Source organism: Rutidosis leptorrhynchoides, chromosome 2 (assembly GCF_046630445.1).
Source record: "Rutidosis leptorrhynchoides isolate AG116_Rl617_1_P2 chromosome 2, CSIRO_AGI_Rlap_v1, whole genome shotgun sequence".
Lineage (NCBI taxonomy): Eukaryota > Viridiplantae > Streptophyta > Magnoliopsida > Asterales > Asteraceae > Rutidosis > Rutidosis leptorrhynchoides.
In genome coordinates, this window is record NC_092334.1 from 7,568,232 (window position 1) to 7,640,320 (window position 72,089).

General features: G+C 34.7%; 1 pseudogene; it reads right to left on the reverse strand.

Moving 5' to 3' along the window:
- Window positions 1–10,949: 10,949 nt before the first annotated feature.
- LOC139887576 (uncharacterized) lies at window positions 10,950–17,541 on the reverse strand (annotated as a pseudogene).
- Window positions 17,542–72,089: the final 54,548 nt, after the last annotated feature.

Genomic DNA, 72,089 nt, shown 5'->3' on the forward strand with positions numbered 1-72,089 from the left:
ATCATATCGACCCATGTATATATATTATTTGGAACAACCATAGACACTCTATATGCAGTAATATTGGAGTTAGCTATACAGGGTTGAGGTTGATTCCAAAAATATATATACTTTGAGTTGTGATCTAGCCTGAGACGTGTATACACTGGGTCATGGATTGATTCAAGATAATATATATCGATTTATTTTTGTACATCTAACTGTGGACAACTAGTTGTAGGTTACTAACGAGGACAGCTGACTTAATAAACTTAAAACATCATGATGTATTAAAAGTGTTGTAAATATATTTTGAACATACTTTGATATATATGTACATATTTGTTATAGGTTCGTGAATCGACCAGTGGCCAAGTCTTACTTCCCGACGAAGTAAAAATCTGTGAAAGTGAGTTATAGTCCCACTTTTAAAATCTAATATTTTTGGGATGAGAATACATGCAGGTTTTATAAATGATTTACAAAATAGACACAAGTACGTGAAACTACATTCTATGGTTGAATTATCGAAATCGAATATGCCCCTTTTTATTAAGTCTGGTAATCTAAGAATTAGGGAACAGACACCCTAATTGACGCGAATCTTAAAGATAGATCTATTGGGCCTAACAAACCTCATCCAAGGTACCGGATGCTTTAGTACTTCGAAATTTATATCATATCCGAAGGGTGTCCCGGAATGATGGGGATATTCTTATATATGCATCTTGTTAATGTCGGTTACCAGGTGTTCACCATATGAATGATTTTTATCTCTATGTATGGGATGTATATTGAAATATGAAATCTTGTGGTCTATTGTTACGATTTGATATATATAGGTTAAACCTATAACTCACCAATATTTTTTGTTGACGTTTTAAGCATGTTTATTCTCAGGTGATTATTAAGAGCTTCCGCTGTCGCATACTTAAATAAGAACAAGATTTGGAGTCCATGCTTGTATGATATTGTGTAAAAACTGCATTCAAGAAACTTATTTCGTTGTAACATATTTGTATTGTAAACCATTATGTAATAGTCGTGTGTAAACAGGATATTTTAGATTATCATTATTTGATAATCTACGTAAAGCTTTTTAAACCTTTATTGATGAAATAAAGGTTATGGTTTGTTTTAAAATGAATGCAGTCTTTGAAAAACGTCTCATATAGAGGTCAAAACCTCGCAACGAAATCAATTAATATGGAACGTTTTTTATCAATAAGAAGGGGACATTTCATATATGACCAATGATGAGAATGGTCATGTGTAAATTGGAATTACAATTTTGCGGGATGTTACCATCTTGGCGATAAGAATGTGGATCTAAATCCTAAGTGGGGGAGTTTGTAATGCCGCCCGAGGAAGCTCCGGTGGTATTATATATAGGGAAGTGTCAGAGTGTACCATGCTAAGCCTCGATAGGTATTCGGAGTTCCTCACGAGGAAGAGTGACGTGTTGTTGATGTCGACTCGAGATCGTGCATTACGATTGTGAGTTACAATTTCGGAATGTTTTCCGTGAAGATTATGATGATGAGGTGAAAGGAAGTGTAAGACTTCTTATGTAGGTGTTCGTGTTGTACTAATATGCGGTATGAGACCAAATGTGAAGTTTGAGATTTCGGAGTGAGAGAGTGAAGCTGTCATTGCGGGTGCTCTCATAGTGGAAATCTGGGTTGTCGTGAACTCGGATAGTATTATTGGGTCAGTACGAGTTCGTTATCGCGAAGGATACTGTATTTTCCCAGTCGGGAAACGTAATCGTGGAGATCGTCAGTGGACTATTCCACTTAATGAACGATTGTGAGGCGGAAAGTGTCGATTCCGATTATCTCACGTAGAGACACACGGATGTTGTTTGGTTGCGAGAGTGTGTACCACAGTGATGTGACCCGTAGGTTGCATTAGAATGTCGATGCCATCCTTAATGGACGGTCTAGGTAGGAGGATTCACCTGGCGTTGGTGAATATTTTGTGGGTCGTGTGGCGAATTGCGAATTTATTGTGAAAATAATTTGTTGTTGACGGGATTCTAGTACACGAATAGTTTTCATGCTAGTACTAGGGGGCCGTCTTGTGTGATTGTGTTGTAGGGTTTGGAGGAGAAACTATGTGTCGAGTGTTGATGTATTGTTTAGCACGTGGTGTATTATTGTCGTCCTGGATTAATCCAGCGATGGATGGTCGTGTGCAGATCGATTGATGGGAAAGTGGTGTTCCTAAACGGATTATTTTGGGGTACCGAGATTTATTCGTTGAAGGAATAACCCAGTTATGGAGACGGGGGAAGTTGGTTCTTGAAATAGAGAACATACATGATTGACCGGTCGAGTGGTGCGTTTATGAACTGATGAAGTACTGAGTTTTAACGCGGCATGAATCCTTCTCGATTTGGATTAATGCAAGACTTGGTTCACGGCATAGTGGACCTAGTAGATCGCGTTGGGTGATATAGTTATGGATGTAGCATGTTGCGAGTTGTAGCCGAGAGAACTTGAAGGAATATATGGTGTTTTCCGTATTTCCTAAATGGGTATTTTGGACATTGAGCGTATGAGATATAGCTGGTTGCGGTAATGCATGCTAGTGATTATTAGCGTGTGGTGAGATATTCGGGTTAATGAAAATTATATGGACATCGAGTTTGGATGTGTGTCGGAGGACCATATTGTGTGGTTCCGGTGGGTTAAGTGACGGAGATCACGGGGACGTGATCCAGTTTAAGTGGGGGAGAGTTGTAAGATCCTGAATTTTGTGCATCAGAAAATGTTTCTGAAAGTGTCAGTAAATGTGTGCATCAGAAAGCGCCACTAAAAGTCTACATAACACTTATGCATTTTCAGAATTTACATCAGAATCAGGATTAGTCAGAATCAGTCCCTAAACTTCAGAACCTGTTTAGACCTTCGTGCGCGCCGCACACATTCAAGGGAGCGCGCCGCGCACACTGTCAGCGACAGTTTTCTGCCTTTTCTATTTTGAGATAAATGAGGGGCTTTTTGGTCTTTTCACTTGAGGACGGATCTGTAGCCTTATTGGCAGATTTGGATACAATTATGGTTCACTTTCACATCCACAACTCTCTCATCTTCAAACCCTAGAGAGAGGAAGAGTTTTAGAGAGGGAAAGCTCCATTTGGAGAAGAAGGAGGTTGACTCGGGTTAAGGTGCAAGAGTCAAGGTTGTTCACCTCGTTCACGGCTACATTTTGGTAGTGTTGGTAAGCTCTAATTCCGAATTTAATTGTTAAGATTCTTGCTCATGTTTAGGGTTTGAGCTTGATAGGGTTCTAAACCCCATTTCTCATGAGATTGGGGGGTTTTGTTGTATGTGTTGTGTAAGTAAACCCGATTATTGTGAGTTTAGGGTTAGGTGACAAATTCGGAAGTATTTGTCATTGGTTTGGGTGTTAATCACTAGATTGTATGTATGTTGGTGATTAGATGTTCATAAGAACAAGTTTGCTAGTCAAAATGGGTGTTGACTAGGTTTGGTGTCTAAATGAGTTTTGAGTCAAGCTTTGGCAAATAAAGTATGTAAATACTTAATTTAGATGTTAATTGGTGTTTTGGAAATATAATCACTAGTCGTTAGTGATTTTGGGCGTTTTGTGACTTTGGTCAAAATGGGTGAATTGAATTGGGTCAAATTAGTAATGACACTAATTTTGATTAATTGGATGATAAGCACTTTTGTTGAATGTTAAATGGCGTTGGAAATGATTACTACCTAAGTAGTAATTTAGTGTTAAGACCTAGGTTGGTTTGAACGGTGTCAAGTATAATTTAGGTTACATTGTACTTGTTTGAATGGGTCGGAATTACCACCCGTAGTGGTAATTGGTGAAGTCCACTTTAGGTATCTAAATGGGCAGATTGTGGAGATAGGTATAAACCCTTGGTTAAGGGCATTGAGCGTCAAATTCTTTTGTAGAGAATGTATGTTGATTGTGTATATCTATATGCGTATTATAGGTAAAGGTTTGCTCGGTGGCGTTTGGAGGCAATTTACATACATGACTTGTGCGGGCTTTCCAAGGTGAGTGGGATATTTATGCATGTATGTATATAGTATTTTATTTGTGTGCTATGGTATGAACCACGGAGCCGGTTGTGTCATAGTATGTACGAGTGTGCTATGATGTGAACCACGGAGCCGGTAGCATCATGGTACGTGTGTTGTAGTGTGAACCACGGAGCCGGTAGCACTATAGCACGAGTGTTGAGGTGTGAACCACGGAGCCAGTATCGCCTCGACAAGAGTATGACCCGAGTTGTGATGTGAACCACGGAGCCGGTAGCATCAAAGTGTGAACCACAGAGCCGGTAGCACTATAAAATGAGATGTGAACCACGGAGCAGGTAGCACTATAAAATGAGGTGTGAACCACGGAGCTGGTAACACCAAAGTGTGAACCACGGAGCCGGTAGCATTATAAAAGAGTATGACTCAAATGCGTAGTGACTTGAACCACGGAAACGGTAGCGTCATAGCATTACGTATGGTGTGAACCACGGAGCCGGTAGCACCATGACGCGTTTATGGTTAACCATATTGTTTGTGTATGCATTGTAGTGTAACATATTATATTTTGGAGTATATGCTATTGTTTATGCTAGTTGCGGTAATGGAGGGTATTAGCTTTATACTTGGAGTTCGTATGCTAATATTATATTGCTAGCATGTTTGCGGTATGTGTGTAGGTGGTTGCAAGTAGGTATATTATATATGCATGTGTATACTTATTGCACTCACTAAGCGTTAGCTTACCCCTCTCGTTGTTTACCTTTTTACAGGTATCGTGATTGTAAGGCTATCTAGTCGTTAGACTAGATGTGTAGGAGCGCTTGGGCTCGATGTAGTAGCTTTCGGAGATTTGGACGCGGATTGGGGATTTGGTAGTCCCCGGAATTATGCTCTTGGTATCGGGTTGGGTTATAGAGTCCTAACTCGTCTAAATGTATATTGGGTTGAAACTTGTATTTTTTACGTAAATGGTAATTTGGGCCGATGTGGGCCCGGTGTCGTAAAACTTGTTTTATTATGAAAATGTGTTAGTTTTACTTACTATAATGTGTTGTGAAAGTCGTTTCGTCTAAAAATGTCGGGAAGCGGGAAATCTTTAAACCAAAAATGGAAATTTCGGACAGAGGCTACTGGGCTCTGTGCGTGCCGCGCACAGAGTGGGTTGCGCGCAGCGCACCCTACCTGTTGTAAAAAAAAAAATTGTTGCGTATTCGATTGGATAACGGGTTGAGTCGTTACACATCTGATCTTAGATATTCCAAGATATCATCGTATCTTTCATTATAAATATCCTCCATATTTCTGAAGATATTTTTATAACTATTCTACCTGAAATTATTTATCTCTTCACGCTATCTGTGTTATATCATAAAAGAAAATGTTTTAGTTTCTAAATTATGAAGAAAAAAAAATTCGAATTTAAAATATGAATGTTTTTGAAGAAGTGTTGGGAACTGAAGCATGAGTTAGTATAATATAATGATACTTGATCAACGTGATTATATTACAGTAAGTCATGCTGAGTTTCTAATGAAACGTGATGATTCACAGACCATAACGTCATCATGTGCCATGTTACACGACTCTTACATTCTACTAAATCTCTAAACAAATCAAGAACATATTTTCTTGATAATTCTATCTTTTCCAGTGACTTTTGATAATTTGTCGAATGTTTCGGAAATTTGAATTGAAGTATAAAAGATGGGAGTTGTGGAAATAATGGGACGGAAGAAGTTCATTTATAGTGAAATATCTGACAGAGCAATCGAAACAGATTATTGCATTTAATCAAAGAAGATTCTAATTTCCTGAATTACCGGAGAGCCAAATATTATTACGAAGATTTCCTCTAAATCTCTTAAATTCCGGAAATCAACCGTGACTACGTCACCGGTTAAGACGAACTTGCATTTACTCATTTCACTCTTTTATGATAGCTTCACTCGTACTCTTCGAGTAATCGAATTATCTTATCCATATTACTCAACAGTAATAAAACTCTATTTATCAGCTCATATGCGTCATGAAAACATACTTATTGTCAGCCATGACCATCACAATCAAATTTCGGGACGAAATTTCTTTAACGGGTAGGTACTGTGACGACCCGGAAATTTCCGAGCAAATTTAAACCAAATCTTAATATGATTTCGACACGATAAGCAAAGATTGTAATGTTGAGTCTAAAAAATTTTTGAACTGTTTTCACAAATTCAATCACCCTTTGACTATTCACGACGATTCACCAACAATTGTTTGAAAATAAATATAGTTACATAAATAAATGTAAGTATGTATATAATAATAATTGAAAATAATAAAATATAATTTAAACATTGAAAGTAAATATGTAAATTAAGATATCGAATAATTAAGCGTAATGAATCTATATATAAATATGTATGATTTCTATTTATGTATATTGTAATATATATATAAAATTTATAAATAATAAAAATTCAAGTTATCATATAATATATAATTATTAAATAGTACATAATTAATAATATATAATACAAGTTTGAATATAACTGTTACTACCTCCGTCCCACCAGAAGTGTCCACTTTGACTTTTGACAGTCTTTATTTGTCAACTTTGACTATAAATATTTATGTCCGTGTTATATAATATTTGATGAAAATTATATGAATGGATTGAGTTTTAATTGTGTTTTCATTGATATAACTTTCATCAAGTATTATATAATACCAACAAAAATATCTAAAGTCAAAGTTGAATAAGGAAGACTGGAAAAAGTCAAAGTGAACACTTCTGATGGGACGAAGGGAGTATATGATTACTTTCATTATTATTATTATTATTATTAGTAATAGTATTGATATTTGTATTACAAACATTATTATTTCTAATATTATATATATATATATATATATATATATATATATATATATATATATGAAATTAAATAAATATAACTTGTTATATCTTTCATGTTACTTGTATTATTATTATTATATATTATTATTACCTTGAACATTAAAAATCATTATTTTTATCATTAATAATATGATCCTTTTCATTTTTATAATTACTATTATAATTTATCATCATTATTATAAATTCTACTATTATTATTGGTATTATTCTGATTAATAACATTAGTATTATGTCTAATATTATAATTATCTGTATTTTCATTAATCCTAATAATATTAATAATATTATTATTATTTACTAATTATTATTAATATTTATTAATATTTATATTTATTATAAATAAAAATTTGTTTGGAGAATCAAATTTGTTATCAATCACAATCGGTCTTTTTTTTTATCTTCTGTTCACGATTTTGTATTCTGTCTGATGATATTCGATTTCCATTCCATTACACAGCAAATTTATTAGCAGTCATAATCAACTTTTAATTTTTTTGATTTATTCTATTTATTTTGTTTCTTCCTGTGAATCAGTCGACACAAGTGGTTATAAATCAAGAGAGTGTCATTTATTAATCACACAATCATTCCATTATTCATCTTCAATATCAATTATCAATATTCATTGCTGCAATTCGAAAAATTAAATAAACATTTCAAGAAAATGGCTCGGTCTCTCTATTCTTGTATATTTTTACCAAAAACTTGATTTCGAATCAAATTCAAAAATGTAAAAATACAGTTGTGTTAGGAGTCCTTCAAACAAACTTTCTGAAAAATCCCAACTTCTAATTCTTTATATCGAGTTCGAATTTACGAGTCAAACTTAAATTTTCAAAAAGTCAAATATCGTGTTCATCATGAAATTCATAATCGTGTTGATGTTTTTGGATAAATTGATGATTGATAAAGATTCTAGGAGTGGATTAAAAACTATTTCATGTTGTGAGTTTGGTCTAAAACAATCGCGAAATCAAACTTTAATTTTTTTCTCATTAACGTCGAACAGCAAGCAGGAGCACTCGGTGAAATTTTTTTTATTCTGTTGATTTAAGTCGACTAGAGGATCTTTTCAGTTCAATTTACAAATCCTAAAATCATATAAGAAATTAGTTATAAGTTAGATTTGATCCCTGGTTGATTTGCAAATTGATGAAGAAGATGAACACCAAGAATTAGGAGTTAAAAGTAATTGGTTTGGAGTTTAATCGGAAAAGCTGAAATGGTGGAGTGGTCTTGGGTGTTTGCGGGTTAGCTAGAGGTCGCGGGTTCGAGCCCGGTTCGAGACAATTTGTTTTTAAAGAGGACTTTTGAGGTAGTTTTTAAGTTCAAAAATCTTTATTATTATTATTATTATTGTTATTGTTATTATTGTTATAATTATTAGCAATTGTATTATCATTAATTTGATTATTATCATTATTAGTAGTATTATAGTAATTATTAGTATTATTAATTAACACTTATTATTATTAGTATGATTATTACTACTAAATATTATTATATTTGTTACTAGTATTGTTATTATTAGATATTATTATTATTACAAGTAATATAATTATTATTATTAGTAATGCTAAAATAAGTATTAAGTACCATTCATTATTTTTTTATGGCTACTTCTTTGAGGTAGTATCACTCTTACCATTATTATTATTATTATTATTATTCTTATCATTAACATGACTTTTATTAAAATAATTATTATTAACATTATTTATCCAAATAGATATTAGATACATAAAAATATATTTGATACATAATATAATTACATAAAATTTCAGAATAAACCTATTAACATTAATTATATAAATATTACACATAACAAACTACTGATTTTTACTAATTACTTATATACATACATTAATATAGCTATATGTATGAATATTAATTATTTTACAAAATAAACATATACAACATATAATTAAAAATATAATATAAGTAAGGTATATATGTGTGTGTGTGTGTGTGTGTGTGTGTGTATATATATATATATATATGTATATATATATGTATGTATATATATATATGTATATATATATATATATATATATATATTATGTATATATATATATATATATATATATATATATATATATATATATATATATATATATATATATATATATATATATATATATATCTTAATTGGAATTGGATATGTGTATTATAAAATACTTAATAAATAAATACTATATAATTAGTAGATGAAATTATGTGATTATAGGTTTTAATATATATTACTGATATAGGTTCGTGAATCCAAGGCCAACCCTGCATCGTTCAGTTCAGTCGTATGAATATTTTTACTACAAAATATCGTATTGTGAGTTCATTTGCTCCCTTTTTACTCATTACATTTTTGGACTATGAATTCATGCATAGTTTTAATAACTGTTTTACAATATTTATATGCGTGAGTTCATTTGATTCCCTTTAACTCTTTACATTTTTGGGACTGAGAATACATGCGCTGTTTTTATAATTGTTTTATTAAATGCTTTTGAGATATATTTTTGAACTGAGAATACATGAACTGCTTTTATAAATGTTTGACGAAATAGACACAAGTACTAAAAACTACATTCTATGATAGAATTATTTGGACTCAGTGGTTCAATTTCTATAAAGAGAGCATTAACTACCCTCGGTGAGAAATTTTTGCATTGCACTATGCATTAGCTACCGTTGGTGAGATTGATTAGCATTAGCTACCCTCGGTGAGAAATTTTTGCATTGCACGATGCATTAGCTACCGTTGGTGAGATTGATTAGCATTAGCTACCCTCGGTGAGAAATTTTTGCATTGCACGATGCATTAGCTACCGGTGGTGAGATTGTTTTGCACTTTCCGTATTCCCATCCGGTGTTCTTCATATGAATGATTTTTACAGCAGTGAGCAGACATGCACAGATTGTTTTCGAAATATGTATATCTTGTGATCTATTATATTATTAGAAATGATTGATTATGATAAACTAATGAACTCACCAACCTTTTGGTTGACACTTTTAAGCATGTTTATTCTCAGGTATTAAAGAAATCTTCCGCTGTGCATTTGCTCATTTAGAGATAATACTTGGAGTCATTCATGACATATTTCAAAAGACGTTGCATTCGAGTCGTTTAGTTCATCAAGAATATTATTAAGTCATTTATAGTTGGATATATTATGAAATAGTATGCATGTCGTCAACTTTCGATGTGATGAAAGTTTGTCTTTTAAAAACGAATGCAATGTTTGTAAAATGTATCATTTAGAGTTCAAATACCTCGCAATATAACCATATGTTATTGTATTCGTCCTTATGGATTAGGACGGGTCTTTACAGGGTTTAGGGTTTGGTGTTTTGAGTTTATTCCATAAACCAAAAACACCAAACCCTAAACCCTAAACTCTAAATCGGGCTAAATTTTACTTCACAAAACATGAAGAAAAAAAACATTCACATTCTTCACGAACAATATTATCTTGAATGTTATTTTTGTCGATCGTTTTCCCGCCTAAATAATAACATTCATCACGAAGTGTCTTTTCTAAATGTTCATATTTTCGTGTGATCTTGATGCCGGAAAAAAAAATCCAAAAAAAATGAAGAAAAAAAATTGCTTCCCCCCGCTTGGTTACTTCCCCATTGATCATGCCCATATATATATATATATATATATATATATATATATATATATATATATATATATATATATATATATATATATATATATATATATATATATATATTGTACATTCCATATGTTAGCAATATAATAATCTTCTATAAACATACATTTTAAAGAAACTGGTATGAACTGGAATGTGGTGTAAAGTATTTCAAAGTACAAATATGTTCAACATAAACCATAATCATTCCATACATGTCCATCCATCAACCATAAACATTCCAATATTACATACATGTTCAAAATACAAATACTTTAAACTGTTAAAGTTTAAACATAAACATTCAAAAGGACATAATATTTCAACCATAAACATAAACATACATGTTCAAAAGACTATAAATATTTAGTAATTTAGTCACTCATCCCAATCTTCATTCTCATCATTTTGTTCAATGATTTGATCCCCATACGACTCATATTCAACATCTTCAGCATCTATTTCCATCTCTTCATCTTCTGACTCAAAATCGTCCTCCAAAAATTCTCTTCTAACGCATCTTTGTGGTTTTAAAACATCAACCACATCATCATCTATAAACCATTCTTGAGCCTCACTTGTATCATGTAACGACCCAACTTCGTTTTACCAAAACACGACAAATTTTTTTTTATATATATACAGTACATCTTGAAGGCATCCTAGTTTGGGACGGTGTCCAGTATTGAAGGGCTGGACGGCGTCCAAGGTATTGGGACGACGTCCACTTGTTCTATCTTTGACTGTGACAGAAAATCCCAACCCACGTTATACTGGACGGCGTCCAGCCAAATCTGGACGGCGTCCAGAATACCTGATCAGTCCCAAAACTAATAAAACTTCATTAACCACTTCAAATCAACACCAAAATGATTTATAGTCATCGCCCCATGTTTAAATGCGTCCAATACTAAAAATAGAAGTGTTTACACAACAAAACGGGCACAACGACCCTCGGGACTCCAACGGCCCGTTTAATACATCAATGTGGCAATTTTGACCCAAAAGAATTTAACTACCAAACGTTTAACGAGCATAGTGTTTGGGATTAAACTACCCCGCACTTGGGCCAAAATCCAAAAGCGTCCACTATCATACAAAAGTGGGAGATCTCTAATCCAAACGTATACGCTTGCCTTTATCCACGCCGGAGCCTAAAAAGGTAAACAACGAGAGGGTAAGCAAAACGCTTAGTGAATGCAATAATTATACACATAGATATATAACCTACTTACTTGCAATCAATTACACAATTACCGCATAAACGCTAGCAATCTAATTAGCATATCATCACAAAGTATAACGTTAAATCTCCAATACCACAAGCTAGCACAAACAATAGCATATATAACCCGAACAATATAATATGCTACACTACAACACATAACCATGGTTAACCAATCGTACAAGGGAATGGTGCTCGCGAAAGACCATCGGTGTTCACAACCATTAGAGTACTTAACACGTCGTACACTAACCCCACGGGTGGCATCTTAACACGTCGATACTTCACCCCCGGGTGGTGTCTTAACACGTCGACACTTCACCCGTCATACTTCCCGGAGTGGTGTCTTAAAACGTCGACACTTCACTCGTCACGTGAAACGTGGTGTCTTAACACGTCGACACTTCACATTTCAGTATTTCACGCTACACAAATAAATACATTATATACGTACACACATAATTATTCCACTCACCTTAACGCCTTCGGCGAATGATAAACCAAGCTCGCAACCTTCAATGTAACGTACCTATTACATTATGCACATAATCAATCATACAATCAAGTTGGTCAACCAACTCACTCACCATCCTAATGTCATTTTGACTCGTAGCGCAAATGCGACCCATTTCCACCATTAACCCCAACACTAGGTCGAGGTTACGCCAAAACCCTAACATCAATCGATTATTGTCTTAATACACTTATTAACACAAGGTTAGTGCATTTTCATACACATTAGGCAACTTAGGTCACCCAAGACTCATTTGACCCATTTCAAGGTCAACACACATTTGGGTCATCCACAAACCCAAATAACACTCATTCACTTAACAACAAAGTGTGCTAATGGTTAACTAACCATTTAAGACTCATAAACACAAATTATCATCCCAAAACCCTAGGTTAGTCATTATTAGGTTCTCATGACACAATCTTACCCAAAACACCCCAAATCACCAACAAATGGGTTTTATGTTAACCACTAACCCAAACCCTAACCTTCAAACAAATCAAAGTAAAGAAAATCAAGATTAGGACATACCACTACAATCAAAACGTAGCTACTAACGAGGTGAACAACTTTAACACTCGCGCTTTGACCCGAATCAAGCTTCTTCCTCCTTGATTTGAGCTCTCTCTCTCTCTAATATGAGTTCCTCTCTCTAAAAATGGTTGAGAGTGTTTGTGTAGGTGAAAGATAAGATCCAAATGAGATTGGATTAGATTTTGTGGCCTCAACATGTCCAACATGTGAAAATACCAAAATACCCCTTTAAATATAACAAAATCCAACAGCTGGCCCGTCAGGCCATTTGGACGGCGTCCAAAAAGCCTGGACGGCGTCAAGATGAACTGGAAACAGAAACAGGGTCCTACATATCATCTTACATATCATCCGTTAAAAGAGCTTCATGACCTCTCTCCTTTCATTTTTTGTTTTTCAAAATCAGATTTGCAATGAATTGAACAAAAACAAGATTGTTCTAACTTTGAGGCTTCTAACCGATTTCTTTTTTTGGTATGAATCTACAATATCAAAGATAACCAAGTAACCAACAAAAATATTTAATTTAAATGATTACCCAACATTTAACAAATTACAAAATAAATAACCGAAGACTAACCGCTTCAAAGGTGCTCCAATTGCGTTCACATCCGGATGAACTTGTTGTTAGAGAAAGGATCCTAATAGCAATCTTTCTCAAACGAGGTGTTGAGTTACCAAAACGTGTCCACCAATTTGCTACAAGTTAAAACAAAATACAAGTAACTTGGGTCCCATTTGCTTATTCCGTACCAAGTTTTGTTATCCATCACCATTGTATAGATTTCATTCCCTTTTTTTGTCTTGGATAAATAACATTTGTCCCATTCACTACCACAAAACATTTTCCTTAATTCATCCTTCTTATCGATTAAGCTTTGTAAAGTAAGGAACGCGGAAGCAAATCGTGTAACTCTCAGTCTCACAATTTCCATCTTATTTGTGTAACGCCTCATCAAAGCCAAGGTTTTGTAGTGTGCATAAATAAACTTCGTTATCCTTTTTGCTATTTCAATTGTTGATTTATACGGGTGTGACTCACCAGTGCCTTCAAAAAAAACAAACAATAAAAAAGGTCGTCAATATGGAAGCATAATGGCAGCAGCTGCCTTCAACGGGCAGTAGCTTGCCTTCAATGGCAGCAGCAGCTTATTATTACCTTCAATTGATAGTAAAATAGCATAGGAAAAGATTTATATAAAATAGCATAAGCATAAGGTTATTATTACCTTCGAGCATTAGATCAACCGTATGTGCGCCACATGATGTCCAAAAAATTGATGGTCTTTTTTCTTTTAAAAGCTTTGCTGCTCCCATATTATTCGGGGCATTGTCGGTCACAACTTGTACAACTTCTTCGGGACCAATTTCTACAATACATTTCTCAACATACTCGAATATGTATCGGCTAGTGTGGGCTTCATCTGAACATTCTTTCGAAGTCAAGAAAACGGTGCCCGACTTTGAGTTCACGCACATATTCATGATACTCCTCTTTCTATCCGTCCATGCATCCGTCATTATAGAGCATCCCGTCATCTTCCACTCATCTTGGTTTTTTTTCAACAAGTCCTTGGTTCTTTCAACCTTCTTTCTTTAAATATGTTTCTCCCAACTCATATCTACTTGGAGTTGGAGGATTACTTCCAAATCCACCAAAGGCCTCCGCCATGGATCTAAAACTATCATTATCGATAGCATTAAATGGAATTGCGCATTGGTAAACCCACCTACATGCATACTCCTTTAGAAGGATAACTTGTTCTTTTCTCATAAGGTTGTCAAGTTTAGCTTGTTTACCCTTTCCCTTATCCGGCACATTTTCGGTAGAAGTGAATCTATCCATAGGACCAAACAAACGCGACTTCATTTCTCCAAATATGACTTCCATTTCATCACGGTCAATGGTGTCATTCCTATTAATCCTCACTTCATCTCTTAAAGCTTTTTCATCATCTACTTTACTTTTCTTTTTGGATTTGATTTTATCAAGAGCATTTCTCATCTTTAGTTGATCTTCTTTTGTGGCTTTAGAACATGGAGCAATATTTCCCCTAATACCCGCTATGTGGTGTTTCAATCTGTTGATACCTGCACGCTTAATATTGCCACATAATTTACATTGCACCCTATCCCTATTATTTGGATCCAACAATCTTCCATACTCCCAACCAATATCTTCTTGTTTTCTTTTAGTTTCAGTGGATGGATTTGATTTTGCCATTTACCCCTCCTGTCAATCAATTTTCACAGCAAACAACAAATATTATGTCTAATATTATGTCCAACAACAACTTTACAAAGACCCTAGTCCAAACAGATAATATAACAATTATAATTCAAACATATAACTCATATCATATAAAGACCTACAAGCAAGCTCCATAACATACAACTTTCAACCAAACTTATTAATACATAAAGACCTACAATAACATCTCTACAAATACCTATGGAAGATTTAATTATATACGGAGTACTAATCAAGAAAAAATTGAAAAATTACGCTAATTATCTAACATGCAACTACAAAAAGATCTAACAAACACAAAACAACATTTTGAACCAAAAATTTAAAGGATCTAAACTGTCTCAAATAGTGATATAAGAATAAACGTTGTTTCTATGCAATTCTCACAAAATTCCAGTTACATTATTAGATATTCATATACACACATGGTTGTACAATATACTAAAATAAACATAAATTGTAACTTGTAAATGAGAGATAAAGTGAAATTGAGAAGAAATCGTACCTTTGTAAGTGAGAAATAAGATGAAATTGGGAAGAATTGAAGAATCAACTGCTAATCGTTCTTGTTTTTGTGAGAGGTTATGCCTTTGTAAAAGAAACCCTAAGTCGTAGGTGTAGAGAACTGAGAACATATGGCGCCCAAATAAAATTAACCCCAAGTCGTACCACTTATGGCGCCCAAATATAAAATAAAAAAAAAAAAAAAAAAAAAAAAAAAAAACTGGAAAAGTGTACACGTGTTTTGACCGTCGTTTGGTCAATTTCCGTGTTAAAAACGTATCAGGTAGAAACGGAACGGGCTACTAAAAAATCCGTGTACACCCCCGTCTAGATGGCCGTCTATTCCGTTTTTTGCAACAATGGTTTTTTCCCTTCATTATCGAATCTCCCAATATTGAAATACAACCCTCCTTGCTTTATCAACCTTCTAGCATCCCCTTTCCACTTTAATCTCAGTTAAACCTGTAGAAACCAATAAATCAACTAATCGAGCCTAATTTAACTACTACGAGTTGAATCAACTTCTAGCTAACTCTCCGATTCTTTATTTAAAATTGTGCTTACAATCTACTTATTTAAAATTTACAATAGATAAAGGCTCATCATATATATAGCCACCTAACCAACCTAGTATCCCAATGTACTGCATGAAAGTAGGACCAACTCACTGCCCATTTTCTCTATTCCCTAAGGAAATGGTACGGACTAACTCTCCAACTAAACCTTAAAATAGGTCAACAATCAGTTGTAATTCAAACTAACAATAACAATTAATTTAAACAAATAAATCCTAACAAAAAACATATTTACTTACTCCCTCCGTCCCAAAATCTATAGTCAAGTATTTCATTTTGGGATGTCCCTTTGTAATTGTCCACTTCCATAAAGGAAAAAGAATAATGTGATAAAAATCTTTTTTGCCCATACTTTATTCATGTATGACAAAAAGATTGGTAAAAAGTAAGGGGTAAAACTGAAAAGTTAATAAAAAAGTACAAGTGACAGGTACTTTTTCTTAAACTGCGTGTTTTTTGTTTGGGGACAATAGATTTGGGATGGAGAGAGTATTTATTAAGATTACCCAACACAAGAATAGAAAATACAATTTTATGGGGTTAATGATAAACAATTGAAAATGCTCTAACGCTGTACAAACGTATATCACTTTACAGACCTAATTAAGCAACTATGTTCTAAAATCAATTAGTATCAAATATCATTGCTAGAAACCTGCTCATATCTTCATTCACCCTCTATTGTTAATTCAAAAACGCAAATATAATTTCATTTGTTTACACAATTGTTTTACAAATTAAATGTAAAACAATTACGAGTTGAATTAATATGTTCAAAATATATAAATAAAATATAGTATTAATATGTTCAGGTAATTAATATATAAATTATGATCAAAATATAGTATTAATATGTTTTATGCCAATCGTGCAGGTGAGAATGTTTTGGTTGAAACTTCATTACCTGAACGATATTTGCGCCAAGAAGAATGAATTCAATAGCAGTTGTACCACCCTTTTCAACACCTCCAATTCCAGAAAAAGATTAGTCTCCATCTTATTATTCCATTTTCATCATTTAAGTAATGCTCATCACTTTTCTAAGTGCAACAGGATGGACCACTTTCGAAGAATAGAATCCAGGGTCGAATATCTAAGGAACATATAAGTCAACGTGTAAGCTTATGTGTCAAAACGGGCAGGCATGCAATTTAGGAAATGACGTAGGTTCCAGTCAGCCAATGTGGTAACTTTTTGTACAGTTCGAAAAGGGTAGGTCTAGTTGACTCAAAAAATTTAATGTCGAAATTTTCGCTAAACTACAACATATTAAAACGCAAGCCTTAGATGATCATTAAGAATTGTTAGGAATTATGACCCAACAAGACAGGTGATTTAAACCAATCATCAAACCCACAACGACAAACGATAAATAAACGACACGAGATTTAACGTGGTTATATCCCAACTCCAAAACACGGAGAAGGGTTTACTCCACGGGCGCAAACCAGAGATTTTCACTATATTTTTGTGCACACAGATATGGGTTACATATAGGGTCCTATTTATAGGCAAAAACAATTTGTTAGGATCGCATAGCCCAAACAACATGTCCTGCAATATAAGCCCAAGAGTCCATCCTTATTCTAAAACCAATTGGTGATAGAATGACTTCCCCTTTAGACTTATATACATACATTTGTTTTGTCCTTGGACCAATGTGGGACTTTGGTTTGCATCCTTACAAGAATAGAGGTTCAAAAGTGGTCGGGACACATAATATTATCAAGCTTGTTAGGATTCAAGCAACTAAAGGCGCTTGTCGTGAATCCGACGTGCTAGGTAACATGGAACCTTTTTGGCATCAACACCAATTTTCACAAGACTGCAGATTACAATAGTTTGGTTGACCCAAACTCCTAGATATATGCTCCATAATCAGGACAAGAATCTGCCATTCACAAACGCATTAAGCAACATTTTTCCAATTCCATGAGGTGAAAACATATGATAAAATGTACATTGCATGGCTGAATATTAACAGCTAATATCACACCTCGATGCCTCCGAATACATGTACTTTCAGGATTTTTACTAAAAGAGTAAAAGTATACTTTGAGGGACTATATTTGAAGCTTGAAACCAGAAAATTAAAAAAGATAAAAAAAAAAAAAAAAAAAAAAAAAAAAAAAAAAAAAAAAAAAAAAAAAAAACAATGTACAAATTTATTCCACATACAGAATAGATTTTTGTGAAAAATTTAGAGCAACGATGGACGTACCTATATTTTCGATTGTTGATGATATGCAATTACATGTTCTTAGCTCTAGGTTATGCTTCTTGAATACATCAAATTTTGTCAGACCTATAAAATTGCATTTGATAAATATAGATCACAACTTTATGAATTCGAAAACTCTATATAATATATAGACATTTAGATCCCTATTTTACACCAACATTGCTACACAAATATACTTATTAAGTTCAGTATTCCAAAACGATTCAATCAGAATTATGAAAACAGAACTGAAACATACCAGCATAGAAGTTGAAATTTCTCTGTTATGCCCATCAACATGAAGCAATGAACATGATTAAGTTGCGTTTGCAGCTCCCGATAATAAAGCCTTAGGAAATACATTCCAAAATATAATCACACCCAAACCCTGATTAACAACTTATACAATTAGATACATACATACAAATTATAGATACAGAAATAACAATATGTAAACCTGAGTTGCATTAACTGGTAAGTGTTTCGGAAGTGATAATTCAACAAATAGTATCGATCGTATTTAATATATAAGTCAACAGATCATCTCTTCATTGTCTAATCATCAAACATTTTTCCATATGAACCCTAATACACACAACAAAAAACAAAGATTTAATCGAATATATTTATTTCATAATCGTATAATCATCGATGCTTCATCGCTTAAAAGTCAATAGATCTTCCAAACGAACTAATTGAAATAAATCAGATTCAAAGCTGTAAGAATCAATCAATATTACCAATATATCGATTCCACAGTTAACGTTCCTAAAGTTTGATACAAGAAGATAATCGATTACACGAGTAGTTCCACATACAGAATCGGGCAACGGTGAACGTACCTATATTCATGACAAATCAATTAGCAGTCGACGTCTTGGAACATTTTAGGGAAAAAAGTGATGATTGTGGACTTTGTGAGGATGAACAAATCAAGACGGATTTTGTTGTGAGCGTTACACCATTTTTAACGCGCGTCAGAGGGTCCGTCAGACGCGATGGCGACGCCCGTGACACCCCTAGTGGGGCGTTATGGCTGACGCAGGAGGGCCGTCAGTCAACTTTTTCACGGAAAAAAAAATGCGTCAGAGTTTCTGATTGGTCCACATATTTTAATGATTTTAATTTTATTTTTTTTATTTAAATTATTTATATTCTTTTCTATATAAACACATCAAAACCCATCATTTTTAACCCATCAAACTCAATATTTTCTCTCATTTTAACATTTTCATTCAAATATTTTTTTTTGTTTTTGTTTTTTTATTTATTTAAATTATTTATTTTCTTTTATATATAACCATCAAAACCTATCATTTTTAACACATCAAACTCAATTTTTTCTCTCATTTTAACACTTTCATTCAAATGATTTTTATTTTATTTTTTTATTTGAATTATTTATATTCTTTTCTATATAAACCCATCAAAACCTATCATTTTTAACACATCAAACTCAATAATTTATGTAATGGTTAATTTTTTATGTAATGGTTAATTTTTATATATTTTTTAATTATATGTAATATAATTTGTATGCATAATAAAATAAAAAATAAAAAATAAAACTGGTGAGACCTATTTGACACTGGAGGGGCGTCAGGGTTATTTTGGTGTTAGAGGGTGACACTGCCACGTCAGAGGCAGATTGCACTTTTTGGCCAAAAAGTAGACAATCTGCCTGTGACGTCACAGGCAGGGTTATATATGGTCTTAATTGAAAAGGGCAGTACGGTAATAGTGTTTCATGATTAGCTAACTTTGGATTATTTGCTAGGCTAATTTGTTAAATGGATGGCTAAGATTGCATTTTGGAAGTGATCCAATGATCATAAAAAGGGTTTGTTTTTTTAAGGAGGAGAAATAATGCTCCTCTTTTAAAATATAACTAGTCTGGACCGGCCGTGCGTTGCAACGGGAGCTTTCGGCCTGCGTATTAATATTTGACGTAGCGTTATGTATTTAAAGAGGGGAACATGACTCATGTGTTAAGCGTCGTTTTGGATGTCGTTGTGTTAAGCGTTTTTTAAAAAGTATCCGTTTCGAACGTAGTTAGTTTTGTTTTGTTCAATAAATTTTTTCGAGTGTAACGGTGCTGTCGGAAAAATTTAACTCCTGGCGAACAGAAAGATACGGGTTGTCGTTGTGTTTAGCGTTTTTTAAAAAGTGTTCGTTTCGAACGTGGTTAGTTTCGTTTTGTTCATAAAATTATTCCGAGTCTGACTCTGCCGTCGAAAAAATTTAACTAGTGGCGAGCGGGAAGATACGGGTTGTCGTTTTGTTTAGCCTTTTTTTTTAGAAGTGTCCGTTTCGCGTATAGTTAGTCCCGTTGGGTTCATAAGATTTGTTCGAGTTGAACGGTGGTCTCTGAAAAATTTAACTCGCGCCGAGCGAGAAGATAGGGCCCGTTATAAATTCGGGTGGAAATAGTTTCTTTTATTTTAATAAAATTATATATTTACACTTTGTACCCCTGGGAAAGTGTAAACTTGAGAGGCCGTTGTGTAAATAGTCGAAGTTGATGGGCCGTTTGTAATGTGAACATAAACTCAAAACGGCAATCTGATATAACTGAAACTACGACATCTGCCACATCAAAAAGGGAGGAAGGAGAAACGGCCTCATTATCTATGGTCTAATGCTAATATTATCACAAAGTCAAGGAACAATAACATCATTATATGTTTAAATGAAAAAATAAAGAAATATTCACACGTAATTATCAACATATATAAGATTAAAATATTTTTTATTATGCCGGTTAAATGCAATAAAATCTAACCATAAATACGGGCATGTTAACTTTTCTTACTTATCAATGGACATGCGGGTCATAGATAAATCATACCCGCTAAACAACTCTTGAGGATACATGTTAACCTATCTCCCTATTTATTAAAAGAAAAGCAAAAATAAGAAATAATTTTTTAAATTCAACCTTTAAACTAAATCCTATCCATTAAATCAAGATTGTACACTCAAATCCAACCATCCATTTAATACACGGAATTTAATTACTAATGATTTTTAGCCTTCTTTATGCAAAGACATTTATACCCTAAAACTATCTTAATATTACAAATAACAATAATTAACGTTTAACAATTAAATTAAATGACTATAACTTTCGGGCTGTATAGTTAATTCAAAAACATAATTTTCGGCTTTTCATTCTAACCTATTGGATAATGAAATATCAATTGATTGCATTGTTGACCAAATTCCATATTTAAGCTGATTCTCTTAATTATAATACTCCGTTTTAATTTGATTCTCATAATTATAATATTTAACTCGATAACTAATTCAAATATTTAGGATCAATGTGGAAGAAACAACTCTGTGTATAGATCAGTTGTTACAGAAGCTGGTAGTAGTGTTGTTTGTTTCTAGGGTTTCTTTTCTTTTTTTTATGAAATGAAGAAAAAGGTAGAAGGAACGAAAGCAGCAGTCGTTAAAATTTGTGTTACTTTTTGGTGTTTAGCATTCGAATCATTAAATGGGCTGTAATATTGTACAAATGGGCTACTTGAATGGGCCACTTAATTCCCCATTCATCCTATTTGGTAAATTGGTCAAAATGTCTCGATATCCGAAAGTATTTAACAATATGCATACAAAATTTTGAATTTGCATTAATGCTCACTGACCATGCACAACGCATGATGCGTGTAACTTGATGCATGGGCGGTTTTATGAAGGAACAAGCGGGGGCAGCCGCCCCCAGTGGATTTGCGATATTTAGTGTAAAATTTTTGAATTTTTCGACTTTGCCCCAGGTGGATTTTTTTTTTTGCCCCAAAACTTAAATATTTTGCCCCAAAACCTTCAAATTTTGCCAAAAAATCTCCAAATTTTACCCCAAAACTTTCAAATTTTGCCCACAAACCTTCAAATTTTGTGCAAAAACCTCCAAAATTTGCCTAAAAACCTCCATTTATGTCCCAAAACCTCCATATTTTGCCCAAAATATTGCTACGGTTTTAAAATTTTTTTTGCCCCCGGTGAAAAATAATTCTGGTACCGCCACTGGGATCAATTCATAATATTCAAATCAATCATCTATGTGAAAAACTAAATTTCAATTTCCTTTTCTCTCAAAATGATCAAATGTTCTATTCATTCTCTAATGCAATAACTGTACCGGAATTTGAAGGAGATGATGATGAAGATGTGTGATGCCCCGTACAAACCATCGTGTACGAATCATCAACAACAGGATCATTACAAGGTTAAGTACTATATGCGATTTCAAAAAGAGTTTGCATTCATAAATAAAGAGATGTCTAAACCAACATCGAATGTTTTACAATCCAAAAGCATGCTTCACTAAGTAGAAGCAAATAATAAGTGTATGTGACCACAACGGTCGTTACAAGTCATAGTTCAAAAGTACTAATGTTTGAATGCAGAATAAAGTAGTTCATGCGATAACAACTCTAAGCAGCGGGTGTCTACAGCACGACTAGTACACAGCGGAAGCTAACCTCAAGCACCTGAGAAAAACATGCTTTAAAACGTCAACACAAAGGTTGGTGAGCTATAGTTTAAGTATAACAGTATGTAAGGTAGGCCACGAGATTTCAGTGCTACAAAGAGCGTTTCAAAACAGTATAATAAAGTATATGTTAACCGTGGGCACTTGGTAACTAACTTAACGTTTATACCCCCCGAAAGTACACTTGGCAAGTGCGTATGTTTACGAAGTATTAAACACTCATTAAATGCTAGCGCTACTAGCCCGAGTGGGGATGTCAAACCCTATGGATCCATATCTAAGATTCGCGTTCATGGTTCAAAAACCAATGATTAAACGTTACCGAGCTAAAGGGAATGTTTATGCCGTTGTATAACCCACACATATATAAAGTTTAAGTACTCGTTCCTAGTATGTAAAACATAAAATCCGCATGTATTCTCAGTTCCCAAAATAAGTTAAAGTAAAAAGGGAATGCTATAACTCACAATGATAATGTAGCGGTAAAAGTCGAGTCGGGAAAAGTGTGCAAGTAATCGGTCCGAAAGGTCCAACGAGTCCTCAACCTAAGTCAAATAGTACTAAGTCAGTAACTCGTCCGAATAGGTTTAAAAGTATGTAAATAAGGTCTTAAGGGTCATCATCATTCATCATCAAACAAAAGGCGGAAAGTAAGTTTCGTTTATGAAAGTAGTTTAAAACAAAGGCTGATTTCAGTCAGTCACTACGGCCTCTACCCTTACTGAATTAAGGTGAGACCAGTGGTCATGGCTCCGTATATGAGTCCTTTAAGTGTGGTAAAATTTACAGAAGCAAACTCGTCTTCTTTGACCGTGGTGACGGTCTAAGTGCGAGTAGGTCAGAAATTTCTGCACAACGTTAAAAGGACATAGTGACGATCGGAGGGCCATAAATCCTAAACCGTAACTCGGATTAAGACGAGTCTTATATGAAAAATTATCTACTCGAACAGAGCTATTTGAAAATCATAATCACAACAGCCCAGGTCTACTGGTCTGTTACAGAAACAGCAGAACAGTAGGCTGTAAACAGAAACAGAAAGATAAATGGGTTCCGGTAGGTTTTGGTGCTTGATGTTCATCATGGTTCTCATCCTTGATGCATATAGCTTCAAGTGTACAACTCATTGATGTGTTTACATCATCTTTATCAAGTTTTGACCATCATAACCCTAATGTAAGTCTAAGACATGAAGCACAACTCACTTAAGAGTTGTATGAAGTTTGATGAACCAAAGTTACATCAAAGTCATAGATCTAACACATACATGAACTTTAAAAGTAAAAACAAGTTACAAACTTGAAGTAAACTTATGAAATCAAGATCTTAAGTAGTAGAACATAGTTCTTAGTTAGATCTTGAAGATCCAAGACTCAAAAGTCTAGATCTAACATAAGTGTACAAAGTTATAATTAAAAAGTTTCATTTACATGTTCTTGAACTTTTAAAGTTACTTTTAGTTCAAGATTAATGAGATCAAAGTTAACTAGTAACATTTGACCAATCACAACCAACAAACAAGAAATTAAAGTGCATAAAATGAAGTGATAAACTAAGTAAACAAGTAAAAGGTTCATGGTTTGTTCATACTTTTAATGATTCAACCAAGGTTTGATCTTTAAGTAAAGTAAACTTTAAGTTTACTTCAAGAACTTCAAGTATGATTTTAATCAACACATGAACTTGCAATCTTTTAAGAAAGTATATGTAGAACATAAACTAGTAAGTTTAGTTCTTGAGTATTCTTGAAATTGCAAGATAAATGAAGAATGAAACTAGTGAGTTTGATTCTTGTATATGTAAGTAAGTAACAAAGTAACAACAACTAGAAATTAAGTAACAAATAACAACATGAAACAAGTAACAACAAACAACAAAGAGTGATGATGATTGTGTAGCCAAGTGCTACGGTTTTGGACAAGGAAAAAGAAGGAGAAATTGTTCAAGTCACTTACAAGAAAGAGAGGAAAAAAAGAGAAAAGATGAAGCACGTGAGTATGTGTTTTTGAGAGAGTAAACAAGTGAGCAAGTAGTAATGAAAAATGAAACCAAAACTCCCATCATAAGGCCTATAGGCCACGGTTTTGCTGCCGAAAAATGGAGAGGGATGAAGTCCAAAATGTAATTGCATGTTAAAGCTTGAAAAGGTGGATAAAAGATGGCTATGCATGGGGATAAGGTGCTAACTATATTCCAAGTCTTTTAACTAGCTAGTTATAATTAAATTGATACTTACATGCATGAATGGGCTAAATAAGTCCATTAAAGTGTAGGGTGGGCTTCTAAAGTCCACTAATACTAATAAAGGCCCAAGTTCAAATAAAAGCCCAAGTAGGTATGTAATTAACAAGTTAATCCAATTAAAAGCCTAAGTAACTAACTAAAAACTTTAGTTAATTAAAATGATTAATAAACTTAATCATGAATGCAAATAATATCTAAAAATATTATTCGTGAAAGTTCCGGGTGTCACAAAGACGTTTCGGGCAATTTAAAGTCAAGTTCGGGCAATCATGGCAACATGTAAATGTAATAACATATATTCGTTTAATCACACGTATTAATATTAATAATTATTAATAAATAAACGTTGGAAAATCCAGGGTCGTTACATTACCCACCTGTTAAAGAAAATTTCGTCCCGAAATTTAAGCTGAGGTAGATGGAGGAGTCGGGAAAAGGTGAGGATACTTCCGCATCATTTGATCCTCTCGCTCCCAAGTAAACTCAGGTCCTCGTTTGGCATTCCATCGTACTCGTACAATCGGAATCTTGTTGCGTTTCAAAGTTTTGATCTCACGATCCATAATCTCAACTGGTTCTTCCACAAAGTGGAGTTTGTCGTCAATCGTAAGTTCCTCAAGTGGTATGATAAGTTCAGGTGCAGCAAGACACTTCTTCAAGTTCGACACGTGGAAGCTAGGATGAACTGAGCTCAATTGTGCTGGTAGATCCAAACGGTAAGCAACGGGTCCAACACGTTCCAAGATTTCAAAAGGACCAATGTATCGTGGGTTTAACTTTCCACGTTTTCCAAAACGGATCACACCTTTCCAAGGTGCAACCTTCAACATTACACGATCACCAACATTAAATTCAAAGTCCTTACATTTAAGATCGGCATAACTCTTTTAACGATCACGGGCAGTCTTAAGTCTAGCTTGGATCTGAGCAATCTTCTCCGTCGTTTCGTGGACTACCTCGGGTCCGGTGATTTGCTTTTCGCCTACTTCGGCCCAACAAATAGGAGATCGGCACTTACGGCCATACAATGCTTCAAAAGGTGCAGCATTAATGCTTGAGTGATAACTGTTGTTGTACGAGAATTCGGCTAGTGGCAAATGCCTTTCCCAGGCCTTTCCAAAATTAATGACACATGCACGCAACATGTCTTCCAATATCTGAATCGTTCATTCACTTTGCCCGTCAGTCTGAGGATGATAAGCAGTACTCATGTCAAGACGAGTTCCCATGGCTTCTTGCAAGGAACGCCAAAATCTAGAAGCAAAACGGGGATCGCGATCGGAGATGATCGATAAAGGTACACCATGACGAGATACAACCTCCTTGATGTATAATTGGGCAAGTCTCTCCATTGTATCCGTTTCCTTCATCGCTAGAAAGTGTGCAGATTTAGTAAGGCGGTCAACAATAACCCAAATGGTATCGTATCCGCCCATCGTCTTCGGCAGCTTAGTAATGAAATCCATTGTGATCCTTTCCCACTTTCATTGTGGGATTTCCGGCTGTTGAAGTAACCCAGAAGGTCTCTGATGCTCGGCTTTAACCTTCGAGCAGGTCAAACACTTACCAACATAAGTCGCAACGTCCTTCTTGAGATTCGGCCACCAATACTGTTCTTTAAGGTCGTGGTACATTTTGCCAGCTCCAGGATGAATCGAATATCTCGATTTGTGTGCTTCATCAAGTATAAGGTTCCGTAGATCTCCGTAATAAGGTACCCAAATTCTTCCGGCATAGCATCGGAGTCCAGACTCCCTAACCTCGAATCGAGAGACAAGTATGTTCAAATGTTCATGAGATATATTGTCCTCCTTGAGAGCCTCATCTTGGGCTACTCTGATCTGGCTGTTGAGGTTCGAATGAATGGTGATGTTCAGAGCCCTAACACGAAGAGGTGACGTCCTCTCCTTTCGGCTTAAAGCGTCAGCTACAACATTGGCCTTGCCAGGGTGATAACGAAGTTCACAATCGTAGTCGTTGAGCGTCTCGATCTATCGATGCTATCTCATATTCAGTTGCTTCTGATCAAAGATGTGCTGGAGACTCTTGTGATCGGTGAAGATAGTGCTCTTAGTTCCATACAAATAGTATCTCCACAATTTAAGCGCAAAGACAACGGCTCTAAGTTCAAGATCGTGAGTAGTGTAGTTCCGCTCGTGAATCTTCAGTTGGCGGGAGGCATAGGCAATAACCTTTGATCGTTGCATCAGTACACAACCAAAACCACTCTTCGATGCATTACAATAAACAACAAAGTCGTCACTGCCCTCAGGAAGTGATAGGATAGGTGCGGTGGTTAACTTCTTCTTCAAAGTTTGAAATGCTGATTCGTGTGCGGGTTCCCAAATGAACTTCTTACCCTTGTGAGTCAGTGCGGTCAAAGGACGCGCAATCAGAGAAAATCCTTCAATGAACCTTCGGTAGTAACCGGCGAGACCTAGGAATTGGCGAATATGCGTTGGAGTAGTGGGGGTCTCCCACTTGCTGATGGCTTCAATCTTGGCGGGATCAACTTTGATACCCTGGTCGCTCACAACATGACCTAGAAATTGTACTTCCTTCAACCAAAATTCACACTTGGAGAATTTGGCGTAAAGTTGCTCTTGTCTCAAGAGTTCAAGTACTAGTCGGAAGTGTTGCTCATGTTCTTCTTCGCTCTTAGAGTAGATGAGGATATCATCTATGAAGACGATAACAAACTTATCCAAGTATAGCTTGCAGACACGATTCATAAGGTCCATGAACATGGCAGGTGCATTTGTCAAATCGAATGGCATCACGAGAAACTTATAATGACCATAACGGGTCCTGAATGCAGTTTTCATCACGTCACTTTGTTTCACCCTCAACTGGTGATAACTGGATAGCAAATCGATCTTTGAGTAGACACTCGATCCTTGTAGTTGATCAAAAAGATCGTCAATTCGTGGAAGAGGATACCGATTCTTGATTGTCAATTTGTTGAGTTCACGGTAGTCGATACACATACGGAAGGATCCATCCTTCTTCTTTACAAACAACACAGGTGGGCCCCAAGGTTAGAAAACTTGGTTGGATAAATCCACGGTCAAGTAGTTCTTGTAGTTGACTCTGTAATTCTTGCATCTCGGAAGGTGCGAGTCTATAAGGTGCGCGAGCTACAGGTGCAGCTCCTGGCACTAAATCAATCTGAAACTCTACTGCTCTCTGCGGTGGTAATCCAGGCAATTCTTCTGGGAAGACATCGAAAAATTCGTTCACAATTCGAACGTCGTTCACGCTCTTCACCTCAGTTTCTACCGCTTTCACATGTGCTAGGACAGCAAGACGTCCCTTCTTCATAATATTTTGCGCTTTCACGCAACTAATGAGGTTCAACTTCGAGGTACATCTCTCTCCATAGATAACCAGTGGCTCACCATCTCTTTGTGGTATACGAAGTGCTTTATCTCCACAGATAATATCGGCCCTTATCTTACTCAACCAATCCATACCGACGATCACGTCAAAACTTCCCAATTTGATGGGTATCAAATCAATTTCGAAATCTGCACCAGCTATGTTGATAATAGCTCCTCGACTAATATGGTCAACTTTCTCAAGTTTTCCATTGGCGACCTCGACAAGCATACTCTCTTTTAATGGGACTAATGACCAATTAATCTTATCGCAAAAATGTCTACATACATAACTTCTATCCACACCAATATCAAACAAGACAGAAGTTAAAAGATTGTTGACTTTGAATATACCTGTCACCAAGTCGGGGTTTTCGCGTGCGTCCCTTGCATTAACATTGAAAGCTCTAGCGCGGGGTGGTCCGCCATCTTTTCGCTTGTTTGGGCACGCATTTCTGAAATGGCCCGTCTGCCCGCATTCGTAACACTTCTTCGGCCCTGTGGGGTTCGGCTTCCCATTCAAAGTGGTGACCTTGCAGTCTTTTCCAACATGCCCAGACTGTTCGCACTTCTCGCAGACAACATTGCAATACCCAGTGTGGTGTTTGTAACACCTCTTACATTGAGGTAGGGTTCCCTTGTAGTTCGGATTGGAGTTGGTGTTGTGGTTGGGGTTGGGGTTTCCACCGTTGTTGTGCCTCTTGGCGGGGGTCTGGTCATAGGTTCTCCCCCTGTTGTTGTGGTTGTTGTTGTTGTTTTTGTTGTTGTGGTTATCTCATTTGCGCTTCTCACTAGTACCCGCTTCAGTCTTAGTTTTCTCCGGTTCATCGATGGTTATCTGATTCATTAAAGTATGCGCCATGCGCATCGATTCGGGAACATTCAGTGGCTTGGATGAGGTGACGTTTCCCTTAATGCTCTTAGGGAGTCCCCAGAAGTATCTCTCCATTCGCTTGAATTTCGGGGTGACCATTGTCGGACACATCAAGGCTAATTCCAAAAATCTCCTGTTGTAACCATCAAGGTCGTTCCCAACGGCCTTTAACTGCATAAATTCAATTTCCATCTTCTGGATTTCGGTTCTCGGACAATACTCATCAATCATAGCCGCTTTGAATTCCGCCCATGGCGTAGCATACGCCTCATCGATACCTTTCGCTTGAGCTAACGTGTTCCACCACGTTAGTGCACCGTCAGATAGCGTGCAAGATGCAAACTTGGTCTTATTGTCCTCCGAACAGTTGCTAACTCGGAATACTGATTCCAGTTTCTCGAACCATCTGGTAAGACCAACCGGTCCCTCGGTTCCACTGAAGTTATGTGGTTTGCAGCTCTGGAATTCCTTGTAAGTACACCCATTTCGAACGGGTGGGATAACCGGTGGTGGTGGCGGTGGAGCTTGGAGCTTGGAGGTTTCTTTCTGCTAGGGCTGCAGCTACACGTTCCTGGATCATCTCTTCAATTTGAGCAGCAGTAGGTGTGGATCGACCATTAGCCATGATGTTCTAAACAAAAAATTTGACTCAAGTCAAAATCCAGTATGCAAGTAGTAATAATACAGTATATAGTAACCAACATGGAATCAATACATCACATGTTATTAAATAACGCATCTAGGTACAAATACCACAGAATCATCGTACAGTAATGTAAATAGAACATCGTGCAAGAATTAAATAACGCAAAGTTCCATTAATAATAATAATAAGTTTCATACATCCGAATAAGTTCGTACAATACATAAGTAATACAATAAACTACGACTAGATTACATAATGAAATCTAAATACAAAAGTCCTACAGTGAAGGTGGGTGTAGGATGTCTAAAACCTGAGCCAACTGCTCCTCGAGCTTAGTAACCCGAGCTCGGAGGATTCCCACCTCCCTTGTCAATTCCTCGACAGTGGGAGCTGGTGGGGCGGGCGGTGCTGGTGGTGCAGGTGGGGCCGGTGGAGCAGATGGTGCAGACCGCACGAAACGGGGTGTAGATGTCCCGGCTCCAGAAATAGTCAGTACGTAACGGGGAACCTTACGTATGAGTGGGTCGGCAGGGTACGGCACAAGCCGCTTACGGGCAGTAACCCTCTGACGCTGAACAAAAGCGTCAGTGAAAGCACGACCTCCATTCACCCCTGGAATGACGGTGCCATCAGGACGGTACCGCTTCTTCGGCGGGGTGGAAGGTGCCTGTATAGGTACGTCATCAAGGTTCTCTTCGTCGGAGTCACTGGAGTCGTCTGTAGAGGAGTCATCGGATGAAGGATCATCAGAATCATGTGGTGGTGACACGGGTGGCTGAACTGGTCGTCCATGAGCGGCCATCATCTGTCTGTATCTGAATGGCGGAATTGGCACTAAACGTCCATCTGGAGCGCGTCAGCACGGCATGCGCATATGGTTACAGAATGGCCCTTCCCCGAACTCCGCGGGGATCACAACACCACCGATGCAGGGCTGTGACTCCGAGGATCCAGGAGCAGACGGAGCTGGAATCGCCACAGGGTCCACGTGTCCATCGATAGTAGCCACCGGTGCAGGCGGCTGGCTGCTAGTCCCGGAAGATGAAGCGCCGGGGTCACTCGTGCGTATCGGGATCGGTGTGTCGGCAGTAGCAGCAGGTGGGGTGGCTGAAGAGTCTAAACTGCCCAAAACGATAGCAGGTGGTACATCCGACATCTGAACAAGGAAAAATAAATTTTCCATGTCAGTAAGTCATAAAGCAAGCACGTATTAGGCCAACAGTTTAAATCACGTGTAACAATAAGTAGCATGGCAATAACAGCAAATCGTACGAAGGTAGCATGCAATCGAAAGCAAGTAATAGCATGCAGTAGTGAAATCATGTAGTAGCATACGGCATATAGCAGTAACAGTAAGCAGCAGCATGCAATAAGTTCAGCGGAAACACATAAACTAGCAAGTTGTAGATTAGTCCTATTAGCGAATCCTACTTGGTCGAGTCTTAGACTCACTAATGCAATCTAATTCCCTACAACCAATGCTCTGATACCAAATGTGATGCCCCGTACAAAACCATCGTGTACGAATCATCAACAACAGGATCATTACAAGGTTAAGTACTATATGCGATTTCAAAAAGAGTTTGCATTCATAAATAAAGAGATGTCTAAACCAACATCGAATGTTTTACAATCCAAAAGCATGCTTCACTAAGTAGAAGCAAATAATAAGTGTATGTGACCACAACGGTCGTTACAAGTCATAGTTCAAAAGTACTAATGTTTGAATGCAGAATAAAGTAGTTCATGCGATAACAACTCTAAGCAGCGGGTGTCTACAGCACGACTAGTACACAGCGGAAGCTAACCTCAAGCGCCTGAGAAAAACATGCTTTAAAACGTCAACACAAAAGTTGGTGAGCTATAGTTTAAGTATAACAGTATGTAAGGTAGGCCACGAGATTTCAGTGCTGCAAAGAGCGTTTCAAAACAGTATGATAAAGTATATGTTAACCGTGGGCACTTGGTAACTAACTTAACGTTTATACCCCCTGAAAGTACACTTGGCAAGTGCGTATGTTTACGAAGTATTAAACACTCGTTAAATGCTAGCGCTACTAGCCCGAGTGGGGATGTCAAACCCTATGTATCCATATCTAAGATTCGCGTTCATGGTTCAAAAACCAATGATTAAACGTTACCGAGCTAAAGGGAATGTTTATGTCGTTGTGTAACCCACACATATATAAAGTTTAAGTACTCGTGCCTAGTATGTAAAACATAAAATCCGCATGTATTCTCAGTTCCCAAAATAAGTTAAAGTAAAAAGGGAATGCTATAACTCACAATGATAATGTACCGGTAAAAGTCGAGTCGGGAAAAGTGTGCAAGTAATCGGTCCGAAAGGTCCAACGAGTCCTCAACCTAAGTCAAATAGTACTAAGTCAGTAACTTGTCCGAATAGGTTTAAAAGTATGTAAATAAGGTCTTAAGGGTCATCATCATTCATCATCAAACAAAAGGCGGAAAGTAAGTTTCGTTTATGAAAGTAGTTTAAAACAAAGGCTGACTTCAGTCAGTCACCACGGCCTCTACCCTTACTGAATTATGGTGAGACCAGTGGCCATGGCTCCATATATGAGTCCTTTAAGTGTGGTAAAATTTACAGAAGAAAACTCATCTTCGTTTGACCGTGGCGACAGTCTAAGTGCGAGTAGGTCAGAAATTTCTTCACAACGTTAAAAGGACATAGTGACGATCAGAGGGCCATAAATCCTAAACCGTAACTCGGATTAAGACGAGTCCTATATGAAAAATTATCTACTCGAACAGAGCTATTTGAAAATCATAATCACAACAGACCAGGTCTACTGGTCTGTTACATAAACAGCAGAACAGTAGGCTGTAAACAGAAACAGAAAGATAAATGGGTTCCGGTAGGTTTTGGTGCTTGATGTTCATCATGGTTCTCATCCTTGATGCATATAGCTTCAAGTGTACAACTCATTGATGTGTTTACATCATCTTTACCAAGTTTTGACCATCATAACCCTAATGTAAGTCTAGGACATGAAGCACAACTCACTTAAGAGTTGTATGAAGTTTGATGAACCAAAGTTACATCAAAGTCATAGATCTAACACATACATGAACTTTAAAAGTAAAAACAAGTTACAAACTTGAAGTAAACTTATGAAATCAAGATCTTAAGTAGTAGAACATAGTTCTTAGTTAGATCTTGAAGATCCAAGACTCAAAAGTCTAGATCTAACATAAGTGTACAAAGTTATAATTAAAAAGTTTCATTTACATGTTCTTGAACTTTTAAAGTTACTTTTAGTTCAAGATTAATGAGATCAAAGTTAACTAGTAACATTTGACCAATCACAACCAACAAACAAGAAATTAAAGTGCATAAAATGAAGTGATAAACTAAGTAAACAAGTAAAAGGTTCATGGTTTGTTCATACTTTTAATGATTCAACCAAGGTTTGATCTTTAAGTAAAGTAAACTTTAAGTTTACTTCAAGAACTACAAGTATGATTTTAATCAACACATGAACTTGCAATCTTTTAAGAAAGTATATGTAGAACATAAACTAGTAAGTTTAGTTCTTGAGTGTTCTTGAAATTACAAGATAAATGAAGAATGAAACTAGTGAGTTTGATTCGTGTATATGTAAGTAAGTAACAAAGTAACAACAACTAGAAATTAAGTAACAAATAACAACATGAAACAAGTAACAACAAACAACAAAGAGTGATGATGATTGTGTAGCCAAGTGCTACGGTTTTGGACAAGGAAAAAGGAAGGAGAAATTTTTCAAGTCACTTACAAGAAAGAGAGAAAAAAAAGAGAAAAGATGAAGCAAGTGAGTATGTGTTTTTGAGAGAGTAAACAAGTGAGCAAGTAATAATGAAAAATGAAACCAAAACTCCCATCATAAGGCCTATAGGCCACGGTTTTGCTGCAGAAAAATTGAGAGGGATGAAGTCCAAAATGTAATTGCATGTTAAAGCTTGAAAAGGTGGATAAAAGATGGCTATGCTTGGGGATAAGGTGCTAACTATATTCCAAGTCTTTTAACTAGCTAGTTATAATTAAATGGATAGTTACATGCATGAATGGGCTAAATAAGTCCATTAAAGTGTAGGGTGGGCTTCTAAAGTCCACTAATACTAATAAAGGCCCAAGTTCAAATAAAAGCCCAAGTAGGTATGTAATTAACAAGTTAATCCAATTAAAAGCCCAAGTAACTAACTAACAACTTTAGTTAATTAAAATGATTAATAAACTTAATTATGAATGCAAATAATATCTAAAAATATTATTCGTGAAAGTTCCGGGTGTCACAAAGACGTTTCGGGCAATTTAAAGTCAAGTTCGGGCAATCATGGCAGCATGTAAATGTAATAACATACATTCGTTTAATCGCACGAATTAATAATAATAATTATTAATAAATAAACGTTGGAAAATCCAGGGTCATTACAAGATGCATCTAATTTCTTGACGGTAAGTCGGATTTCTTAACCCGTTTATTATTCTATGTTTTATTGTTAAAACCATTTATCTTTTATTGATTTTTATTATTTGGCAGCTTTTCTTGATTCGGGTTGATAGGTTTCTTCTGTCACGCTATATAATGGCTTGGGTTATCAACATCTTGCACCATCGAAGGCAAAGACAGGTTTGTGTGAACTTTTCTTCTACGTTTTTGACTCTTTAACCTGAGCCCGAGTCTTATATGGTTATAAAGCATGGTTACCTTAATCAAGTTGGGTCGATCAAAATGTTTAACAAACTCAGATTTCTTGGTCTTGCCCTTCACATTGTTTCTTTCACTAAATCATTCCATAAAAGGTTACAAAATGTGATTGGGATTTTTTGTAAGCGTGTTAAAAGGACGTGTTGGCTTGATTTGACAACAATTTTTTGTTTTTAGTTATTTATAATGAATCAAATCTTTTAAATGAAGTTATTGAAAATCTTGGATTAAATATAAAAATGCAGAATATTCATTCTAATAAAAAGCCATGTTAAAGGGAGTCAGAACTTCGTGCTCAGAAGTATCTCGATGTACCTTTGAACGGTGCAACCGTGAAAAATGATGCTGATAAATTAAAGGTTGATCTTTTTGCGTTATCTACCTAATTGGGTTACTTAATGAAATTGATTGGTATTGTAATTGTGGGTTTCTATATGTCAAGTGTATTCCTTTCCCTCGGTGGAAATATGCCTAATCCATATGGTGTTAACGTTCCATCAGTGAACAAATGGATCGATGGAACTACTTGCAAACGGGTACTTCAAAAATCTTGATATAATAGTGCTTTACCAAATTATCAGGTAATATCAGCCTTTTAACTTATGACATGGTTCTTAACTTCTTACTAATCTTCTTTCAGACATGGCTTTATTATACATGTATTGTTATTTTCAGTTTTATACCAAATTTGAGTTACAAACTCTTTAGTAAAATTGTATTGTAATAGATGAAATCACCTACACTGAAGTGTTTGACAACCTTTATACTTTTTTACAGGTCAAGTGTTTGGTTGCTACTGCAATATATCTCCAGTTTAATCACAAGGCTCGAATGTAATTTTTTAAATGCAATGCTAAATGTTGATTACGTAATGGTTAATATGTTTGACATATATTTCTTATGATAAAATTACATTTTACTATCCATTTTTTCAATTGTTGGTACCAGTTTTGTTATTAATCTATATCCTAATTTATTGTTGCATTTTGTTATAATGAAGGTATTTGACTGTAAAATCTTGATTTGATGCATATAGTGAAGGATTCCTTACGAAAGATCTCTTACAAATATCTACATTAAGGTATGTTTAGACTAATAAACGAAATTTTAGCTGCCAAAATATCACACCTTCATTGTGATTTTCTACGTCTTTCCTAACTTGTGTAGTTTTTCATGTCGGGAAATAATGCATTTCAAAGTTTCTTAAAAGAAATAATATGTTATCTATAATCTTAACAAGATATGTAAATGTGACGAGAATAAGTTCAGGAGCATTTTGAATGATGTGATTTTCGTTGTTTTATATCGTCACTTGTCTAAGTACACATGTTTAAAATTTTCATGTTATGAAAAAAAAAATCTTTATCGATTCCAATAAATGCGGCTGGTCGTAGTAAGTATTATGCCATCAAAGTTTTTCGGGCCCAAAAAATCTCTAATGTTGTAGTTGTGAGGGAATGAAAGAATAATGTAGTGAATTACTTGAATAATGAAGGTACAGTGTAGTGAATGAACTGATTGCCAATGATCTTATCATCTTATGAGCATGTGTGTGTATCACTATGTGTGAACTTGGCGTTTTGCTCAACGCATGTGCAAATTTGCATTCTAATCCTGATTAACATTGATGATATTTTGGTTAAATTTTGACCTTCGACTCTTATGTGGTCTTCGACCAGTGACTATACTTTTTTATCAATGTGTAACTTGGTGTGCTGATGGAACCCAATTTTGTAAGTTGATATTTATTTATAAATTTGTTTCACGTTACCATTTTCTATATTTCACCTTTACCATTTGTCTTACTCTATCAAACTCAATAAAATTGTTTTTATTTGTTACAACCATCGATGTCTAATTATTATCAATATTGTATGATTTTTTCAGTTAATTACTAACCATGTGCTAATTAGCAAACAACAACCTGGAATGATGAAAACGTTTCAATTCGTTGCTTTAGAAGAAGAAATGAACATTACCACTGACATCGAAAATGTGAAAGATAATCTAGCTAATTATTTTTTAGACAAATCATTTCTTAATACAGGAGACTATTAAACGTAAAAAATTTTTGGAAAATTAATTGTTATTATCTGTGAACAGATAAAAAACCTTGAATACATTTAAAATACATTATAATCGAAAATTTTAATACTAACGGTTTCCGATTTAATCAACTTTCACTTTTTATTACAGGCCGATGAATTACGGATTTCTGCTTTAAAAAAAAAATCCAAGACATACTCACTATTAGACAAACATCAATGGCATTGCTCGCACTACACAACTACCTCAAACGTTCATTTATTTCTTTTTTTACAAATATTTTATTTAGAATTAAATTTTGTGTTCTAACATTGTTAAATGTTGATTTGATCACTATGTCAGCTTATTGTATAACACCCCGCCAAAATCCATTAATGGAATGTTAACTCTGGTCCCAGTGCTTGGCTTGACTTCTACGTAACATCAATGTTTTTACAGCGGAAGCAATTAAAAACCTGAGAATAAAACACCCAAAACGGGTGTGACGATCCGGAAATTTCCGACCAAAATTTAAACTTAATCTTTATATGATAACATTATTCTGACATGATAAGCAATAAATTTTGACAAGTTTTAAAACTTTTGAAATGAGTTTCATACAAACAAGTGACCAACCATTTGTTCGACGATTCACGAACGTCATAACTTGTATTAAATATATAATTATGTATATATATAGATATATGGATTATATCTAACTTGAATATATGATAGTCAAGTATCTCATTAAGTATATTAATAATGGGTTATATATATATATAAATTGAGACTACTAACTTAAGGGTTTCGAAAACAATATATATACGTAACATTTAACGACGTAATAACCCTTATGTTAAAATGAATATATATGTATTGTATTAAGATGTATTAATACACTTTTGAAAGACTTAAATATATAAATTAACATAAGTATATTCAACAAATATAGCTATACTCGTATTCGCATTCTATTTCCTCATGAATTCCATTCGTATTTTTACGGTATTTTTATCCGTCTAATACGCAGCTTATAGATGTATAACTATTGAAAAATACACTCCTTAGCAGCCCCATTTTTGGATCCTAGCATCTTTTTTCTTGTTAATGAGTCATGAGACAAAAACTCACAAGTTTACTAACCATTTTGGCAACATATGACTCCATTATTAACTTAAAATTCGTCCATATGTACCACCCCATTTTTCCATTCTATTTTCTTATTCTTTACTCCAAATTACTCTCTCAAAATACTTCTATCTTCATACTAGATCCTCACCAAGCATTTTACTCATCATCTAGCTTCAAAATCAAGGTAGAACACTTCTTAAAACTCTTGTTAAATTCCTACTCTATTGCTATCTTAATAAGTTTATAAAACTTGTAAAAACTAGAACTTGTTTTGGTGGAAACCAAGCATGTTTATAAACTAATATAACCTTACTAATTTGACTTTAAAAAAACACTTATTTATATGTATTATGACATTATATTAAGTTATTATAAGAATTTATAACTTGTATATATGTATAACACCTTAGAACTTAATATACAACAATTGGTCTCTTTCGGTTCTTGAAAACTATTTTGACACACGAATTTAAAAGCTATCTTAAACTTTGTTTTAGAGCATATAACTCTAGATATATGTTAATATATATTATTCAAGATTTCTGTAATTTTTTCATGATTTTAGACGAAGTGAAAGTATTTTTCAAAAATTCATTAGTTGACTGATGACAGATTTTATCCGAATCTGTCCACCGTTACAAGTTAAGGGCATAAGCCTAACTTCGACTATGAAATCAAAACTTTTCGATTATGTTTTGAAAACACAACATATTAAGGAGTCTCCAGCAACTTGATTCATTAAAAACTATGCAGTAACAAATAATTTATGAACCGAAAGATTTGGCTAAGATTAATGTTGTATGCTTAATCAATCTAACTAGAAAACTCTGCTAACTAAGACCTGGGCTATTTTCCTTGATAACACCTGTTAGTGTATATGTTAATAACTAAAATATAGAATAAAAATTAAAAATATTGAGTTTAGCTATTTTTCATAGCCTACGGGCTGTTCCTATGACGAATTATTGAACTGTGCGGACAGATTTACGCACCTGTGAAAAAATGAAATTTTAACTAACCTATACTCCGATTCAGAACATATGCCGATTATAGATGGTTATAGGACTCAAATACCTTTCCAATGATGGCTCTTACACCTATAGAAGTCGAACACACTATGAGATATACCTATCGAGAGTTGACTATTTAAAATCAGGAAATCTATATAAGATTTAAAATAAGACTAACAACTAATTACTAACTTAAACAAGTAAAAATATTATATAATTAATATATAAACTTGTTTTATCAATATTATATGTTAATAATATTATTTAATATATATAATTGATATAGGTTCATGAATCCGAGACAAACCCTGCACTTGTTCAGTGCCGTCATATACATAATTACTACGAAATACAGTATTGTGAGTTTCATTACTCCCTTTTTATATATATTTTTGGGCTGAGAATACATGCACTGTTTTATAACTGTTTTATGAAATGGACACAAGTACTAGAAACATATTGATAGATCTATCGGGTTTGACAACCCCAACCGGGCTAGTCACTCTAGTATCGTAAACGGTTGCATAGTACTTCATTTTTATTACACTTGTTACAGTGTAGGGAGATTTCATAATAAAGGGAATATGCCACATTAATTGTTAAGTATGGTTACTGAAGCGCTCAACAACTTATAGAATACTTTTATACACTTGCGAGTGTACGGATATTTATGAAAACTGAAATCTTGTGGTCTATTACTATTACGGAAATGATTGATTATGATAAACTAATGAACTCACCAACCTTTTGGTTGACACTTTAAAGCATGTTTATTCTCAGGTATTAAAGAAATCTTCCGCTGTGTATTAGCTCATTTTAAGGATATTACTTGGAGTCATTCATGACATACTTTGAAAGACGTTGCATTCGAGTCGTTGAGTTCATCAAGATTAATATTAAGTCAATTATAGTTGGGTGTAATATGGAATGGTATGCATGCCGTCAATTTTTGATGTAAAGAAAGTTTGTCTTTTAAAAACGAATGCAATATTTGTAAAATGTATCATATAGAGGTCAAATACCTCGCGATGTAATCAACTATTGTGAATCGTTTATGATGTATATGAACGGGTCATTTCAGTTGGTATCAGAGCGGTGGTTTTAGCGAACCAGGTCTGCATTAGTGTGTCTAACTGATAGTCGTTAGGATGCATTAGTGAGTCTGGACTTCGACCGTGTCTGCATGTAAAAAGTTTTGCTCGTCATTTTTGTCGGAAATTACCTGCTTATCATTCTTAATCTAGACACATCTTATTGCATTGATTGCATGACTAGTGTATAGACAAAATTCATATCTTAACGTATTTGCTAATTCATATTTTAGCGTATCTGTTACTATAAACTTTGCCTAACATAATCCGTAAATTTCTCCGTAATCTACGAAACCTTTTGCTCTCTATATATAGATATTGTATGTAATTAGAATACCACCTGATAGCCGAAAAATCATTTTATATCAAAAAATCCTTTATTTAATCGTACGAAATGGAATTCATCATTAGTTCAAGTCCCTCGGATTCCAAAATGGAATCCCACTCAAGCTCCAAAAGCAGTGTGACTGGAATGGATCAACCAATCAGCCATCATCTATTCTGGATGAATTGGGGATGGGTTCGTAGCCTCCTTAATCATTGGAGACAAGAAGAAGGCGATCCTTTCCATCCACCACATTTCCCTCTTGGCGAAGAACCTGAAGCACTTACCGGCGAACCTGTCCGAAACACCATTTTCTCTCTCATTTCCAGAGTATCTCGTCACGATTATATACTATACCAAATTCTAGATTTTATTTATCCGTTCGTCTGAACCGACAATCACCCCTGTGTAATAGAAGAAGTCAACGAGCTTCGCGCTCGGGTAGTGGCTTTGGAGAATATGGTATAAAGGTTACAAACACCAGCAGCAGCACCAGCAACATAACCAATACCACCATCATCATCGCCAACAGTACCATTACCATCCCCAACCACAACCACGTCGTAAACCTCAACTTTACAATATGTCCCACGAGCACCAATGTCATACGCTCTGTAGATACCAAGGAATACCAACAATAATAAACGATGAAGTGTTGATTCATTACTTCATTGGAGAAACACTTCTCGGCGATTATGTAATCTCCAAAGTCTTAGAGATTATCTATTCTAGCCCTAACCATAAATCAGATGAATAAACCAAAATAGAAACCCTGACAAGAATGGTGCGTGATTTACAAGCTAGACTTGTTCTATCAGCAGCATCAATAGTACCGTTAGCATCACCAGCACCGTCAGTACCGTCAGCATCATCAGCACTAGCAGCACCTATAACATCACAAGCTCCGACAGTTCAAGAATCACTGTGGACATCATTACTAATCAACAATGCGTATAATGAAGTATTAATTACAGTAGTGAAATACTCTGTGAAGATTATGAAATCTCTAATGTTAGAGATTATTCATTTCTAATTCCAGCCTAAGATCAAATGAGCTTAATTTAGTATTAACTCATCAAATCTGTATTACATCTGAAGAAAAAATATATATATATATATATATATATTCATAAAGACTATAATAAAATTCTCTGGTACAAAACATTATTTGTGAATTTTTTTTTTTAACGGGTAGGTAATTCCCGAGAAATATATAAATTCACAATTAACATCTTACACTATACAATCTTTGATTCTGGTTCAGCAAATCAGCAACTATACTCACTACTTTCACAACAATATACATTCTTTCATAGAAATCAAAACAACCATACTCATTCAAGTTTAAATTACATATTCTGATTTTGAAATCCCAGAATTTAATTCGACATATAATCGAAATCATCACTCTTAGATTCCTACATCTTTCAAAACTATACATTGACTTCAAAATTGTACTAGAACATCATTTCTATTCATGAAACCCAGAAAAATATTTGTATCATTCAAAATCCTAGAACATCATATGTATATTAACAATTACAATCTGTGTTCAAACCCTTTGAAATTCCTGAAGACACTCGAGATGATGATCCAACCACATGTTACCCACAGTCTTGTACCTGAAAAACCCTCGAAAACAAAGTCATAGTTTAACACGTATCCGTGTCAGACCCTTTGGCATTTATTAGCTAAAATAACTTTTCAATTTCTTTTCAAAATAGACAGTTTTGTCACAGCTCCAGCAAATCACCTTCAATTGTTCATCGAATAAGCCTTATTATAACAATTACCCCTTCGTCATTGTTACCGGGGAACCTTTCATATCTCGCCACATTAGCAGTAAACTTATCAACAACTTCATTGATCTTTAAGCCTCTCCGAAAAATCACGATACTTATTCATTGAAACTTTTTCAAGTACTCATCTACAACTTGTAACAATAATTGTCATACCAACTACTGGGAATTAGCAATCAGTATTTTGAATTTTGCAGTAATTTTACGCCAACAGTTATATATATACATATAACGTCTACCTCCAAGACTTACAGACTTCGAATGTGAAGTTTCTGAAAAACACCCTAAACTGTGAACTAGTTCTTCGAATTTTGGAAAAATGCTGATGAAGCAGCAAAAAACTGTAAACGACCTTAACCGTCAAAAGTTTGATGATAAAGAATAGTATGTTGGCAAAGCTCAGAAAAAGAGAAGGTTTGGAACTGAAAAACGGATTGAGCAAACTATGAAGGAGGCTGTGGACAAATCACAAAGACGAAATCTACCTTCAAAGAATCTAAATGATTCAGTGTCTGCTAAAATCCTTAGCAATTACCTTGCTCTTTACTCTAAAACCCTTGCGGACAATATTCTTCATCATCCTCTTATCTTAAATATTCTAAGATATCATCGTATCTTTCATTATAAATATCCTCCATATTTCTGAAGATATTTTCATAACTATTCTTAACTGAAATCTTTTATCTTTCCGTGATATCAGTATTACATTATAAAGGAAACTATTTTAGTTTCTAAATTCTGAAACCTTCGAGTGTAAAATATGAATGTTTTTGGAGTAGTGTTGGGAACTGAAGCATGAGTTAGTATAATATAATGACACTTGATCAACGTGATTATATTACAGTAAGTCATGCTGAGTTTCTAATGGGACATGATGATTCACAGACCATACCGTCATCATGTGCCATGTTACATGATTCTGGTATTATATTAAACCTCTAAAAATATCAAAAAAAATATTGTCTTGATAATTCAGTCTTTACCAGGATATTCTGGTAATTTGACAAATCAAGATCGTGCCATTTCAATTTCTCTCTTAAAACATTAGTCATTGTTCATTCGAAACTCCATACCTACAAATTCTGGACCATTACTTGCGAAGAGAAAACAAAAGCATGAAGCTCCGAAATAGAAATGGGAGTATAAATCGCAGCAAATATGAGAAAGCATTAACTGTAGATGTCAATGGTTATAGAAAGACAGAAGCAGGGATTCCGAAATATAAGGGAAGAAATAAAGCCCAACAACAACTTAGAAATTACAAACCGTGTATATCGATGCATATAGCAATATAAAGACACGGAAGAACTAAAAACACTAGAAAACTAAGAGTATAGTAGAAGTAAATAGATTCTTCCGACGGCAGATGAAAAAGAAGAATGACAGATATGAAAGTTAGGAGTATATCAAGAATCAGAACTGGATGGAGTATATTGACGAAAGCTTTAAAGTATGAATTGAGGGAGGAAGAATAGAAGGTATGAGCTGTGGAAATAAGAAAATGAAGAGGGTGGATTTATACTGAAATATTCGACAGGGCAATCAAAACATATTATCGCATTTAACCAAAGAGGATCCTAATTTCCTTAATTTCCGAAGAATCAAATCTTATTTAGATTACGAAGATTTTCTTCTAAAATTCTTTGAATTCCAATAATCAACCGTGGCTACGTCACCGGATAAGACGAACATGTATTTACTCATTTTCACTCTTTTGCGATAGCTTCACTCGTACTCTTCACAAAATTAAATTGATTTATCTATATTACCCAATGATGATAAAACTCTAATTTTCAGCTCTTGTGCGTCATGAAAACATACTTATTTTCAGCCATGACGATCCCAACCAAATTTCGGGACGAAATTTCTTTAATGGGTAGGTACCGTGACGACCCGGAAATTTTCGACCAAAATTTAAACTTAATCTTTATATGATAACATTATTCCAACATGATAAGCAATAAATTTTGACAAGTTTTAAAACTTTTGAAATGAGTTTCATACAAACAATTGACCAACCATTTGTTCGACGATTCACGAACGTCATAACTTGTATTAAATATATAATTATGTATATATATGGATATATGGATTATATCTAACTTGAATATATGATAGTTAAGTATCTCGTTAATTATATTAATAATGGGTTATATATATATATAAATTGAGACTACTAACTTAAGGGTTTCGAAAACAATATATATATGTAACATTTAACGACGTAATAACCCTTATGTTAAAATAAATATATATGTATTGTATTAAGATGTATTAATACACTTTTGAAAGACTTAAATACATATATTAACATAAGTATATTTAACAAAGATAGCTATACTCGTATTCGCATTCTATTTCCTCATAAATTCCATTCGTATTTTTACGGTATTTTTACCCGTCTAATACGCAGCTTATAGATGTATAACTATTGAAAAATACACTCCTTAGCAGCCCTATTTTTGGATTCTAGCATCTTTTGTCTTGTTAATGAGTCATGAGATAAAAACTCACAAGTTTACTAACTATTTTGGCAACATATGACTCCATTATTAACTTAAAATTCGTCCATATGTACCACCCCATTTTTCAATTCCATTTTCTCATTCTTTACTCCAAATTACTCTCTCAAAATACTTCTATCTTCATACTAGATCATCACCAAGCATTTTCCTCATCATCTAGCTTCAAAATCAAGGTAGAACACTTCTTAAAACTCTTGTTAAATTCCTACTCTCTTGCTATCTTAATAAGTTTATAAAACTTGTAAAAACTAGAACTTGTTTTGGTGGAAACCAAACATGTTTATAAACTAATGTAACCTTACTAACTTGACTTTAAAAAAATACTTATTTATATGTAATATGACATTATATTAAGTTATTATAAGAATTTATAACTTATATATATGTATAACACCTTAGAACTTAATATACAACAATTGGTCTCTTTCGGTTCTTGAAAACTGTTTTGACACACGAATTTAAAAGCTATCTTAAATTTTGGTTTAGAGCATATAACTCTGGATATATGTTAATATATATGAATCAAGATTTCTGTAATTTTTTCATGATTTTAGAAGAAGTGAAAGTATTTTTCAAAAATTCATTAGTTGACTGATGACAGATTTTATCCGAATCTGTCCACCGTTACAAGTTAAGGGAATAAGCCTAACTTCGACTATGAAACCAAAAATTTTAGATTATGTTTTGAAAACACAACATATTAAGGAGTCTCCAGCAACTTGATTAATTAAAAACCATGTAGTAACAAATAATTTATGAACCGAAAGATTTGGCTAAGATTAATGTTGTATGCTTAATCAATCTAACTAGAAAACTATGCTAACTAAGACCTGGGCTGCTTTCCTTGATAACACCTGTTAGTGTATATGTTAATAACTAAAATATAGAAGCAAAATTAAAAATATTGAGTTTAGCTATTTTTCATAGCCTACGGGCTGTTCCTATGACGAATTATTGAACTGTGCGAACAGATTTACGCACCTGTGACAAAATGAAATTTTAACTAACCTATACTCCGATTCAGAACATATGCTGATTATGGCTGGTTATAGGACTCAAATACCTTTCCAATGATGGCTATTACACCTATAGAAGTCGAACACACTATGAGATATACCTATCGGGAGTTGACTACTTAAAATAAGAAAATCTATATAAGATTTAAAATAAGACTAACAACTAATTACTAACTTAAACAAGTAAAAATATTATATAATTAATATATAAACTTGTTTTATCAATATTATATGTTAATAATATTATTTAATATATATAATTGATATAGTTTCGTGAATCCGAGACAAACCCTGCACTTGTTCAGTGCCGTCATATACATAATTACTACGAAATACAGTATTGTGAGTTTCATTACTCCCTTTTTTATATATATTTTTGGGCTGAGAATACATGCATTGTTTTATAACTGTTTTACGAAATGGACACAAGTACTAGAAACATATTCTACGTTGAGTTGTACCACTTTGCATATTTTTTCCTAATAGCTTGGTAACTAATATTTACATGTTGTAAGATCATGTAAGCACGAATCCTATTGATAGATCTATCGGGTTTGACAACTCCAACCGGGCTAGTCGCTCTAGTATCGTAAACGGTTGCATAGTACTTTGTTTTTACTACACTTGGTACAGTGTAGGGAGATTTCATAATAAATGGAATATGCCACATTAATTGTTAAGTATGGTTACCGAAGTGCTCAACAACTTATAGAATACTTTTATACACTTGCGAGTATAATGATATTTATGGAAACTGAAATCTTGTGGTCTATTACTATTACGGAAATTATTGATTATGATAAACTAATGAACTCACCAACCTTTTGGTTGACACTTTAAAGCATGTTTATTCTCAGGTATTAAAGAAATCTTCCGCTGTGTATTAGCTCATTTTAAGGATATTACTTGGAATCATTCATGACATACTTTGAAAGACGTTGTATTCGAGTCGTCGAGTTCATCAAGATTAATATTAAGTCAATTATAGTTGGATGTAATATGGAATGGTATGCATGTCGTCAATTTTTGATGTAAAGAAAGTTTGTCTTTTAAAAACGAATGCAATGTTTATAAAATGTATCATATAGAGGTCAAATACCTCACGATGTAATCAACTATTGTGAATCGTTTATGATGTATATGAAAGGGTCATTTCAACCGGTCAACAATAATGTTGAGTGAATCTACAGGTTTTAGGTAAACAATACAATATATTTAAGTAACGGTTTTCTGAAAGCGTTTACTAGTGAAAGACCACCAAGGTTTAATATTAAAAGTTGCAGACAACGTTTGTCAATTTTTAGTCTATCTGTGTACATCAATGTCAAGTTCAGTTGAGTATGGCATTCAAAAATGTTTAGTTTCTCCTGTTTGCAAATCACAAGTTTAAGTGACCAATTACAACGTATGAGACCACAATGGATTCATGTTTAAAGTCTATAGACAACACTGTGTCATGTTTCAAATGTTGTAGACACTATCATGTCAAGTTTTATCTTTCTTGTTTGTAAATCACTATTTTAAATAACGTAATATAGTATCTGAAAAACATTATTCAGAAAAATAGTTTAATCACATTTGACCACGAGATTTCAATAAGCATAACCCAAAGTTGCAAAGTATACATAATCCATGAGCACCTGAATACTAGCATAAAGACCTGAGTATAGTATCCACTACACTCCCTTTACGCCATAAAAATGTATACACTTGTTCGAGTGTACAAACAGTTCAAAGTAAATGCACCACAATTATAGTAAGGTGAGGTTTGCCTAACCTAACGGATCCGTCCATCTAAGTTGTGCTTACCCGAAGGTAATAAAAGTATTCAAGCTAGGGGCTTTGTGAACAAAACTCAATACGTATAATAAGTACTCGTGTCAAACATAAAAGCATTTCTAAAATGTGTAACTAACAGCGTGTATTCTCATCCCAGAAAATAGTAAGTGAAAGTGGGACTGTAGACTCACCTTTGTAAAGCTCTTGAACGACAAGTAAGGAAGTAACTTGTATGGTTTATATCCGAGTAATGCAACCTAAGTATACGTATATAGGTTGGTCATTATTTAAGTCTTATAACATAGTGGTTTCATTGAGTAAGTTGTCTTATTGCTCGACTCGACGTGTTTCAAAGTAAAAGTCAACACATAGTCAACTAAATCATGCAAGTCAACAAAAGTCAACAAAAGTCAAACTTAGTCAAGGTGATCAACTAAAGTCAACATTAGTAGGTTCATATCAAATGTTGGTCAACATGTCAAACCTAAGTCAACTAACACGTTTCAAATCATAACCTGTCAAATATGCGACCACAATTTATCGTCTAGCATAACGTTCATGTACAAGTTGCAAACAATGCACAATATCTCATAGCACAATATACATGGTAGTATGAAAAGCTCCAGATCTCAACTAGACATATAAATGTTTCCAAAAAGCATAATCAGGGTCTCATACAACATCTACAAGTTGGGTTTCAGAATGGACGCAATTATGGTTCACTAAATCAGTTTCTGACTGCGCACCAATCTCGTATTGGCTATAACCGGAGCTAGGGGCGTCAGTGGTCATGGTTCAAGGACAAGTCAAATTATCACATATAAAAAATTTAGACATTTTTGTTTAGCCAACTAGTACAGTTAATTCGTGCAAGTTGGACATCCTGTTTCAGCTCAAATCAGAAGTCATCAAAACTATGGCTTTAGTGTGCACAATGAATCAGTTTTCACGACTTGACATAAACTAGACTTAAGTCACATAGCATACAAATTTTCATTATCCAGAAGTCCAAGGTATCAAAAGGTCCACATCTCATGCTATAAGGCTAAAGGGGCATACGTTACGGATTTGGACTGCATACAGGTCACCATTTCGGCACGCACATTACACAAGTTTCACAAATCCAAATGATGCAAGGCCTAGATGAAAAATTAACTACAACATATGAAATTTCCAAAAATGCAAAGTCCTAAATCATCATATCACTTCAAATGAATTAAAAAGTCAGTTTCAAGATAATGAGCAAATCAGTTTTTCATGTTCATTCAATTAAGCATAACGGAATCTATATACAAATCCAAACCGCATGAAATCCTAGTCTAACATGAGTGTTTTTAACTCCTCTATACAATGGTTAACATGTTATATCAAAATTCACAAGGCATACAACTCATAAAATTCGGATTCAAAGCAAGATCACAACAAAACTTCAATTTAACATGTTTAGAGCATACGATAACGAAATCAATTGATTCTTGAGCCTAACGTTATTAATTTTTCTACCTATTTCCATCTAGATAATAATCATTTACAGTAGACAAGTCCATAATATCAGTATCATCAATATTCAATTCGGTTTTCACTCAAAACATGCAATACGATCAAATTAACTACTAACAATGCATACAAACATGATGGATCGAGCAATAGACTAACATACACTATGAAACTTTATAAAATCAGAATTTTTAGTGTTAGGGTTTATACAATTATACCTTTGATCAATAATTAAATCACACCAATGCGTAGAGGGCGATGCGAATTACACTTTTCGTGTTCAAGGCATGATCAAAAAGTGAAAATTGAAGGTGATGTGATGGTGGAGAGGGGTGACGGTTTGGGAGAGGGAGGAGGAGCAAAAAAAGTCGACTAGAATATTAGGGTGTGAGGGTTACAGTAGTCTTAGGTTAACTAGTATTTAGTTTAGGGTTTAATCTAACACTAAGGGCCACTAGTTAAGCCAAAATGCCCATTCCCAGCAAGTTTCTTGCGCTGGAGCCCAAAATTTTTTTTTTCCAGGTTGCCCTCGCAAGACGCAAGGTGCCTTGCGAGTTGCCCTCGTAAGGCGCAAGCTTGCGTCCTTGCGTCTTGCGAACTTGCGACCTTATCTGATCAGATGTTGGATTTTCAGATAAGATTCAGTAAGATTTATTAGATTTTTGTCGGATAAGATTTTACCCTATTTATAGTATGACCCTGGAACTTTGATTTCACAGTCTCATAAAAATTCCATCCTTGTGCAATTCATTGATTAAAGGCACTTTAAGGTACTAATTTAAGCATTTTTCTTCACTAGTTATAGTATTTATTATTTGTTTGTATGATGATTATTTTTAATTAGTTTGTTATTTACAGTTAATCTCAGTTAATATCCATGGACAGAAGAGCTAGAGCTTCACACCGACCATCACAAGGAGAGTCATCACAATAAGTTGCTGAAAGACGATGACTATTAGCCGACCGTCCCATTCTTCCTGGTATTAACGTTGTTGCTCAAGGTGGTTTTTCTGCGTACTGGCGGGGAATAGATGCTGGAGCTTTTCTATATCATCAAGTTAATGAGTACTATCCCAGACTTGTTAGGGAATTCTATGCTAACTATGTGTTTGATCCACGTAAATTGAAATGTGTTCACGTGAACATGTTTGGTTATTCCTACGATTGGACGTTGGAGGAGTTTGCTGAGATTCTGGATATTCCAGATGGAGATTTCAAGTTTTTCAGTCTTAGCAAGGATGTGAAAAAGGCCCCGAGGAGGTCAGCTATAGGAAATTCATTCTCAGCTTCTGGGTTTGTTTCGGGACTATGTAAACCTGGTTTTGACATGCCAAACAGTGGTCCTGTCATTATCAGGGAGGAAGATATTCAGGACCAGTATTAACAGATGATGAATGTCATCAAGAAGAATGTCATGTTTCGAGATGATGCTGATGTGGAGCTATATGTAACCGAAGTTTTGATTTTGATGTGTTTGCTCGAACAAATCCCAATTAATCTGGCATATGTGGTTGCTAATCGGATGGCAGGATTGCCTGCAGCTGGTGGGAGAGGATTGCCCTATGGCATGTTGTTGAACAACTTCTTTGCTGATGAAGACGAGTTGGTGTATCCTTCTGGTCGAGAGGTGTTGAATGCTCAGATTATGTATGCTGCTCCAATTTAATTAATCTTGGTTGATCATGTAAATAATGTAGGTCGTAGGGCCTTTTGTACTACTTAGTTTGTGTGTTTGTAGTATGTCATTCTGGTTAATGAAATGGTATTTTAATTTTAGCCTATCTGTTTTATTGGTTATTTTAATTTCAGTACAAGTTCAAGGACGACGGGAGTAATTTGGACAATAACTTTTATAAACTTACACTTAAGCAGTAGATAAATATTTGCAAACATAGATGGACATATACATTAATAGAAGTTAAACAAATAAAAAAAACTCAAACAACAGCAACATAAAATATTAATCATACCATACGCAAAGACGCAAATCAAACCTTGCGACTGGACTCAAGACGCAAAGTTTTTGGATCTTGCGTGCTTGCGTCTTTGCGTTTGTTATTATTAGGTTATAAACCTAATAATAACATTCACTTGACACACACACACTTACCCAGACGCAGAGAAGCAAATTACGTGAAACCTAGCCAAACGCAAATACGCAAACCTCCATCATCTTCTCTCTCGTTCGAACAGTAGATCGTAACCACCATCACCACCTGCACTACCACCAGTTCATTCATCGTATTCACCACCATCACCACCACGTACCAGCGTCTACGTCACCAACTACGTCACCACCATCTTCGTCTGTTTCATTTTAACTACGAAAGAAATCAAGAAATCAACCTAATAACAATGGCAAATCCGCAGGTTAGTTCTTCTTTCACTATATATGTTAGTTATATGGGAGTTGTATATAAATTTCATATGTTCATATATAAATGTGAAAATGTGCACACCAACTGTTCGATGAAATGTCTCTATGATAATCATCATTATTTAACCGTATTCTTGCTTTTTTTTAATAATGGGGTATATTATCTCTTGTTTTGTATAGTTTTTTGGTGAAACAACAATTTGTTGCTGGTCAAATTAACTTGATTGTGCAAGGGTCATTTTGCGTCCTTGCGTTCCGGACTCAATATGGTCGCAAGACCAAATTTGCGACCTTGTGTACCTATAGTTTAGGACGCAAGACCAATCTTGCGTATTTGCGTATCATATGCTGATGTTGTTATTGTTAATTTTACAGGGATGGGTTGAAGGTAAACTGACGATGAAGAATAAAATAAGTATTATAGGTGATGTGAAGAAAGTAATGACCGAAATCAAATAAAAATATTTAAAGAAACGTGTTTTGGTGTTTGGTTAGATCTTGAATACATGGGAAACGATCCCGGACTTGTACATGTAATGCTCCAACGTAAAACTGTACGGCCGGAAAGAATTGATGATGATAAGTACCCAGAGGAGCAAGATGACATATGGTTTAGATTTAAGCCTAATTTTTCTATTAGATTTGGTCGCCGTGAATTTTGTCTAGTAACGGGGTTTTTGTTTGGTACCCGTACGGATATGGCACATTACATCCCTAAAAATTATGAAAAAGAGACGGCTCCAATTAGACAACGTTTATTTCCGTCCATTAAAGAGAGCACAAACATTTTAATTGGTGATATTGAAAAGAAGCTACTAAAAAGTAGTCGGGTTGGTGTTTCGGACGATGATGTGGTTCGACTAGCAATCATATTAGTTGTAGAGAGAGATTTTATGGGTAAACAATCTACCCATGTGGTGAACAAGAAGTTCTTATATTTAGTTGAAGATTTTTCAAGTGTTAATAAGTACCCATGGGGGTCTCGTATATGGGAACCGACTTACGAAGCGGTTAGTGAAGGGTTGGTGTTCGGGAAAGCCAATTAGAGAGCGGCAAGGCGTACACTTTGGCGGGATTTATGTGGGCATTTAAGGTAACGACATGTTTGATTTCAAATACTTTTATTATTTAAAGATAATATATATATTGATATTGTTAAAACAAATGATTTGTAGATTTGGATCCTCGAGGCTTACCGTCGTACCATTAAATCCTTTGCTACAAAAACGGACAAGAATGGAGTACCGAGGGCTCTTTTTTGGAAGCGTACAACAACGGAGACTTTTGGAATCTCTGATTACATTAAACTCTTAGATATGCAGGTCAGTTGCATTTAATATTTGGAATTACCATTGATTGGTAATTGACTGTTGAAACATAGAGGAAATGGCAAGGACGCAAGACCATTCCTGCGTCCTTGCATCTCTCTTAAGCTTGGACGCAAGGTTGTACTTGCGGCTTTGCGTACGTGCTACATTGGAGACGCAAAGATTTGTTTGCTTCCTTGCGTCTGTTTGACCAGAAAAGTTCCAAGTATTTTTTGTTATCTTGTGTATAAAGTCGTGTTTGATTATGCAGGATGATTGTCCCAAGAACAAGAAACCTCTACGTGGTCTCTTCCCCACTGATACATAGAAGGAGTGTCATTGGTGGATTGATAGTGACGCGTTATTTCTTGGAACTTTAGTTGAACAGGAGATCCAGCAAGAAGAAACCCCAATAATTCCAGAAATTGTAGAGCAGATACAGACACCAACACATCAAAATACCGAGGTACAAGAATTACATCGTGTGGTAGCGTTGTTGACCGAGCGGGTAGACAAAAGTGAAAAAGAATTTAAAGAGCGGTTGGACAAAGTTGAAAATGAATTAAGTGAATGTAAAAGGAAATTGTCGGAATACGAAGAAAACCCTTTTCCAGAGCAAGAGTATCCGGTATATTAAAATTTATTAATTATTTTTATTTTTTGCATTTGAATATTTGTTCTCATCTGAATTTATATAATTTTTGTTTTTTATTTGTTATTTGCTTAGGACGATATGTATTATGAGAAATCTTTCTCTGACAATGAGATTGTCAACCCTTCTCCGATGCAAATACGACGTGGAATAAGAGAAAGACGGCCCACGCGTGCATTAAGGTCCCCGTTTACTTCACCTGGATATAGAAAACCAATTGAGAAGGTAAATTGCTGCATTATAATATTATAATTGTGTTTTTTTTTAAAAAAATCATAAATATTTGTTGTTCTTGCTTCACTGATGTGGACACAAGGTTAATCTTGCGTCCTTGCGCTTAGTGGACGCAAAGTTAGTCTTGCGTACTTGCGCTATATGGACGCAAGGTTATTATTGCGTCCTTGCGTCTGTGTTTTTTATTAACCAGATTTCCTGTTTTGCACAGTTGTCCAGACATGTCATTGAGAAAGTGGAAAACATGAATGTGGTCAACCTAGATACAGATGAGCAATTTGTTGATGACCAAATGGTTGATCAGAAAGTTGTTGATGGACAATCGGATGCTATGGTAGTTGATAACGTTGCACCTGGTGAAACAGAAGGACCAAAGAATGTAAGTGGTAAGGATGTGAAGGTGTGTTTTAAGAGAAAAAGGAAGGAAAAGGACTGGGCTACTGAAGAAGAAATCTGGGCCATGATCGACAGACTTATCAATGATCAAGGTTGTCTTAAACCACCACCCACTGGAGCATGGAGAGATCAGAGAAAGCATGCACCCCCTGCAAAAGATCCTACGACAATTATACAGAGCAAGCAAGAGACCCGTTGCATGTTCATCTTTCAAAGTGATCAGTTCATTTACCTTAGTACGGAGTTTTGGATTCGCTTGCTGGAGTTAGGAAAGGAAGGATATTTGGAGAACTTGGTGAGTGATCTCCTTAATGTTTTGTTTATGACATGAATTAATTTGTGTTAATATTCTAACCTGTCTTCTTAATTTGTAGCACATTGATGGCTGGGCTACATTTCTTTTAAGATATCGTCAGAGATTTCTCCCCAGAGCAAGCCAGATGTTTAACACTCCTGAGTTTCCACATGAGGTGGTTAAAGCAAGTTCTCGATGGACAATTATGCCATCTGGATTCCTGGCTCAGCTTGCAAACTTTAAAGAATTTTGGGGATTAAGTCAGAAGGAGAAGGAGGAGAGGTTGAAGCAAAAGGAGGAGAAGTCGAAGCAGGCCAAGGCCAAATGTAACGACCCGGATTTTTTCCAATCGTTTTATACTTATGAGATTAATATTTACATAAATTAAACCTTACCAACATGATAAGAAATCCAAATTGTTGAGACTTGTGTTTTTGAAAAGAGTTTTACACAACGTTTGACCGTCCAATTTGACCGATGATATCACAAACTATATAACATACGATAATTATACGTTTGTGTATATATATGTATTTATATATATTTAACATGATCTAAGGATGGTTTAACATCTCATTGTGTACTAATGACAATGAGTTATAAGTATATTTTGAAACTACTAACTTAAGTTTTCAAAACGATAACTATACGTAACATTCTTTGATATATATACTTATAACCTATAATGCTTATACATGTATCGTATATATAATGTATTTAATCACTTTTTAAGGACTTAAATACATAAAACAATATAAGTATATTCACAAAAGATAGCTATATTTGAATTCTCATTCCGTTTCCTCAAGATTTCTATACGTATATCTAGGGTATATGTACCCGTATCATACCCAGCTTCTATATGTATTTACTATTGGTATATACACATCAAATCAACATCCTAATCAACATTATTACTGCCCTAGATATGAGGTAACTAGGATTTGTCAAGTAGCATGAATTATTAGTAAGAAAACAAAATTAGGAATCCTTTTCTTTCTTTATAAACTAAAAACGTGTTTATGAATGAACACCATTTCTTCACTCCATTTTCTCATACCCACACCCTTATTTCTCTCTCAAAATACTCCTAACTTCATACTTGATCATCTCCAAGCATTTTTCTCATTATTTAGCTTCAATTACAAGCCTTAAACACCATAAGAAAACTTTTTCAAGAACATATCAAAATAACCACCCATTTGAAGAAGTATACTTCCAACCTTTTGATCTAACTCCACCACTCTTTGATTCCAAGATTTTTTCTTATCTCTTACAGTAACTTTGTCCAAGTAACTTGAGGTAGTAACCTTGTTCATAATCTTGTTCGATTCATAATTATATAGCTATCTTATTTTATGTTGTAAAATTTTAACAACAAGTACATAGTTTGAATGATTTCAAACTTGTTTGCAAACTAAATAGATCCTTCTAACTTAACTTTTAAAACAATTCAAGACCTGTAATATATCATAATGATATGCTAACTTAACAAGATATAACTTGGTTTTACAAAGAACACCTTAAAAACTGAATCTACGTCGTCGGAGTGCAACCGGGGGCTGTTTTGGGTTGGATAATTAAAAACCATCTTGAACTTTGAATTGGAAGTTCATGTTCTAGAAAAAATATATTTCTTATGAATATGTTAACACATAAAAATTTCATGGTTTAACTCAAAGTGTAAGTATTTTTAGAAAAATGATCATTAAATGTTGTTTTTATGATTGAAAATGATCACTTTCATAAGTTTTACCAAAGTTTGACCTATAACCTGTGATTTCGAATACAAACTAAGGTATTTTCAGTTCATATTCTTAAAATTTGACTCGATCCAAGGAAGTGGCAAGTTGAACCAACAAAAACGGAGTTGTAATGAAGAAACTACGACTAAAACAAGATTGGGTATCCGAAGCTAGTTTAGCTACGAAAATATTTGGAGATAAAGTAAATTAATCATATCTTTTCTAATTAATATGATATTTTATATATAATTACTTATGATTTGATTTTATATATTTCAGGACCACCCGTAAACAACACGAGAAGATTAATCATAAGACCTCATGATTGTACGCAACACGTCATTTGACAACACGGTACTTTATGTACGCAACACGTCATTTGACAACATGGTACCATGGGTCGAGATTAATTCTGATCAATACGAATATGATGGGGTCTTTATTTATTTTATTGAGCAACTAATTGTGGACCACTAATATCGGACTGCTAACTACGGACTAAGAAAATATTAAAAGTATTATAAGTATATATATATATATGTAACGATTACTTGAAAAGAAAATATGTTGATATATTATATATATATGGTTAGGTTCGTGATATCTATCGGAGACCAAGTCGAGTTAAATACCTTCAAGGCAAAAGTGAGTATATAGTCCCACTTTTAAACTCTAAATATTTCGGGATGAGAATACATGTATTTTATGATTTACGTTATGGACACAAGTGATTAAAAATATATATTCTACGTTGAGTTGTACCACTGGCATACTTCCCTGTAACTTGGTAACTACTATTTACATGAGGTATTGTAAACGCGAATCCTGTTGATAGATCTATCGGGCCTGACAACCCCAACCGGACTGGACGACCAGTATTCAATGGTTGCACAGTACTTCATTTCGGTGACTACACTTGGTACGGTGTAGTAAGATTTCATAATAAAGGGAATATGTGACGTTTATTAAATGTTAAGTATGGTTATCAAGTGCTCAACAACTTAGAATATTTTTATTAAAACATTTATGTATATGAAATCTTGTGGTCTATATTTATAACGCTGCTAGCATTAAACCTATATCTCACCAACTTTATGTTGACGTTTAAAGCATGTTTATTCTCAGGTTCCTAGAAGTCTTCCGCTGTTTGAATATATGTTAGAGAAACCATGTGCCTGGAGTCATACATGTTTTATTCGAGGAAGCATTGCATTCACAAAATCATCACCGTGTATTTATTTTGACTGCATTGTCAACGGAAGTATTCTTGTAAACTGTTATTTACGGTGATTGTCTACATGTAGAAATCATCAGATGTCGAAAACATTGAATTTTAAATATTCATTTATGGTATATCTTTTCAAAAGAATGCAATGTTTATAAAACGTATCATATAGAGGTCAAATGCCTCGCGATATAATCATATGTTATTCTATTCGTCCCTATGGATTGGGTCGGGTTGTTTCATGTGGTATCAGAGGGGTGGTCTTAGCGAACCAGGTCTGCATTAGTGTGTCTAACTGATAAGTCGTTAGGTTGCATTAGTGAGTCTGGACTTCGACCGTGTCTGCATGTCAAAATTTTGCTTATCATTTTGTGTCGAAAATCATCTACTTATCATCTGTAGGAAATTACCTGCTTATCATCTTAAGTCTAAACGCGTCTTACTGCATTCATTGCATGAATGGTGTATAGACAAAATTCATATCTTAGCGTATTTGCTAATTCATATCTACGCGTATCTGTTACTGTAAACTTTGTCTGACATATTCCGTAAATCCCTCCGTAATCTATGAGATCTTTTGTTCTATATATGTGGATATTCTATATAATTAGAATACCACCCGATAGCCGTAAAATCATTTCATATCGAAAAATCCTTTATTCAATCATACGAAATAGAACTCGTCACTAGTTGAAGTCCCTCGGATTCCGATATGGAATACCACTCAAGCTCCGAAAGCAGTGTGACTGGAATGGATCAACCAATCAGTTATCATCTATTTTGGATGGATTGGGGATGGGTTCGTAGCCTCCTCAATCATTGGAGACAAGAAGAAGGTAATCCCTTCCATCCACCAAATTGCCCTCTTGACGATGTACCTGAAGCACTTACCGGCGAACCTGTTTGAGAAACCATTTTCTCTCTCATTTCCAGAGTATCTCGTCACGATTATATACTACATCAAATTCTAGATTTTATTTATCCGCTCGTCCGAACCGACAATCACCCCGGTGTAATAGAAGAAGTCAACGAGCTTCGCACTCGGGTAGTGTCTTTGGAGAATACGGTACGAAGGTTACAAACACCATCAGAAGCATCAGCAGCATAACCAGTGCCGTCAATAAAATCAACATCGCAAGCCTCAATACCCTAAGCACCAGCAGCATCACCAGCATCAACGTTATCACCATCATCAACATCAACATGATCATTACCACCACCAACAATCACATCCGCATCACACGCCTCAATATCACCATCCGTACCTCGGATATCAATGTCACACACACCATAGATACCAAGAAACCATAGATACCAAGAAGTACCAACAACAACAAACGATAAAGTATTGATTCATAACTTCATCGGAGAAACATTCTATGGTGATTATGTAATCTCTAAAGACATAGAGATTACCTATTTCTGCCTTAACCATAAATCAGATGAGTGGACAGAAATGATAAAAGGAAGAGTAGAAACCCTGACAAGAATGATGCGTAAGGTACAAGCTAGACTTGTTTTACCAACAGCATCAGCAGTACCCTTAGCCTCACCAACACAGTCAGTGCTGTCAGCATCGTTAGAATCGTCAGCAACTTTAACATCACAAGGTCCACCAGTTCAAGAATCACCGTGGACATCATCAATAACGTGTATATTGCATCAACGAGTTATGAAGTATTAACTCATTCTTCTGAAGAATTTATATAAATATTTTATATATATGAATTCGGAAACCAAAATAAATCTTTTCGTACTAAGCTATTAAGTATGAATTGAAAAAGGGTAGATACTACTCGTTTAAATTCATACTACAAATATGCAATGATGTACGTCCTTCGTCAGTAACTTAATCATCGTTAACTACAATCCCTGTTTCAATTCAATGAATTTCGTTTTATAATAAACCAAGTGTATTATTCAATAATATGTTTGATTTTACACTTTCATCTTCAATGTACTCGAAGCTTACTGGGAAACAACATTCATATCTTGCGAAGTTAGCAAGAGTTCAATGAGTATCAGCATGATTCACTAAGGAAATATATATAAGAATAAATAATGAAGTATTGATCCATAACTTCATTAATATTCTGTGAAGAATATGTGGTTCCTAATCGTTTTAGAGATTATTTATTCTAGCTCAAACCGAAAATCAAATGAGTCTAATATTATATTGACTTATTAAATTCATGATTACATCTGAAGAAGATATATATGTACATATATTTTCATAAAGATTGTAATAAAATTCTCTGGTACAAAACATTACTTGGGAAATTTTTTTTAACGGGTAGGTAATACCCGAGAGATATATAAATTCACGATTAATATGATTATATTCTTCGACTCTGATTCAACAATCATCAACTATACTCACTACCTTCACAATAATATACATTCTTTCATAGAAATCAAAACAACCATTTTCATCCAAATTTGATTACGACAAAACGAAATCCAAGTCAAGACGTAATAGAAGACATCACTCTTAGGACTCTTACATCTTTCAAAACTATACTTTGACTTCAAAACTATGCTAGAACATCATTCGATTTTTGGAACCCAGAAAAGTATTTGTATCATTCAAAGTCCTAAAACATCATATGTATATTAACAATTACAATCTATGATCAAACCCTTCGAAATTCCTGAAGACACTTCAAATAATGGACAATCGAGATGATGATCCAACCACACATTACCCGCAGTCTTGCATCTGAAAAGCTCTCGAAACCAAGGACATAATTTAACACGTATCCGCGTTAAATCTTTTAGCATTTATTAGCAAAAATAACTTTGCGATTCCTTTTCAAAATAGCAAATTTTGTCACAGTTTCAGCAAGTCAACCTCGACTTTCCATTCGAAGTAGCCTTATTATAACCTGTAATACATACGATTACCCTTTTGTTACCAGAGAACCTTTTATATTCCACGACATTATCAGCAGATGTACCAGCAAGTCGTTACCCCTTTGGCGGAATCAACAATGGGTATTTTGAAATCTCGCAGCGTTTCTATTTCGGCAGTTATATACATATATATACAACGTCTATCCCCAAGAATTACATATTTCAAATGTGAAGTTTCTGAAAAATGCTCCAGTCTACGAATTAGTGCTATTAAGTTTTGGAGAAGACTGATAAAGTGATAAAGACAGTAGACAACAATTACGGTCAGAAGTTTGACAATAAAGAATAATAGATTGGAAAAGCTCGAACGAAAAATTTAGTACTGGAAAACGGATTGAGCAAAGTATAAAGGAGGTCGTGGACAAATCACAATGACGAAATCTACCTTCAAAGGATTCAAATGATTCAGTGTCTGCTGAAACCGTTAGTAAGAACCTTACTCCTTATTCTAAACCTTCACAGACAGATTTTCCGCGTCATTCCCTGACCTTAGATATTCTAAGATATCATCGTATTTTTCATTATAAATATCTCCGATATTCCTGAAGATATATTCCCAACTATCCTCATCAAAAATCATTTATCTCTTCACAATATTTGTGTTACAACATAAAAGAAACTGTGTTAGTTTCTAAATTCTGAAAAATTCGAGTTTAAAATATGAATGTTTTGAAGTAGTGTTGGAAACTGAAGCATGAATTAGTATAATATAATGACACTTGATCAACGTGATTATATTACAGTAATTCATGCTGAGTTTCTAAATGGAACATAATGATTCACAGATCATAACGCCATCATGTGCCATGTTACACAACTCTTACATTCTACCCAATCTCCAAACTTATTAAGAACATATCTCCTTGATAATTCTATCTTTTCGGACATTCTGGTAACTTACCAAATCAAGATCGTGCAATTACTATTTCCTTCTTAGAACATTAACTATGTTTATTTCAAAATCCATACCTACGAATTCCGGACCATTATTCGCTTGACTCGAAGTCGGGAAGAGGAAACAGAAGTATGGAACTGTTGAATATAAAAAGAAAATATAAAGCTCGACAACAACAAATAAATTACAAACCGTGTATATCAATACGTATTGCAACGTAAAGGCACGGGAGAATTAACAATACTATAACCCCAAGGTAATAGTAAAAATAAATAAAATCCTCCGGAGGTAGATGAAAAACAAGAATGACAGAGATGAAAGTTAAGAGTATATCCAGGATCAGCACTGGATGAAGCATACTGATAAATGTTTTAAAGTATGAATTGAGGGAGGAAGAATAGAAGGTATGAGTTGTAAGGAAATGAAGGGAGGTGGATTTATAGTAAAAGATCCGACAGAGCAATCAAAATAGATGATCGCATTTAAAGCGGATTCTAATTTCCTTGATTATCGAAGAATCAAATCTCATTATGAAGATTTTACTCCAAATCTCTTGGACTTGGAAATCAATCCTATCTACGTCAAAAGATATGACGAATCTATACCTACTCATTTCACCCTTTGGTGATAGCCTCACTCGTACTCTTCACAAAAATAAAATTGCTTTATCAATATTACTTGATGATAATAAAACTCTAATTTCCAACTCGTATACGTCATGAAAACATACTTATTGTCAGGCATGACCATCCCATTCAAATTTCGGGACGAAATTTATTTAACGGGTAGGTACTGTAACGACCCGGATTTTTTCCAATCATTTTATACTTATGAGATTAATATTTACATAAATTAAACCTTACCAACATGATAAGCAATCCAAATTGTTGAGACTTGTGTTTTTGAAAAGAGTTTTACACAACGTTTGACCGTCCAATTTGACCGATGATATCACGAACTATATAACATACGAAAATTATATGTTTGTGTATATATATGTATTTATATATATTTAACATGATCTAAGGATGGTTTAACATCTCATTGTGTACTAATGACAATGAGTTATAAGTATATTTTGAAACTACTAACTTAAGTTTTCAAAACGATAACTATACGTAACATTCTTTGATATATATACTTATAACCTATAATGCTTATACATGTATCGTATATATAATGTATTTAATCACTTCTTAAGGACTTAAATACATAAAACAATATAAGTATATTCACAAAAGATAGCTATATTTGAATTCTCATTCCGTTTCCTCAAGATTTCTATACGTATATCTAGGGTATATGTACCCGTATCATACCCAGCTTCTATATGTATTTACTATTGGTATATATACATCAAATCAACATCCTAATCAACATTATTACTGCCCTAGATATGAGGTAACTAGGATTTGTCAAGTAGCATGAATTATTAGTAAGAAAACAAAATTAGGAATTCTTTTCTTTCTTTATAAACTAAAAACGTTTTTATGAATGAACACCATTTCTTCACTCCATTTTCTCATACCTACACCCTCATTTCTCTCTCAAAATACTCCTAACTTCATACTTGATCATCTCCAAGCATTTTTCCCATCATTTAGCTTCAATTACAAGCCTTAAACACCATAAGAAAACTTTTTCAAGAACATATCAAAATAACCACCCATTTGAAGAAGTATACTTCCAACCTTTTGATCTAACTCCACCACTCTTTGATTCCAAGATTTTTTCTTATCTCTTACAGTAACTTTTTCCAAGTAACTTGAGGTAGTAACCTTGTTCATAATCTTGTTCGATTCATAATTATATAGCTATCTTATTTTATGTTGTAAAATTTTAACAACAAGAACATAGTTTGAATGATTTCAAACTTGTTTGCAAACTAAATAGATCCTTCTAACTTAACTTTTAAAACAATTCAAGACCTGTAATATATCATAATGATATGCTAACTTAGCAAGATATAACTTGGTTTTACAAAGAACACCTTAAAAACTGAATCTACGTCGTCGGAGTGCAACCGGGGGCTGTTTTGGGTTGGATAATTAAAAACCATCTTGAACTTTGAATTGAAAGTTCATGTTCTGGAAAAATGATATTTCTTATGAATATGTTAACACATAAAAATTTCATGGTTTAACTCAAAGTGTAAGTATTTTTAGAAAAATGATCATTAAATGTTGTTTTTATGATGGAAAATGATCACTTTCATAAGTTTTACCAAAGTTTGACCTATAACCTGTGATTTCGAATACAAACTAAGGTATTTTCAGTTCATATTCTTAAAATTTGACTCGATCCAAGGAAGTGGCAAGTTGAACCAACAAAAACGGAGTTGTAATGAAGAAACTACGACTAAAACAAGATTGGGTATCCGAAGCTAGTTTAGCTACGAAAATATTTGGAGATAAAGTAAATTAATCATATCTTTTCTAATTAATATGATATTTTATATGTATACTTATGATTTGATTTTATATATTTCAGGACCACCCGTAAACAACACGAGAAGATTAATCATAAGACCTCATGATTGTACGCAACACGTCATTTGACAACACGGTACTTTATGTACGCAACACGTCATTTGACAACATGGTACCATGGGTCGAGATTAATTCTGATCAATACGAATATGATGGGGTCTTTATTTATTTTATTGAGCAACTAATTGTGGACCACTAACATCGGACTGCTAACTACGGACTAAGAAAATATTAAAAGTATTAAAAGTATATATATATATATATATATATATATATATATATATATATATATATATATATATATATATATATATATATATATGTAACGATTACTTGAAAAGAAAATATGTTGATATATTATATATATATGGTTAGGTTCGTGATATCTATCGGAGACCAAGTCGAGTTAAATACCTTCAAGGCAAAAGTGAGTATATAGTCCCACTTTTAAACTCTAAATATTTCGGGATGAGAATACATGCATTTTATGATTTACGTTATGGACACAAGTGATTAAAAATATATATTCTACGTTGAGTTGTACCACTGGCATACTTCCCTGTAACTTGGTAACTACTATTTACATGAGGTATTGTAAACGCGAATCCTGTTGATAGATCTATCGGGCCTGACAACCCCAACCGGACTGGACGACCAGTATTCAACGGTTGCACAGTACTTCATTTCGGTGACTACACTTGGTACGGTGTAGTAAGATTTCATAATAAAGGGAATATGTGACGTTGATTAAATGTTAAGTATGGTTATCAAGTGCTCAACAACTTAGAATATTTTTATTAAAACGTTTATGTATATGAAATCTTGTGGTCTATATTTATAACGCTGCTAGCATTAAACCTATATCTCACCAACTTTATGTTGACGTTTAAAGCATGTTTATTCTCAGGTTCCTAGAAGTCTTCCGCTGTTTGAATATATGTTAGAGAAACCATGTGCATGGAGTCATACATGTTTTATTCGAGGAAGCATTGCATTCACAAAATCATCACCGTGTATTTATTTTGACTGCATTGTCAACGGAAGTATTCTTGTAAACTGTTATTTTCGGTGATTGTCTACATGTAGAAATCATCAGATGTCGAAAACATTGAATTTTAAATATTCATTTATGGTATATCTTTTTTCAAAAGAATGCAATGTTTATAAAACGTATCATATAGAGGTCAAATGCCTCGCGATATAATCATATGTTATTCTATTCGTCCCTATGGATTGGGTCGGGTTGTTTCACCAAAGATCCTAATTTCAAAGATAATGAAGGAATCACTGTCTTTAGGGAACCAAATTACACGTATATAATTGCTCTTGGGGATGGTAGTGATGAAATGTACCCAGCTTGGTCTTCATGTGATCAGGTAAACATTCTAATTATCAATCTCGTGTTGTTTATAATTAGTAAGCAAAATGGAAGTGATGTTTTTTATAAACTGGAACAGGTGCAAGGTAAATATTGCGACCTTGCGTCTGGAAATGTACTTGGACGCAAGGTTAGTCTTGCGACCTTGCGTCTGGTAATGTGCTTGGACACAAGGTAAGTCTTGCGACCTTGCGTCTTCGTGTAATTTGGACGCAAGGTTCTTTTTGCGTCCTGCGTATGGATGGTTTTCTGACTAAACATTCTTTCTGTTTCAGATCTTGATCCCAGTACACTTTAGACAACCAGAACATTTCTTGCTGCTATCATTAAAGTTAGAAGAAATGAAAGTTTTTGTGTACGACAGTTTACCCGGTCTTGCAAGTGAATCGCTACAACATGTTGTCACAATGTTGTGTGAAAACTTGCCCGTCTACTTGCACGCGATTGACTACTATAACAAGACGCCAGAATCACAGCTTGAAGATTACTATCAAAACAATGAGAGTATGGAGTTGATGATTGAAACTGGGCGTAATGTGCCAGTGCAGGCAGGTGAAACCGGTGACTGTGGTGTTTGGGTGTGGATCCATATGGAGAGACTGGTGTTTGCACAGGAGGGGCTTGATGACATTGGAGATCCAAAAAAGGCTGCACAGGAATATAGGAACAGAATGGCAAGGACATTCTTCCATGCACGTTTTGATACACTACCGCCACCACCAGAGGAAAAAGATGCGACAAAGGATGCTAAAAAGGCTGCACAGGTTGTATGATTGTACCCTTGTTGATATGTATATATGTATATGTGTTGTTGAACTTGCTATTTTGTAGGTTGTAATTATATGATACAAGTACTTACTAGTAGGTCTATATAAATGTGACTCGGTTTGGAAAGAATAGACTGTAAGAGTAGCAGGGTTTGGAAGAAAGATGGACTATCTTGCGACCTTGCGTATGTGTTGATTAAGTCGCAAGGTCTATCTTGCGACCTTGCATACGTGTTAATGAGGTCGCAAGGTCTATCTTGCGACCTTGCGTATCTGTACATGGTTGGACTTAAGGTTTAATGATAGCATAGATAAACCAAAATATAGATTATCACACATAACATAGATAAACTTCGAGAATTTATTACAACCATCGATATGACATAAAAAAAATACAATAGGAAAAGAAAATAAATAGACTTGGAGATTGGTTTACTAATTATCGCTCGCTAGATTGCACGTTGCATAAAACTGAGACTGGTAAGCATGAAACGCTTCTTTGTCAGTGAGTTTCTCCTTACCCTTTTTCGACTTTGAAGTTGAGGCCGATGTTTTTACTACCCTTTTCGTGGTTGGTTCACCAGTTCGATTAACTAAAGATTTGCACGTATCCCTACCATGACCTGGTTCTTTGCAACGAGTACATGTTCTTACTATTTTTTCAGTGTCTTCACCCGTTGACGGATGACGTTTTGTTGATTTTGGGTGTCCGGGATCTCTTTTCGGCTTAATGGGAGGGTTTACAATTGGTAAGACGTTGGGCCCCGGATCCGACCATTCAGACCGATGGGGCAAAGGAAGGTTCCATATACGTATTTATATAAGTTTCTGTCGTGAACCAATGAGATACAAATTGAGTAACATCAGCTACTCCAAATAGTCGTGCTGCTGCAATAACATGTCCGCAAGGTATGCCTGATCCCTGCCACTGCCCACATGAACAAACTTTATCTGCTAGATTAACGAGGCCATTTTTTCATCCATCGCGCACTTCTACTAGATTGTTTGTCGATGGAATTGCTTGTCATCTTCTTGACTTTTTCGTCCTCTTAGCTAGTTTATGTTCAGCATATGGAGTAACAGTTGAAGTAAGACTAACCGATTGGTTGCGATGTTTGAAATAGCTTGTATCGAAGCGCGAAAAAATTCCAATAACATGCAAATAGGTAGTTTTCGAGCATGTACGGATAGTGCATTAACAGACTCTACACTGTTGCTAGTAAGGTATGAATACCTAACATGTTCCGCTCTACTTCTAGACCATTTGTGGAACCCGACATCACTTAAAATTTTGTAAGACGCTTTTAATCTTCTTCGAAATACATTAAGATGATCCTCAAAATCCGACGCACGATAAGCTTTGACCATTTTCCAATAATGCCATTCAAAATATTTGAATTTGTTGGATTTACTTTTAATGCTTGCAAACAAATGACGAGCGCAGAAACAGTGAAACGCTTCGGGGAACACGGTTGAAACACCATGTGCTATTGGCAAACCTCGATCCGAAATAAAAGTAAGCTCTGACATACGATCACCCATTCCCCAAGTCATCAAATGGTCTCGTAGGTTACCCAAAAACCAATCCAAAGACTCGTTTGTCTCGCCGCCAGCAATTCCATAAGCCAATGGCAAAATTCCATTATTGCCATCCATCGCAACAGCAACTAAATTTGTACCCAAATATACTGCCTTCAAATGCGCTCCATCGACGATGATTATCGGGCGACAATGTTGAACAAATGATCGAATCTGCAGGAATGAACAATGTTAAAACAAATATGTTTTTAATTTTTTAATCGATACGCAAGGAACGCAAACATTAAAATTTTTATTAAATGGTAATAGTGATACTTACAACTACGCCAAGGGAATAATAACACATCAGAAATCTATTTTCTTTGTCTGTGATCAAATTCGTTACGCTTCCGGGGTTGTGAATCTTAATGTTATGTAGGTAAATTGGAAGCATTTGGTACGACTCTTCACTACTCTAGCATCTGTAATGTATGACATTTGGCCCTCCATGCTTGATTGTAAGATATGCTGACACCGAATCGGCTGCCTATATCCGCACGTATATCGTTTGCTTTAGATTCCTGGTTTGCAGATTTGAATGAATCCACAAGCATACTACCCAACACCTTTTTGGTTGCATGTTTATTGTTTCCCATAATTAGTGTGCGTGAGCATGTGTGTACGTCATGCAGTTTCTTTACCATAAAGTTTTGAGTGAATCATATTCTGTAAGCACTACATTTCCACTCACAGTTTGGCAACACACATTTAGCAGTGTATCGAGATTTGTCTGACTTTACAGGCTTTATTTGGAAGTTTTCTTCAAGACATTTTGTAAATAGGGTGTTTATAAACTCTTCTTTGTTCAAGAAAGTTTGACGGACTTTAATTAAATCTGACACCCTATACGTGGTTGGTATTTCAGTCGTCTGTTCGCGCTCTTCCTCATGCTGACTCAAAAGAGTTGGAATATTCCAGAACGGATCTTGCTTTTCTTTTTCATATTGGAATTCTGTGTCTCCGTCTTTTCCTCCATCTGAATCACTATCTTCGACAAGAGGTACCTCAAACGGGTGGTCTAATTCTTTAATTTTACATACATTTTCAAGACCATAGTTATGCAAATCAAACTCTTCTGTGTTTGAAAGTGGCAATTCAGGTTCTTCCACTTTCAAATTGTTACTTGCGAGGTTTTCTTCGGTATCATGTTGTAGTAAGAATTGTTGTGGTTGGTGTTTTGGTGATTTTGGTTTTTTTGGTACCTCTTTTTCTTGGTTTTGTTGTAGTAGTGGTTGGTTTGTCGAGTATTTTGTTTCTGGATTTCGTTGTGGCTGATGCATTATTACTCTATCGACAATATAAATATCAATAGGACCATTTACAATTGCATATTGTAAAAACTCTTGAAAGTCTTCATCATCATCAGTAATATCAAAAACTTGATTATTAAAAACGTATCTCATTGAAACAGCTGCATTGGGTGGGAAGTCAATCTTTTTAAGAACATTTTTTAACAATATTCTCCGATTCATTGGTTTTACGGGCGCAATTGGGAGTCTTAACCGAATTCTAAAACAATCTCGTGGCATATATATATATATATATGGGTATGTTGTTAATGTACTCAAAAGAACCCCCACAACATATATTAACAACAAATTTATCATCATTAACACAATTCATAACGACAAAAATTAGTGAAAAAATGGTTAAAATAGTACCTTAACGTGGGTATAAGCTCTGCATTGAAAACTTTTGAAATTTTTATGAGACTGTGATTTCAAAGTCTCAGGGTCAATCTATATATAGGGACAAAATATTATCCGTAAAAATCTAGGATATCTGACGAAATCTTATCCACAAAATCGTATTTCTGATCAGATAAGGTCGCAAGCTCGCAAGACGCAAGGACGCAAGCTTGCGCCTTGCGAGGGCAACTCGCAAGGCACCTTGCGTCTTGCGAGGGCAACTCGCAAGGCACCTTGCGTCTTGCGAGGGCAACCTGGCAAATTTTTTTTTTTTTTAGGCTCCAGCGCAAAAAACTTGCTGAGAATGGGCATTTTGGCTATAATCCCCTAGTTAAACACATAAGCCCAACAAATAAAATAGATGGGGAGGGTGATGGTCCAATCGGCCGAATGGCCCAAGGGAGTCCTTCTCGGGCTCTCGTTTTACAAAAGCGTGTATTCGTGGCTCGTTTCAAGTGCAGTTTAGACGTACCGAAGGCCCGGAACGCTATACCGATCGTTAAAACGCAACCAAACGTTTAATTTATTAAAAACCCAATAATTTAAATATTTTTAAAAAGTTAATAATTATTAAAATAATTATCAAAATAAACCCGAGCGTTTCATTGCTCGAAAAGCAGTTTTTGCAGTTATTTAAACCGTAGCGTTTTTATCGTATTTCTTTATTCGAAATATATTAATCGATTAATATTAACCCATATTAATTCAAATAGCCCACCAAGGATCACGTATGCATTTAATACACTTAAACACATAAAAAATCAAATAATCGCTGTTAAATCAATTAAAAGAAAGTTAACGGAAATGACGGAAAAAGCAGGGTTGTTACATATTGCAAGTTCAACATATCATTTTTAAATACTATGTAATAATCAATCTAAAAAAACTCTTTTTCTATTTTTCTATAACATAATTCCTTAAAAGATCCCGCGAATTCGCGGGTCTTTAACTAGTATAATTATATTTAACTACACATTATATACCTATACTAGCTTTTAAGAGCCATGCGTTGCACGGAGAACCCTAATAAAAACAAAGTATAAAATATGAATGAAGTTATTAACAAACAACAAAACATCATCCATCCATATTAAACATATAGCTTGACTTTTAAACAAAAAAGTTTTGCATTCAACCAATCTAAGTAAGTTTATTCAATGAATGTTGTAAAAATTATTAAAGTCTATGACAGATGTTTGTAAAAGAAACTGAAATATACGCGTAACACTTTAGTTGTTGAACACATCAAAGTAGTAAAAAGTACGGTACTTGCTGCAGTACTTGAAAGAACATGTTGAACCCGGTTTGAGTTTATTTTTTCTTCTAAAAATAAACATCAAGATGTCTGATCTGGTTGTCCATTGATGTTGTATTAGCTCAATCAGTTATTTTAGGTGGCAATTTGGGCGGGTCGGTTAACAGGCCAATGGGTATTATTTTGGTACATGTCAAAACACAAACGGGGATTTTTCAATCACTCCTGATTTTAGTATCAGAAGTGTTCTTCCAACTCGATCACGAAAATTTGCTCTGAACAGTTTCCCTGTCTCGCCTTTAACTGCAACTTCATCGCATAAAAAAAATAAAAAAAATTTGAGCACAAGTTCTATAAATACTCAGATAATTTCACGACAACATAAGCAGTAATAATAATAATAATAAATTATTGTTATACGATACTGAAGTAGCTTCAGAGATATTTAAATTATTATTACATTAATGAAATGATGATCACTAACCCAACGTATTTCTTCAGGCTTATAAGTTGATTTCCATTCAAGTGTTTCTTCCAACATCTTTTTTTGCTTTGTCTACGTTCCTGTTTTGGGCTTCAACATATCTTCGCAAGCATGCATCAGTACAGTAGAATACGTTACGTCCAGATAAGGGTCCAAGTGCAGCTTTAAAGCTCATTAACCTGCATTGAACTGCATTGACCAAAAACAATCAATAGAAACATGTGTTCAACAACAATGTTAATTTTAAAGATTGTGTCAAATTAGTTCAATATTAGATGAAATTGTAGTTAGTTTAGTTAGTTACCTTGGCCTCTGATTGCAGTTCGGGACGTTACAGCTCTTGCTGCGGCTGAGACGAACCACGTCGCCGAAATAAGGACATGGTTACGATTACTGCAACTACAGACAAAATACAATAGATGTTTTAGTGCTCAAAAACTTGAAGAATATACGAAGTTACTTTGATAAAGTGAAAGTCCTTGTCACAAAATGAAGAAATGAATAATCTGAAAACAAAATTTAGTAACTGTAGGAAGAAAGCAATAAGAAAAACTTGGAGCACGAATATCAGTAGACACACTTCACTAAACCAAACTATCAATGACACAAATTGAAACTTAGAATTTAAATCCATTAAAGGTTATTACACAAGAACCAACTGCCACTATATCAATCTATAGACAACAATACAATCAGTAAATAAGTCAATTCTAAACCGTTTAATTACGAATGGGTCGGTTAGGGTAATGTCATCCCTAACCCAATTCAAATCCACATAGCTTATAGGGAAACGGGTCGAACATGCTAAATGGTCAAAAGTCACCCGAAGTGTATTTAATATTATTTTCGTTTCAAATCAATATATTCGTCACTTTACAGTTTACATACTATTTCTGTAATTTAGTAATATACTTTTTATAATACTATAAAAACACCGTAACACGCTGAGAATTTTAAAAAACTATTTGGACAAGAAAGCGTCTTTAGGCTAAGCCCACATGATGACATCCATACAAAAACCAGTCGTTTTGACTCGTTACCTGACTCACCACATCATATTCTGAAAAATACCCAATAACCAAAGTCACTATATGAGTTTGAATAGATTGAAGAGTTCAAAAGAGTTTACTAATACAAAACTTACTTATTAATTCACAAACCAAAACAAACATTTGACTTTTACTTAATACATACGGACAGAAAGAAGGAAGCCACAACAATCATTTCTTGGCTTCTTATCAGCAGTGAATAAAAGAAAGAAAATAGAAAAATAAAATTTTTTCTTTATTTTCAACCTATGCATTTTTAATTATAATTATAAAGTATAAAAAAATTCAAATGTTATTGATTTACAACACTACAGCCCATATACTCATATAGTTTAGTCTATTACCTCAGATGGTAGTAATAGGCGAGTATTGCCATCACCATATCGATAGCCATATCTGTCAAGAAAATTCCAAAAATACT